Source organism: Mustela erminea, chromosome 10, assembly GCF_009829155.1.
Source record: "Mustela erminea isolate mMusErm1 chromosome 10, mMusErm1.Pri, whole genome shotgun sequence".
NCBI classification, from domain to species: Eukaryota; Metazoa; Chordata; class Mammalia; order Carnivora; family Mustelidae; genus Mustela; species Mustela erminea.
The window spans coordinates 24,138,267-24,198,008 of record NC_045623.1 but is presented as its reverse complement, the minus strand read 5'-3'; the positions used below and the strand labels follow the sequence as shown (position 1 = coordinate 24,198,008).

At 40.9% G+C, this 59,742-nt stretch overlaps 1 long non-coding RNA gene and 1 pseudogene across 1 annotated transcript; both read left to right on the top strand.

Moving 5' to 3' along the window:
* Positions 1-715, top strand: part of LOC116567709 — a 992-nt pseudogene extending 277 nt beyond the window's left edge.
* A 28,875-nt stretch (positions 716-29,590) lies between these two features.
* On the top strand, positions 29,591-55,220 carry LOC116567469. The gene is made up of 3 exons (XR_004276225.1): positions 29,591-29,696; positions 40,705-40,868; positions 54,376-55,220. It is a non-coding gene; the product is annotated as an uncharacterized LOC116567469 (long non-coding RNA).
* Positions 55,221-59,742: the final 4,522 nt, after the last annotated feature.

Genomic DNA, 59,742 nt, shown 5'->3' with positions numbered 1-59,742 from the left:
TCCAGTCCTCCAGGAATACTGGCCAGCGAGCTGTGCTGAATTTTGCTGCTGCTACAGGAACCGCTCCCATTGCTGGAGGCTTCACTCCTGGAAGCTTCACTAACTGGATCCAGGCAGTCTTTGGAGAGCCGAGACTGCTGGTGGCTACTGATCCCAGGACTGACCACCAGCCTCTTAGAGAGGAATCTTATGTTAACCTGCCTATCATCGCTCTGTATAACACAGACCCTCCTCTTCACTACGTGGACATCACCATCCCTTGCTACACAAGGGAGCTCACTTAGTGAGTCTAATGTGTATGCTGGCCTGGGAAGTTCGGTGCATGTATAGCACCATTTCTCGTGAGCACCCCTGGGAGGTCCTGCCTGATCTCTACTTCTAAGAGATCCTGAAGAGATTGAAAAAGAAGGGCAGTTTGTTGCAGAGAACTCTGTGACCAAAGAGGGATTTCAGGGTGGATGGACTGTTCCAGCTCCCGGGTTCACTGCTACTCATAGTGAGGTTGAGTAGGTGCCCTCAGTGCCTAGTCAGCAGTTCCCTGCTGAAGACAGGAGCGTCCACCCTGACTCGGAAGACTGGTCTGCAGATGCCACTGCTCAGGCCACGGAATGGGTAGGACCAACCACTGAATGGTCTTAAGCCGCTTTTCCACAAAGGCAAACAAAATGGGAAGAGGGTTGATGGAAAATAAGCCGTTTCTCAAAAATAAAAAAAATACTGTAATGTGGGCCTCACTGGGTTAAGCAAAAAACTCTTGGTTGCTACGCAGGTCATGATCTCAGGTTGGAAGATCAAGACCCCCATAAAGCCTGTGCTGGGTGTGGAGCCTGCTTGGGATTCTCTCTCTACCTGTCTCCTTCTGCCCTCCCCCACACTCTTTCTCTAAAAATAAATAAATAAATAAATAAATAATTAAAAAAAATATTGTAATGTATACCTGAAATTTGCAAGAGAGTAGATCTTAAGTGTTTTCATCATATCAAAATAAATAAAAATGTGAGGTGATGAATGTGTTATTAACCTTATTGTGATAATCACTTCACAATGAATACACATTACACAGTACACTTACAGATATAATTTTTGTCAGTTATGCCTCTGTAAAGTTGTAAAAAGTTTTTGCAAATAAAAAGATGACAAAAAAGGAGAGAATTGTTATGAATGGAAAGAGGAAAATCACATCATTATAAGGAGAAAAGTGCAAACATGTTGGTAGTCATGGTTTTGGAAACACTAAAAATTTAATTTAATTTGATATTAATTTATCTGGTGGAGATAAAAACAGCGTTATGATGAATGATCTAACTTTTCTATATGTTTTTTGATTAGAATTATATTGTCACGTTGGGTATTAAGGGGAAATGTTTATCAATTTTCCCTCCTCATATACACACTATCAACGTAAGTGAGACTTTACTCATACTCATAACTCTACTCCTTGCCTGCCTTCCCCAAATAATCCTTACCATTGACTGAGAAATAACTTTACCCATTTAGACTGACCTTTAATTTTAAATGATAGGCATTACAAATCTAATTAGAGATTTAATTAAAATGTGACTTTACTAACCTCCGTGAGATGGATTTCTAAACTTCAGGAATAATATTAAAGTCTTTAGCTCATCAAAAACAATAAGTATGCTCATGAGACTTTCCAGAAGAAAAAATAATTTAATAAGCACCGTGAAACTACTTAGCTTGACTTCTATCCCTCAGCATTTTTTCTTGTTATCCTTTTTTAATATCTTCCTATCTAATTATCTATCTCCATTCCCTCTATCCCAAATTCATCTTCCATGTAGATCATCCCATTGGGGGACTCTTTGAAGAACACCCACTTGATCACATTATTCTCTAACCTTTGCCCTTAATATCCTTCAGAAGCTCCCTGTTACCCTCCAAATAAGTCTGAACCCTTTGTCATGGCATACAGGGTATTTCGTGGTCTTAGAGTCTGCCTATTTCCTCATTCTTACCCCTTTTTTGTTTCACACTGTACATTCATAGTAGATATAGCCACATCTGCCGCCTAAAGTTCCTAAGATGTGCTACTTTTTTTTTTTCCTCTGCCTTGGCATTTGCCATTCCTTTCCCCTGGAACACTATTCCAGGATAAGTTTCTCATCCTTTGAAAAACAGCTTGTACATTGCCTGCTGTTACCTATCATGACAGACCCTACTATGCCATGGGTTCACCACACCCTAATTCCTTTTCCCTCTGGAGTAGGTTAAAATGCTTTCCCAGGCTCCCTCAAAGCTCTGATTGTGAGCTTGTGTTCTGATGAAACCTGACCCCTAAAATCTCCTGGATGATATCCTGTTGTCTCCCTAGTTTCTGACCTTCTGACAGATGCAAAGGATTCAGTGGATGACTCCCAGGTCCTAGGGGATAGTGGAGCTACTAGATTAAGCAAGCCTGTTTACAGTTGGGCCATCTGACTAGGATCATCCACAAGGACTATGGCCTGAGCAAGGAATAAACCTGTATTGTGTGAGGTCCCTGAAGCTTATGGGTTGTTTGTTATTGCCATTATCCCACATCAAATAATAGACCTCCCTTCATGCCCTTTCCTCCAAAGACACTACCACTGGGACAAAGTTAAGTGTGAATAAAGCACCCATCTTCAGACTCAGACTAGGATTGGTTTATTGATTAAATAAGAAAGAGAAAGTTTCTTCCATCATAAAGTTCAGATTCGGGTTGGGAAGACAGCCAGTAAATAACAAAAATTTGAAGTGTAATTTTAGGTGATGCTAGTGCTGTGAAGCAAGATGAATTGCGGGGAGGGAATGGAGAATGAAGAGAGAGGGGTCCATTTTATAATGTAATCAGGGAAGGCTTTTTGAGGATATTGTACTGAGCTGGACAGGGTGGGGGATATGCCCCATGAAGATGAGAATACTAGAAAAGGGGATGGGAAGTTGAGGACCTTAGGTGGGTAGTAGTGTGGCTGCTTACAGCAGGGATTGCAACAACGGGAAGAAGACAAAGGAGGCCAGTATGGTGGGAGTAGGGTGAATGAGCAGAAGAGAGGCAAGATGGAGTTCAAGGAGGTGGGGAGGAGACTCCAATCGTGGAGATTCCCTTGTGGAAATCAGGAGTCACCGGGGGATCGTTTGAAATGATCGTTGAGAACATTGTGTGTCTTGGGTGTGGGCAGACCCCCACCTGGTTCCAGTGCCTGGGACCCAGTGTAGGCTCTCCCTCCAGTCCCTTCTGAGCAACGAGAGCCATAGGTAGATGCGTCGCAGCATATGTGGGATGCTTCGGTGCCTCCCTCATGTCCCAGCCTCACTTCGGATGCCATCTCACCTCAACTTTCTTGACATTTCATCCAATTATTTACAAAACTTTAAAAAAATATATTTTATTAAGCCTTTTTTGATATGTGGAAGGAAGATCTCAGTGTCTGGTCAACGAAACAACCAGAACCTGGGTTATATCTATTTTTCAGTGAAATTAGAAGCAAAGTCTTCAGTCAGAAATGAGAGTGGGAGTGTGGATGGGAGGGAGAAGGAGACTGCTTATTTTAGAGAGCATTCACTAGGGAAATGTAGGGTTTTGTTTTGTTTGTTTTTTTTTTAATAGGGTCAGAAGGGATTAAGCAGGGATCAGTCATTGTGTTGAGGATTGTGGCAAGGGAAGGATTAAAATATAGAGTCCTTCGGTAAGAAATATAGACTAGTTGGAGAAACACTAAGTAAGAGTAAGTAATTTAAAGGCTATGCTTCATTTTTTCAACCATTTATTTATTCAACAACAATTTACTGAAGATTAGAGTAGATAGCTAAAACACAGTCTCTGCTTAGAGTCTAATTAGGGTGATGGAAAAAATGAGCTCTTTAATAGAGGTCTACACACTAAGAAGGCAACGTATGGGTTTGTTAGAGGGAGCGTGTGGTCAAGAAGAGCTGTTGACAGAGGAGTTGAGCCTTGAAGGACATTTAAGAGACCCCAGGTTGAGGACTGGGACAGGCAGGTAGGCGCACGCAGAGTAACGAAAGACACCATGAAGAACCGAGAACATAATGTAACTCAGAGATGAGACAACTATTGGAGTTTGGTATGGTCAGGGAAGGCTGTAGTGGGAAGTGAGACTTGAATTTGGAAGGATCTGAGAGGAGGATCCTAGGGGGAGGAGTCCTTGGCTGGGAAGAGCATTTGTGACAGAGGTGGGGATACCGGTCAGGAGACGTGCCTGGTGTGCAGAGCCACCACCAGAAGCACCGTGTGTGTTACAGATCACCTTCTCCTCCCACAGAGTCGCAGGTGATGAGGTAGGGGAAAGGCTGACTGGGCTAGCGGGCTTCTATTGCCAAGGATCTCCAGGCTCTAACTCTGGTGTTCAATTGTCTTTGCATGAATATGAAAGGAAGCATTTTTCTCTTTGTCTGTTCTGGTCTCATCAAGCCATAGACCATTGTTTTTTATTTTTATTATGTTATGTTCATCATCACATAGTCCATCATTAGTTTTTGATGCAGTGTTCCATAATTCATTGTTTGTGTATAACACCCAGGCCTCCGTGCTATCCGTGCCCATTGTCAAACCTAGTGTAATTTCCTCAGGCATTTGAGATCATCTAGGGATGGACAAATATCCCTCAGGAGGGAAGCTAGGTGGCACCACGTTACTGCCCAGCCACTGATCTTTCAGAGACTAGGGCCCGCTGAGTGTTGAATACGTTTTGGTGAATGCAAAACTCTTTAGCAGAGCTTTGAGATAGATGGTCTGGAAGCCTTCTAGAGAAAGAAAAATCTGTTCTTTTGTGGTTTTTTTATGTAATGAATCACTTTATTTGGCTGAGAATTAGCTAGCTGGTGTGCCTGAATGATCCTGTGTGGGACATAATTCTGTTTGTAGATGGAGATGGTTCTGTATTTGGCTATTTGAGCAATTCTTTATTATACTCTGTAAGTAAAGCACTGAAGTGATCAATAATAGATCACAGTCTCCTTCTAAACTTTAAAAAGAAAAAAAAAAAGAAAAGAATGGTTTTTTTTTGTTCCTTAGTTAGAATTCAAAAGATGAAGATGGGAATTGAAGTTGCCTTCTTTTGCCGTGGAAGAATTAGGATTCCCCATCAAGGGCTAATGACAGCTAAATGAGTGTTTGCCTGCACAACCTGCTGCTGTTTTGATTTTCTCAAAGTTTTCTTTTCTGGGGAAAGTGGCACTGAGAGCTAGATGAATTTAATAACCCTTTCTACCTGATGTAGCCAGTCAGCAAGCTTCAAAAATTAAGGTGCTTGCCTTTGCGGCAGAGAGAAACCGGAAAGGTGTCTAGACATCCTCCACTAATAGAACACGTTGGTCTAAAACATGAATATACTGTGGAGGAAGTGCACAGGAGAACATAAAGCAAATTTATCGAACAGGGAATAACTTCTGCAAAGCTTTGCAGTTTACATGAGAACTTTGGATCCTGCCCCCCATTTTTCTCTTGACTCCCACTTTTTATTGTATGAAATTGTCTGTTGTCTAAGTTAGTAAAACTGAACAAAACATTTAATCCTCCTCCTCTCTAATACATCAATTTCAGAGTCACCTCTTGCAGGAAATCAAGGGGCTGCATGGGCCGTTGACTATAGATGTTAGTTTGGGGTCAGTAGGATGCAGCTGAGGTGAGCTAGGAATTCCCCAAGACCATACAACGTGAAGAGGTTGGGAATTCTACTAACTGTCCACTACTATTTGAAGGGTGGCAGGAAGTGGAGGAGCTCGGCAGGTCAGATGCCATCCTGGCTCACAGGGCAGAGTCAGTGGGTTGCAGATAAAGCCCAGAGTCCTATGGTGGTCATGGATTGAGTAGAAACTGGACTGGACAAGAGAAGAGAGACTGCAGGGGTACAGACTCTGAAAGGTACAGGATTGACCAGTGAAAACCATGTTATGTTTTCCATTCCTTCCTGGCCACATGCTGATGTAATTTTTACAAACCTGGAATTAAAACCATGCTTAATGAATCCTAAAGTCTCTTCCTAAAGGAGGTGAAAAAGTGATTGAAACCAAGATTTTATTTATTTATTTGACAGACAGAGATCACAAGTAGGCAGAAAGGCAGGCAGAGAGAGAGGGGAAAGCAGGCTCCTCACTGAGCAGAGAGCCCGGTGCAGGGCTTGATCCCAGGACCCTGGGATCATGACCTGAGCCAAAGGCAGAGGCTTTAACCCACTGAGCCACCCAGGTTCCCCAAAAGTGATTGAAACCAGCATCCTTTTTGACTTGCCCTGGATCGTAGTTTTATTGTCTTCATGAATAACTGCCTAGGTTATATTCCCAACATTGTATGAAAACACAGGCATTTGGGCCCTAGGACTATGAGTAGGTGGAACTGTCCTATTCCAAAATTATAATAAAATTTGGCCATTCAGAATTCAATAGGGTGTCAGAACACATGACAAATTTGTAGTTAGTGAAACAAACATGGTAGGCAAATACCCTGTGAGATTAATTAGGTCTCTGAGAGCCCGATTGTGGTAACGGGAAAGTTAGAATGAAAGACATACTGTGTTTCCTACCATAGATCTGTGTGTGTATTCTGATGACCTTCGGTTAAAATCAATCAGTTGTGGTTTTGAAAAGTCCTGAGTATTTCTTCACAGAATACATAAATCAATTTGATTTTTAAAAAATGAACAAAAGCTAAATGCAGCTCTTCGTAAAAGGACTTGTTTCTTTGTTTACTAAAACTTTTATTGTTAAAATAGTTCTCTTCCTCTCTGTTACTCTGTCTACTGAATCCCATTGAGGGAACAAATTTCTTTACTTCACAGAATCAGGAAAGTCACAGAGATCTGAACCAGCCTGTAAACCCTGTGACTTTACCACAGCCCCAAATCATCATAATTCATAATCGTAGTAGGAAACACAGAGGATTCACTATGTGCTACAGTCTGCATTATGTTCTTTACACACATTAATCAAATTAATCTTCACTGTAATTCTGTGAAGTAAGTTATCAATTCATTAAAAATTCAAAGCAGTTTTCAGATATCATGTAAGGATTGCTGGAACCTTCTGAATGTTGTGAAGTTACTTGTAATCTAAAGTATTCCTTTCAGTTCTGCTTTGAAGATAATGTTCCAAGGATCTCTATTTCTCCCTAGAGTTCCAATTTCCCAAAGCAGAAAGCTGATTGGAGATTTGAGAAGAGCATCTCATTTCTTGAGTTCTAGGTAAGACACATTAATAGGACAAGGCTGGGATTTATTGCTTTTCTCAGCAGCTTTATTGAAAAGCACATAACATTCTACTGGCTGAGAACGGATGTTTGTCCTGTTCTTCTAAAAAATGCATAATTGTGCATTTTATTGAAGCCAAAGTTAAAGAATTCTTTCTTTTTTATCAGGTCAAAGGTAGGTAACAGTCTGGGGATAGCTTTCTGTTATACCAAGTGTCCTCTGGTAGCTTAGATTATGACTGTGAATTGTCCCCCTGATAAATTCCTGGGGTTGAAGGATGTGTTTCTTGTCAACCAGACCCCCGTTTTCTCCAGAAAGAGGAGGAATAACAACCCCACAGTTATTAGGGCTGTAACAGTTTCCTCACTCAGCATGACCTTGGTTTCCCATTTTCATAACCCAGGACAGTATGTTCCCTTTCAATTAAGCAGAAGCAGTACATGGTTGTTGTCAGTCAGCTTTGTTAGATGCTTGCAAACCTTGGAGGCTAGTTTTGGTATTTATTTCCTCCAGGAAGATCATGGGTTTGAGATAAGCTGAAAATGTTCAGCCTCTGCAAGATGTCCCAGGGTATGCTCCATCTGGTGTCTTGAGACAGTCTAGAAGACCAAGACCCACATGCCAGCTTCCCTGGTCACTAGCCTTGGGACCATGAGATAGTCACTCAATCTCTTGGGGCCTCAGTCTCCTCAACTGACATCAGGAAGATTCGATACAATATCAAAATAATGTTAATATTAATAATAATAGCTGACATTTGTTGGTGTTTTTCTGAGAGCCTTAGATGGCTTCTCTCATGTAATCCTCACTACAACACTTTGGAAGCCAGGAGCTAGTATTACTTCATTTCACAGAAGCATTGACTGAGCTAGGGAGGGACTGGGTCATCCACTTAGTTTAACGCAGTGAGAGGTAGAGACAGTATTTAAGGTCAAATAGAGTCTATTTATTCTCCAAGTGTGATGTGTAGACCAGCAGCATCAACAATATCTGGGAACTTGTGAAAATGCAAATTCTTGGTCATACTCTGACTGACTGAATCCGTATCTTTGGATGGGAGGCCCAAGAATCTGAGTTTTAACAATCTCTTTGGGTAGTTCTGGTGTACATTAAAAGTTTATAAACACTGGGATAAAAATATATGTTTATAAAAAAAAATTAATTAATTAAAAAAATATGCTAGATTTATAAGGAGTAAGATTTATAAGTTAAATAAAAAAAAAAGTTTATAAACACTGTTCTAGGAGCTGTGTTTTCAATCCCTATATTATGGTTTTCTACATTCAGTGAGTTTTTCAGAGTGTCTGGAACATGGCTCAATTGACTTTGTTTAGTTATGTGGTTGTCTCCTTCCTCCCCCACTGCTCTCTGTTTGCCCTCCCTTCCTACGGCTGGGCGACTTACCCAGAGAAGGGCCTGGCCTAGAGAATCGGCCAAGGGCATTTGAAGAGTATATTCTTCTCTTGTGGCTGCCAGTACCCTTCCCTTGGCTCATGCATTATCAAAGGCAATGCATATTAGTTTTGCTGCCAGAAGCCTTCCTATTTTACAATTCAAAAAAAATGCACAAACTATTGGAAATTCATCTGAATATGAGAACTTGGTCCTGTTTAATGCATAAGCTTCCCCTCATTCCTACCAAAGGGACTCTGATAGACTTTATCTGTTCCAGGAGATTTTGAGGCTTTTAGGTATGCGAATTAACCAGAGAAACTGCATACTTCTCTTTTCTTGGAAAAAAGTCAAGTTATGTTTATGACCACCAACGATAACAGATGCTGTAAATACAAAAATCTGACGTATAGTCAGATTGTTTATAAACCCTGAAAAGCTTTAAAAACACTTGCAGAAAAAAAACCAAATGGAATTTTAATTTTTTTCTATGTAGCCTCCAATCGATCCAAGTCACCATCAGCTACCATACTGTTAATACATTTTTTCAAAAAGGTCCAAATTCCTCCCACTTAGTTGCAAATAGTGAGGGGTATGAAAGTAAGTTTGCATTTGAAGAGTGTTAAGAGCAATATAACTGAGAAAAAGAAAGAAAATTCTGGCAGGAAAGAGAAAAAGGATGTTTATGTATACCTTTATTTTTAGTTTCTAAAAAGTGCTATTAGAAAAATTCTGAAAGTATAATAAAGTACAAGAGAAAAATAAAAATCACTTGTATTTTCATGATTCAGTACTGTTAATGCATGTACCTTTTTAGACTTTTTTTTTTTTTTTACATATATAGACATTTTATTAGAGATCTCTATTTTACCAAAAATTAGATCTGACTTTGTATTCTGTTTGGTAAATGCAGTGGGTCTCACTTCATGGCAACATGTGCAGATGTGTATAGCTCTCTAACTGTGAACAGTTAGATATAATTCTGATGTCCTTGGCTTCCATGTTGTGTCTACTGAGCCATGACCAGTGTCATGTGTTCAGAATAGAGGGAGATGATTGGGGGGAACATGCTATGCCTCCTATAGTCGGTCACTTCAAAACCAAATAAAATAACTAATGTGGAGCTCCTGAATCATTCATTCTATTGCCCATGGCTTGCTTGCCTGGTTGCTTATGAATTTCAATAAATGCATTTTACATTTACTAAATACTGTGCAGTTTTGCTTTGGGAAGTTCAACTCAAGGCACATTTCTGTGATTAATAGCTCCCTTCCCTTACCAATGCAGATATTCCAAAATAAAGTCTGATTTCATTTCTTTTGTTCTTTTTTTTTTTTCTTCTTCAGGGAAATTCTGCTCCAGGGAAAGCACTTTTAGGGGGATTCCAGGGATCAAATTCAGGCCATTTGAACCATGTCTTAACTGTTTATTTATTGGGAATACTTAGGGATAAAAACCTTACCGTCAATCTTAAAGGGTCCAGGTTTAGGTTTTATCCACACATCAACTGGCTTGGGGCAAAACAAGGTCACTGGAATTCCATGGTAGTGATGAGCTAGTTGCCAGCTGGGTGCACTTTGCTGCCTTTTTCTCAAGCTGATTCTTCCTGAAAGCTAGACCAAGAATATTTCATTTTGGTGGCAGGTTTTTCTGTCTTTCAAACAGAAGGGCTCTCCAAGCACAATCTGGAGATCTCTCACACATTGCCGAGAGATGTTTACTCTAAAGACTTGCCAATTCAGAACAGGATAATCTGTCTGAATCTGATAATAGGCAGAGGTGGATTCTTTCTTTTGGGAAAGAATATTACCCGAAGAACATATAGGGTTGGAACACATGCAGAAGGGCCATCTCTTTCTGCTCCACATCAAGGCACTCAAGAAATAACATATACTGCTGTGGGACATGAGAGAACATAAGAACAGATTCTAGGCAACTGCTGAATTGTCCTCAGACAGGCAGAGAACATTTAAGCTCTTTAAGAATAAATGATTTTTTTTAAAGATTTTATTTATTTATTTGGTAGAGAGCGACACAGCTAGAGAGGGAACACAACTAGGGGAGCAGCAGAGGGAGAGGGAGAAGCAGGCTTCCAGCGGAGCAGGGAGCTCCATGTGGGACTCAATCCCAGGACCCTGGGATCATAACCTGAGCCGAAGGCGCTTAACGACTGAGCCACCCAGGCACCCCTGATTTTTTTTTTTCCTTAACAGATCAGAATTCCTCTACCACTTCTTCCTAGGCAGATATGTATAAAACAATAGTTGTCTAGTGTATTAATAATTTTCACTTTCTGTTTCTCCTCTTTCTAGAGAATAGATGGCATTCTCTATAATTTGTAAAGTTTAAATAAAGACTATAAATTATATATTTAAAATGTAACAAGTAATTCTAGCTTAGAGGCTGGGCCTTAAAAGGAAATTAGAAAAACCGAACCATATATCTACCTTTAACCTTAATTCTGTGACTACCCAAAGTCAAAACAACCCACTGAGGATAAGCCACAATGGTTATTAGAAACTTGAGGGCAAAAATAGACATTCAAGAGAACAAAATGTTTCTAGAAACCTAATTTGATAATTTATGTAGATGTTTCCTCCTCAAGGAGGTGAGCATAACTTCCCAGCCCTTAAATATGAGCTGCTTATAATGACTTCTTTCCGAAGAATACAGTACGGAAAAGGGCACGGGGAGTAACTTTATAAAAGAGACACCCGGCAAACACCACCCAGCCAGGTGATCAACATTAACATTAATAACGATGTTGACAGCATTTAACCTTGATATCATGTGATGAGAATGGCACTTTGTGGTCTTCTTCCCCAAAACCTATAACCCCAGTGTAATCAGGGAAAAAAAAAAAAAAAACACCAGGCAAAATTCTAGTAAATGGGCAGCCTACAAAATAACTGACCAGTAGTCCTCAAAATAGAGCCATCAAAAAACAAGGTAAATTTGTAAGGTTGCCATAACCAAGAGAAGGCTCGGGAGACATCAAAATTAAATGTAATATGATGTCCTAGATAGGATCCTGCAATAGAAAAATCAAATAAGAACTGCGGAAATAAAATATGAGCTTTGGTGGGGCACCTGGGTGGCTCAGTGGGTTAAATAAAGCCTCTGCCTTCAGCTCAGGTCATGATCCCAGAGTCCTGGGCTCGAGCCCCACATCGGGCTCTCTGCTCAGCAGGGAGCCTGCTTCCTTCTCTCTCTGCCTCTCTGCCTACTTGTGATCTCTGTCAAATAAATAAATAAATAAAATCTTAAAAAAAAATAAAAACAATAAAATAAAATATGAGCTTTGGTTCAGACACTGAATAAAGTATGGACTTCAGTTATTAATAAGGTATCAATATTGATTGATTAGTTATAACAAATGCATCATTGCTATTGTGAGATGTTAACAATAGGAAAAACTGGGTGTGTGATCTATGGGAATTCTCTGTACTATCTTTGCAGCTTTCCTGTAAATCTAAAACTATTCTAAAATTAAAAATTTGTAAAATATATAATTAAACAGAAGCCCCCTGGGTGACTCAGTTGGTTGAATATTTGACTCTTGGTTTTGGCTCAGGTTATGATCTCAGGGCTGTGGGATCAAGCCCCCAGTTGGGCTCCATGATCAGTGTGGAGTCTGCTTGAGATTCTCTCCTTCTCCCTCCCAAACGTGTGTGTGTGTGTGTGTGTGTGTGTGTGTGTGTGTTTGATATAAATAAAATCTTTTAAAAATATGTAATTTGACAAAAATATTTGTTTTTAAATATACATTTAATATGGAAAACCCATGCCAATATTGAAAAAGGGCAAAAGGGTATCCTCAGGAGAGGGTATAGAATGGGCAATGGCCCCAAGTGAGAAAGCATGTAGTGAATTTGACACTGGGCATGGCTGGAGCACAGAGCATAAAAAGGAGGGAGTAGTGAGAGATGATTCCGTACAAGTCAGTTTGGGACTACTCAGGGAGGGTCTTACTGCCATGCTAAAAAGTTTGTCCTTTCTATAGGCAATGAGAAGCCATCGAAGGCTTTTAAGAACAAAAGTGACTCTCTAACAAGTCTGGTCTTGTTGTGGAGAGCTGACTCATGCCAAATAAGGAAAATGAATTAGCACAGGAAGTTAGAGGCAGAAAGAGCCCTCCTGCCCTGTTCAAGCCAACTAGGGAAGGCATATGACTAAATTAAGGCAATGACGTGGATGTGGGGAGAAAAGGCTGGTGAGAAAAAGTTAATCCTTCTCCATCTGCACGTTATTTACTCATTCAGTAAGCCAACCTACAAATCTTGGGGTTTCTGTATACAGCCCAAAGGGTAGTACACCCCCTGGGAGGCTGTATACAGTGGCCATGTGCTCTGTGAATGGCGCCCCCTAGAGTAGAGCCATGGCAGGCCTTTAGGGTGCTCACTCTGCAGGCACAGAGCTAGATGCTGAGAGAACAGTCTTGAACAGAACAGCTGTAGCCCTATCTACACGGAGCTCTCCCTCCAACCAGAGCCACACCAAGATGGGTGGCTACCCCGGGCAGGGGAATAATTTGGCATCCCTTAAACTGTGAGAGAGGGATCCCGGTGTTTTAGTGGAAGTGTTCGGCCTCTTCTCTTCAGTCTAGAGCAATTTAGCTGTGCTCAAATCTGTGTCATCCAGCAAAGCAGAAGCCCTGGGGCTAATTCCTACCAGCTCCTGAGAATGCAGTTAAACTTGTTGCTTTGATATTTTTCCTTCTTGCTGGGAGGCATTTATTGTTTCTTCCGTATTTAGTGCTCTAAAAGTGATGAGGTCAATGCAAACTGCTTCCTTTTTATGACAACCTGGCCGGGTTTTAGCATTAAGTGGTTTTGACTCACCTTTAAGACTGGTGTTTGGGATAGTTGGCTGGCTGGGTTTCCTCTTAATCCAGCCCTAGTCTAATGTAGAAGATAGACAGTAAATAAACCTCATGAATATTTCATTGGAATTAACTTGACTTTGTGACTTAAGTAATAGAATTACCCCAGCAATTCCCAGGCAAATCTCTTTACCATTATTCGCCCAGCCCATTCCTGAAGCTTCTAAGGGAATAAACAGCTTACGCCCCCATGGGACACCTTAGAGAAAGTCTGAATGAGGCCAATGTGCAAAGCAGCCCACCTGTGATCACCGTTGTCCAGATCCAGCAGATGCTACTTTCTCTCTCCCAGCAGAGTGCATGGGAGCAAAAGTCTTAAAGAAACATTGCTTTATGCTGACTATAGATTTTTGTCCAGAAACAAAGTCATTTCTCCAGATAACCAGCTTTTTTATATAAATGCATAGAAATCACAGCAAGAGGGGCAAGAGGCAAGGTGGGAGCTTAGTTTTGCTGCCGTGTAAAGTCCCGTCTGTTGGATGGGTGGGGTTCCAAAGTGGAGAGAATAGACTGGGGGCAAGCAAACATTACCCTTTAGCTCTTTTTGGAATAGGCCGGTTGACATTCAGCAGGTTGGTCGATGAAGTTTGACTTCAGAATCTACTACTTACTCCTGAATAGTTTCCTGGCTGGTCTTTCTGTGTGCCCTTTTGTAGCTAGCTGCTCTTTCTCCCTCCCCACCCAGTCTGTAGTAGCTAACTCTAATCCAGATGGATTCGTCTTTCCTGGGAGACGGGAAGGCTTCTGTCCTGGAAAAACACTACAGGCAGGAGGTAGGAGTTGAGAGGGTCTGAGGGCCTGTGTAGAAGGGCTTGCTGGGGAAGCCTTCAGATTCACAGAGAAAAGGAGCTGCTCATTCAGCTGTTCCCTCAGAGGCAGAACAGAAAGCTGGGAGCTTTGTGGCGCTGCTAAGCCCCTGGCCTCCTGAGGGCATGTTCAGCAGTGATGCTGAGGAAACATCCAGCAGTCAGGAGATTTTTCTCTGTCGACTGTCTGACTTCACGGTGATCTCCAATTCTCTCACGTACAAGTTGAGCAGGTTACTTACCCTCCTGGAACACAAGCTGCCTCATCTGTAAAATGCGGTGACAATGGATACCACCTTGCAGGACTTTTGCTATGAAGGGTGAATGAAATGGCACCAAGCACGGTGCCTAGCATGTTGTCAAGCACTCAAGGCAGCTGGTAGCTATTCTTTTTTAAAAAAAGAAACCACATCAAGATGGCGCATGCTACTGTTTTCCATTCAGCTGGAACAAATACTGGTCTTGTTTCCACTGAGGGGAGGGTGGAGATGCATAGATGTGGGGCAGGGGGAGGAGAGTCTCAGCTCGACAGGATTGTGTCAGGCAGCTGGTGACACTGGTGCAGCTCAGGCAATTGCAGAGAGGCTCTGAGTGACACTTCTCCTACTCCCGAAAGGCTTAATGCCGAAATAATGACATGGATGACAGGTTTTCATTTCCCCCCCAATTTTCCTGCCTACATGGTTAATCTAGGGGCGCTATCTGTGTGCCGTATCTGAGGAGGAATATAAAATTCTAACAAAGATGTCTAAAATGTATTACATTTTTGCATCCAAGGATATTACACTGCAAATCGATCCAGGGACTGACCTAACAGGTAAACAGAAACAAAATCATACCATACTTAAGATTTTAAGAAGCTGCATTCTGGGGCCAATAATTTGAGCACTCGCTATATTTAGACAAATTCAAATGGGAGGGGGGACCAAGTGACTGTAGTAGTTACTAGACATTAGGATGAGTTATTTAATGGAGAATAAGTTTCCATTTCTCTGAGGTGATTTGGAAGTGACGTTGCCCGAGGGATGGATGAGCTAGTGGGACAGCCCGAGTTCACTCAGCTCTATGCCATTCGGTGCAAGGGCTTGTGTAAATGCTTTCTCTTAGCCATTCTGCAAAGCATCTCAGATCTAATTATATATTTTTTATCTTATCTCCTTTGCCAGCCAGAATATACCAGTATATATATTCAGCATTAATAGATTTACCTCTAGTCACTCATCCTGTAATTACAAAAACAATTAGCAGTAATACTAAGCATTCATATGTTTACTAGGTTATCAGGCTTGGTGCTAAGCCATTCAAATGCTTTCCAGTGTCTGAGTTCTACATTTTATATTTAACTTACTCCTTGACCATGCCAGCTGGGTGTCCCATAGGCATTTCAAATGTAACAGGACCAAAGAAGATTTGAGATTTGTTCTAGTGACTCGTATATTTTCCATCTTAGTAGATACGACTGACTACCCAGTTGTAGAAGACATAGCAGTCATCTTTGATTTTGTCGTTTCACTCGTATTCTGTATGCAATCTCTCAGACCGTCCCGTTGTTCCCACCGGCCCACTGCTCTCCAAACCCAGTCTCACCATCATCCTAGAACAAGCCCCCACCGCTCTTCACTTCGGTCACTGTACTCTCCTCCTATCACCTTCCACAGTTGTTCCCTAAACCCTAAACCATTGAACACAGAGATCAGCATGATTCCCCCTCTTCAATGTTTTACTATGCAAATGTTGAACTATGCAGCAGAGTTGAAATAATTTGGTAGTGAATATTCATACCTACGACCTAGTTTCTGCCATTAACATTTTACTTCTACACATTAGTTTGTTAGGGCTACCAGAACAAAATATCACACACTGGATGGCTTATGCAACAAAAATTCATTTTCTAACAATTTGGGAGGCCAGAAGTCCCAAAATCAAGGTGTCGGCAGGATTGCTTTCTCCTGAAATCTCTGTCCCTGGCTTGCAGTTGGCCATTTTATCATGTGTCCTCAGATGGCTGACCTTCGGTCTGTGTTATCTGCATCCTCATCTCTTCCTTCTGTGAGGATACCGCTCACTGGAATAGGACCCACCCATATGACCTCATATTACCTTAATTACCTTTGCAAGCTCCTATCACCAAATAACATTCCATTCCAAGGTACCAGGGGTCAGGACTTCAACATGTGAATTTTGAGATGACACCGTTCAGCCTGTGATGAATATACTTGCTTTACTATATTTTTGGCCATCCATCTATTCCCCTGTTCATCACGAAGCCACTTCATTTGGGTGTATTTCAAGTAAATGGCAGATATTACTACCCTTCCCTGTAAAAACCCTTCAGCATACTTATAATTAATGGGAGTTCAATAATTATGTGGGTATTTTTGTTTGTTTGTTTTATTTTTTTAAGATTTTATTTATTTATTTGACAGACAGAGATCACAAGTAGGCAGAGGCAGGCAGAGAGAGAAGGGGAAGCAGGCTCCCTGCTGAGCAGACAGCCCGATGCAGGGCTTGATCCCAGGACCCCGAGATCATGACCTGAGCCAAAGGCAGAGCCATCCAGGTGCCCCTGTTTGTTTGTTTTAATGTATGATTTAACTCTTGAGTTTACATTTGCTGAGTTTGCGCAACTGTTGAACCCTAACTCTTATCTAGTACAGCACATTAACTATGCCTTCCGAAAGTTCCCTAATCCCCTTCCCAGTCATCCCTGCTCCCACACCTACCTCAGAAGAACTCACTGTTCTAAGTGTTTTCCATTATAGAGGACTTTGTCTGTTAGAGACTGTCATAGGAATGGAATCACATAGCACGTTGTTGCTGTGTCAGTAATTCACTTCCTTTTATTGTTGAGTAGTAGTATTGTTAATTTATGAATATATTGCAGTGTGTTTTTAATTGATGGATATGCGGACTTTTTCCAGTTTGGGGTTGCTACAAATAAAATGGTTATGAATATTCGTACATGAGTCTTTTTGTGAGTACATGTTTTCATTGTTTTGGATGAACACCTAGGAGTAGAATTCCTGGGTAGGTGTATGTTTATTTTTAAAAACAAAGTGATTTACTTATTTCGCTAAGCATGATACGCTCTAGTTCCATCCACGTATGGTCTCTCTGATATGAGGAAGTGGTGATGCAACATGGGGGCTTAAGTGGGTAGGAGAAGAATCAATGAAACAAGATGGGATTGGGAGGGAGACAAACCATAAGTGACTCTTAATCTCACAAAACAAACTGAGGGTTGCTAGGGGGAGGGGGGTTGGGAGAAGGGGGGGTGGGGTTATGGACATTGGGGAGGGTATGTGCTTTGGTGAGTGCTGTGAAGTGTGTAAACCTGGTGATTCACAGACCTGTACCCCTGGGGATAAAAATATATGTTTATAAAAAATAAAAAAATTAAAAAAAAAAAAAAAAACCAGAGTGATTTATTTATTTATTTGAGAGAGAGACTGTGCTCAAGCAGAGGAAGGGAGAGGGAGAAGCAGACGACTCTGCTGAGCAAAGAATCTGACGCAGGGCTCCATTCCAGGGCTCATGACTTGAGCTGAAGGCAGACACTTAACGGACTGAGTCACACAGGTGCCCCAGAAGGATCTTTTGAAAATGTGTCAAATAATGTCATTCTTCTGTTTACAACCTTCCAATGACTTCCCATTGGACTTAGAATAACCAAGTAGAAATGACCAGAAAGATCAGACTCCTGTCTCCTTCTTCCCCTAGTCTCATGTTACTCCATGGACCACATCAACCCCCCCTCCCCCGCCTCTCTGGCCAGCTGGTCCCACTCCAGTCTTTTTCTTATACAAGCCAAGTGTGCTCCAAACTGACATCCTTGCTATTACCACAGCCAAAACCTTTATTCTCCCAACCCATTGCTTGGCTGATTCCAGCGCATCCTTCAAGTGCCGAAGTGTCACTTTCTTTGGAGAAAAGTGAGGGTTGGAGAGGTTAAGTTAGGAAAGAATTCGGTATCACACAGATACGCAAATCCTTGCAAATAGGCAATCTGACTCCAGAGTCTTTGCTGTAACCATGCTAAAATATAAGCCCTCCTACCACTGTATGTCTCCTGATAGCTTCTTGACTGCTCTCTCTCTCAGCCACCAAGCATTGTCTATTTCACTTCAGTCTGTTTAATTTTTTCCCTTGCTTTTTCCTGTTCCCTGAAACTATTCCTACTAAAGTCACCCATGAACACCCTGTTGTCAAAGCTGGTGAGAATAGTTTTTAGGTCATACCTGACTTTGCCTCTCTGCAGCATCTGACACTCTTGACATGTTGTGTTTGGCTTGTGTAAGCATATTCCTTCATGGTTTTCTCTGCTTCTGTAGCTTTTAGTTTCCAGTAGGGGCTCATTGTTCCGGTGCTTACCATTTAGGTGTTGGCGTTTCAAGGATCTTCCCCTGGAGTTATTTTCATGGTGCTCTGCATATTCTCCTGGGAGACCTCATCTGCATCCATGCTTTTCATCATTGTCTACATACTGATTATCTTCTCAGTTAGCTCTCCAGCCTGGATTTCTTTCTGAACTAGAGACTCATAACTTAAATACCTATTAAACTTCTCTAATAGCATGTCCCAAAGGTACTGTGTGAGTCTCCAAAGATGGGCCCCTTCAAGTCTGAGGAAACCCTCACTCCTTGAATCCGAGCTAACCCTGTGACCCACTCCTAACTACTAAATGATTTCTAAGGCCAGGTTATTAGAAGCCTTGCAGTTTCTGCCTAAGCCTCTAGAAATGCTTTTCCCTTGGACTCTATCTCTTGTAACCCAACTATCCTGCTGTGAGAAGCTCATGTCTCCCAGAGAGGCTGCACGTAGGTGGAAAAGCCCTGCCGAACTCCTATCCAAAAACCAGCATCAGCTGCCATCCAGGCGAGTGAGCCATTTTGGACAACCAGCCCAAATGAGCCTTGCAAAGACTACAACCCAGTCAACATCTGACAGGAATCATCTGAGAGACTCAGAGCAAGAATTGCCCAGCTGAACCCACTTAACTCATCAACATGAGCAACAGTCATAAATTATTGTTTTAAACTATTAAGTTTTGGGGACGCCTGGGTGGCTCAGTTGGTTAAGCAGCTGCCTTTGGCTCAGGTCATGATTCCAGCGTCCTGGGATCAAGTCCCACATCGGGCTCCTTGCTCCGCAGGGAGCCTGCTTCTCCCTCTGCCTCTGCCTTCCACTCTGTCTGCCTGTGCTCGCTCTCACTCTCTCTCTCTCTGACAAATAAATAAGTAAAATCTTAAAAAAAAAAAAAAAACTATTAAGTTTTGGGGCAGCTGGGTGGTTCAGTCGGTTGGGCATCTGCTTTGGCTTGGGTCACAATCCCAGGGTCCTGGGAGCAAGCCCCTTGTTGGGCTCCCATCTCAGCAGGGAATCTGCTTCTCCCTCTGCTTCCACCACTTCCCGCCGCTTGTGTGTATGCTCTCTCTCTCTCAAATGAATAAAATCTTTTAAAAAATTAAAAACATAAACTAATAAGTTTTAAGATGGTTGGTTACATGGCATTGATAGCTGGGACAGGCATCTTAAGTATAATATTCCCCCACTGAACAAATTGTCTCTCTCCCAAACCAAGTACTTCTCTTGCATTCCCCGTTCTGGTTCATGGTGTTGCTTCTATCCCAGAATGAAGCTAGAAATCATCCTTCTCTCCTTTCCTCCTTGATCAAATTCCACTCCAGTCAGCTTCCCTCCTACTTCTCTAAAGTCTATCATTGAATAGCTCCTGTGCCCCCTCCCCCCCCCCGTCCATATTCCCTTCCCCGGACCCTTCTCCATTCTCACGCGCTCAGTGACATTACTGTCTCCGCTGGTGTCTGCTCGCTGGCCCCTCTGATATCCATCCTCTCCTCTGCTGTCCGTCATCTTCCTGAAATGTAGATCTGAGCTTGTGTATAGACCCTCTCATGGCTCGAGGTGCTTGGAGGCTTAAGTGCAAACCTCAGCAGGGTACGCAGACCCTCTCCAATCTGGCCGTTATCTCTTCACTCTCAATCGCTTCCGATGCTCCCTCATGACAAGTCTGTCGCTTTGCGTTGATTGACTCCCGTTTCCCCCAGAAGGCCTTGTTCTTGCATTGCTGGACCTGTGCACACATCTCTCTGCACACTGTCCTACCGGTTCATAGCTTGGGCTCGGATTCTGACTGTGGACTCGTCACTTTCTAGTTGTGTGATTTCGGCCAACCTGCTTCTGTCTCTGTGGATTAGTTGCCACAGCGGAACTACCTCATGTAGTTTTTGTGAGGGTTAAAAAAGATAAATGCCGGTAAAGAACATAGAACAGGGCTTAGGACATGGCAAACTCATCAGCAACACGCACATCAGTAAGCATTCGCTGCTGCGAGCTATCTTTATTTCCCTGGAATTCTGTCTCCAGCCCCTGCTGCTTCTCCTGTACTTACTTGCTCAGAAACTCCCATATGTCCTGAAGGACCAGGAACTGCTGGAACAGAGTTCTTCCTTCCCTGGCCCCCATGCCTTGTAGATGCCTTTTTATCCTACTTACCACTCTCTCCCTCAACTACTGCATGACTAGACAGAAGCACTGGAACTTAGTCCCAGTGCCTGATACACAACAAGGACTTAATACATACTTGCTGAGTGACTGATGGATGAGCAAAGGACCCAATGACAGAAACCAGGGCACAGAATATTCCCGGCCAGCTTGAGGAGACGAGAGTTAGGGCAGAAACAAATGAAAAAGCAGAGTGTTTTTGTGTCCGTGAAGCTTGGTTGTGGGATAGCACCACTCATTATTATGTTTCTTCCTCCCCCATATCAGTGTGAGTTCTATAGACAGTAATGAGAATTTCACCTTGAGCCTGTTACAGTACTGCCATTTGGCTAACCTTGTTTGCCTGCCTCCATCATTGGAAAGGGCAACCCTCCCCAAGGGGTCACACTGCCTGCTTCATTTTTCTCAGCACGCTCAATGATCTGCATTAATCCCAAAGTCCAAGGCAACACTTCAAAGAAGAAATAGCTAAGACCTGGTTGCAATTTGTGCCAAAAAGTCCTGAGGAAAGTGCCCTCAAAGCAAAATGTCTTGCTCATACAGCTCAGGGAACTCAAAACCAGAGCTTCTGACCAGTACTATTGGGGTTGATAAAAGGAAGAACTTGACCCCCTGAGATTTAAGACTGTCCTTACCTGAGCAGACAGAATCCTCACTTTGAGGATGTTTATGAATAAATAGGCCACTACTGGACATGATTTTCCAGGTTTCAGAGGAAGGAAATATATTTGTTCTCTGCATCAGGAAATAAAGTTACTGATTCCTCCCATCAGGACCCTGTGGTCTTGGTGGCCAGGAGCACTGGCATTGGGCAATCCGAGAGTGGAGGGGAGTCCTGCTTACTTAGAAATGTGCGTTCTTTGCAGAACATTCTCTCAGGATGACTCCGGTGATCTTAGGGCTACCACTCATGCTGTGACTCTCAGAGTAGCTCTTTGGGTCCAACAGCTGTGCCCAGGGTAAGGGTGACCTCGGAGCAGAGGTCGGCTGCAGTCTCCATGAGGGGGGACCAGGGCCCCCTTGCAGCTGTGGCTCTTACTGTCTTCAAAAGCAATGGCAGGAGTTCCTTCAGGACGGCAGGGGAGGTCCTTTTGTAGAGACTACAAAGAGTCTGTGGGACACAAAATTTTCCACAGCCTCGGAGAAAGTTCCACTATAAAAACAAAACTGTAACTTATTTTGTGGTAAGTGTTCTGTTGAAATACATGGGACTGTGTTCACCCATTTTCTCAGCAAATATTTATCGAGCAACTACTATGTGCCAGATGTACCTTAGCGGCAGAAGCTACTTCTTCAAGTTTATAACCACAGCACCTGGTACAGCGCCTGGCTCATACTGTGGGTCACACACTCTGCAACACGATTTCCCTCAGCCTGGCCTGAGTTCTGGGTGTGGCTGACATGTGGGTCTATGGAACAGGTCTTCTCTCTCTCTCTCCCTGAAGCTGATGAACATTTCACAGGACTCGAAACTCCTGATTTTGGCCTCTGTTATCAACGGAGTCAACTAACTGCAGTCAGAGGGGCAGTGGCTATTAGGATTGCCAAGACACTATATAATGGGGATCTTCGTGGCTCAGCTCCTACTGCTGGGACTTCAGCAAGTCATGCTGGCTTAAAACCCTCCTTGGATAAACATTGCTGCTCCCTTGGAAATTCTGGGAGTTCCAGCTTGGTGACTGACCCCTCTCTGCTGTTTATCTATTTGTTTAGTGCCAGCATTTCTTAAGCTTCCATTGCATATGGAATGGATTCTGGGAAATGCACTGAGCTAAGCTCCCTGTCTGTAAGCTGGTCACATTTTAAGTGAGGAATGCAATAAATGACATATTCAAAGAGCTTAACCATTATAAACAGAGAAAATATTTCTATGGGCAATAGCTTGCATCTCCAGATATAGTCTTGCCCCAGTGTTTGGCTATGACACACCTCCTGTCACAGAGAAGAGAAGTAAAATGTGGGAACAGTAGTCAAAATATTTCAGAATTAATGGAATCTTCTTTTTAGTCTTTGGGCCTTTGTACATACAGGTTCTCCCTTGTCTTCCCACCCTACCCCTCTATTGATCTAAATTAAACTCGTATTTTATTTCATTTTTCAAAGATTTTATTATTTGAGAGAGGAAGAGAGAGCATAATTAGGAGGAGTGGCAGAGGGAGAGGGAGAGGGCTGGAGGCAGATACCCTGCTGAGTGTGGAGCCTGACTTGAGGCTCAACCCCGGAACTCTGAGATCACGACCTGAGCTAAAATCAGACATTTAACTGACTGAGCCACTCAGGGGCTCCTTAAACTCATATTTGAAGTATCAACTGGGATTTAATCATAGGAATCCTTGGTGACCAGCCTCTACACACACACACACACACACACACACACACACACTTACACTTGTGCTAGTTGCCCCTCCTCTGTGGTCCCAATAGCTCACTACAATTCTCCCATTATGATAGCATTTATTATAAGATATTGTGGGTTCCTCTCAATTTCTCTACATGTATCTTCCCACTAGAATGTAAGTTCTGTGATTGTTGAGACCATATCTATTCTTGTTCACCATCATATTTCTTGTGGCTATAAATAGTAGTAAATACAATAAATATAATACAATACAAAAATATAATAAATAGTTGCTGAATGTGTGAATGTATGAATGTATGAGTGAATAAATGAATGGCAGAAGCAACTTCAGAGTAAAATCTTCATCTGTTGTCCAACTGCTTTGTGCAGTAACTTTCTAGGTATTTTATGGATTTTCATTTCTATGGGCTTATAAAGTTGTTCCAGGGATATAGTGTTTATTAAATGCCTCATTTACCTGTAAGATTTAGTGCTTATTGCAGAAGAAGGATGGGAGCCTATTGATAAGAAAATCATAAACTTGGTCCCTGGGTTTTCGTCTGCAGCTCTCTGCCTTGAATTGAGCTGCATCTAGATTAGCCATGTTCACCCATTACTGTGGGCAAAGGGTTTGGAGGAGAGTGACAGACTAGGAGAGAGGGTATGAATGACTTAGAACAAACTACAGAAAGAATTCTAGGACCACATGACCCCCAAAATTCCTTTTCTACTAGAAAAAAAAAAAAGTCTTTTTTTGGGAATATGTTCAACAAAACAAAACAAAACCAAAGTCTGTAGAAAGGACAGGGAATATGTTCCAGAAATGCAGCAGTACAAGTGGGTAAAATAACCAGCAGTGTTCAATTTGAAGTAAAAGAGTTTCATTTCAAAGGGCAAAGCGTGTTAACATTTATGATAAATGTTTGTGCTAAAGTATCCTTTCTGAAGGTCACCAAAACAAGTTTTGAATTTAGCTTCCAAAATCCAGTTTTTGCTCTGTTGATTATTAGGGATTTTTTGAGTAAACAATCCATGCAGAGCTCTGGACTCCACCCCGCTGTTTTCTACCTTCAAGGGTGGTCATCCAGGAAGGATTTCTTCTCTGTCATAAAGGCCGGCAGTTAAGACATGTGGGACCTCCTGCCTGATATATCTTACACTTCCCAGAATCGTAGAAGATTAAGATGAATCATTCCAAGTGAAATGACCCCTGACAGAGAACTCAGAGGGCTGGCATACGTTTGCTGTAATCTTCTGAATGAGCTCTTCATTCAGTTTACATGTTCTTGAGAGGGCGCCTTCCGTAAGGTGATGAATGAGCCATCCGGCCTGCGGGGTCTCCCCCTGCCTCACAATACAGTGATTGTTTTCTCAGAGGTCCTGGACATCTGGATGACCCTTTAGTCGCAAGCCACATTGTCCAATGCAGGTACCTAAGAAATAAGCTACCCCTCTCTTAATATGACTCTCTTATGGTTCTGATTTTTTTTTTAAGATTTTATTTATTTGAGAGAGAGAGAGAGATAGTGAGAGAGAGAGAGAGAGCACAAACAGTGGGGAGATAGAGAAGCAGACTCCCTGCTGAGCAAAACGCCCAACATGGGACTCAATCCCAGGACCCTGGGATCATGAACTCAGCCAAAGGCAGGGGCTTAACAGACTGAGCCACTCAAGTGCTCCTTGATTATTTTTTGTGGTATGAAAATGACTCTCCTTTTTAACCTAACATGTTTAAACTTGTTGTTCAAATGGACCATAAATTGACAATTATTCAACTTTAATATAATTTTTTCTCACGTGTTTTTTATTGTGGCAAACAAGGCATGACATAAAATTAAGTGTTTCTAAGTGTTTCTAAGTTTCAGTGGCATTAAATACATTTACAGTGTTGTGCAACCATCACCACCAACCATCTCCAGAACGCTTTTATTTTGTAAAACTGAAACTCTATATCCATTAAACAATAACTGTGCTTTCCTGTCACCCTAGTCCCTGGCAACCATCATTCTACTTTCTGTCTCTAGGATTTTGACTACTCTGGATATCTCATATAAGTGGGATCAAATAGTTTCTATCTTTTTGTGCCTGGTTTATTTCTTTTAACCTAATGTCCTCAAGGTTCATCTATGTTGTAGCCTGTGTCAGAATTTCCTCCTTTTTTTTTTTTTCCAAGCTATAAGAATCCAGATTTAATATCAAGTACATCAGTAGAGGACAAAAATTATATTTCTACAAAAAACTTTAATCTTAGCATTCAGGTACCCAAAACACATTTTCTTTCTTTTTTTTTTTAATTAAGTTTTTCATGTGAATTCCAGTGTATATGTACAGTGGAATAATATTCACTCTAAAAAATGAAATCTTGCCATTTGTAACAACATGGTTGGAGCTAGAGAATATAGAGCTAAGTGAAATAAAGTCAGCCAGAGAAAGACAAATACCATCTGATTTTACCCATTTGTGGAATTTAAGACACAAAACTAACAAACAAACAAACAGAGAGAGAGAGAAACCAAGAAACAGAGACTCATTTTCAAAAAATTTTTATTTGAATTTTCGTTAACATACAGTGCAGTATTGGTTTTGGGAGTAGAAGAAACAGATTCTTTTTTTTTTTTTTTTAAGATTTTATTTATTTGTCAAAGAGAGAGAGAACGAGCATAAGCAGAGGGAGAGGCAGGCAGTGGGAGAAACAGGTTCCCCACTGAGGAGGGAGCCTGATGTGGGACTTGATCCCAGGACCCTGAGATCCTGATCTGAGCTGAAGGCAGGTGCTTAACCAACTGACCCATCCAGGCATCCCAAAGAAACAGTCTCTTAACTGTAGAGAATTTCCCTCCTTTTTAAGGCTGACTAATATTCAATTTTATGTATCCCTTGTTCATCTGTCAATAGACACTTGGGCTGCTTCCACGTTTTAGTTATAGGGAATACTGCTGCTGTAAACATGGGTGTAAAAATATTACTTTGAGATGCTGCTTTCAATACTTTTGGGTACGTATTCAGAAGCAGAATTGCTGGGTCATATGGTAATCCTACTCACAGCTTTTTGAGGAACCACCATAGTGTTTTCCAGAGCGTCTGTACCATTTACATTCCCACCAATCAGGCTCGAGCATCCCAATTATTCTGCGTTCTCACCGATGCTGGTTCTTTGCTTTGCTTTGTTTCTTATAGTAGCCATGCGGATGGGTGGCGGGTGGAATCCACTGTAGTTTTGTATTCTCTTACAGAGGATATTGAGGTGAAAAGCCTTTACGTAATCAACAATTAGGTGTGGGGATGAGTTGGGCTTTTCCTTATCACGGTCAACAGCTTGGTCTATCAGGTATGCAAAAAGAAACTGGACTGTCTTCCACTACCACGAAGTCCATCTGCTGCCATTGAGAGGGACAGAAACTGTATAGGATAGATGTTAAATTCCAAATTAAGAGAAGCCTAGGATCAAATCTCACCTCTGCTGCTTACTAGCTGTGTCAACTCTAAGATGCAGTCACTTTAACTATATAACAAGGATAATAATATTCCATATGTGATAAGAGGGGTAATCCCATGAGCTAATGAGATTTTCAAGGAGTCAAATCGCTTAAAAGTTAAATGAGACAATGCATTAAAAGCATGGCACACAATGAATACTCCATAAATATTACCTGTATAAATGATGAAGATTTTTATTTAAATTGCCCTGCATTCTAAACACGAGAAGCAGCTTTTTGGCTAAAACTAATCCTTGAACTGTAACAGGGAAACCTGTTCCAACAGGAACATAATGGAAAAAAAAAATACCAAGGGACAGAACAATGTTTCTAATCTTAGAGTTCAGGAGAGAATAGTTTTTTTTTTTAGCATTTGGCAAATCACAGATCTTTTAGGGGCACTGGAAGGAGGCTCATTCAGAAAGATTTACGATGGTTTTTCTCAAAATGAACAAATTTCCTCATAAAAATTTTTGCTGGGACCAAGTTGATGGGACATGTATTCAAAAATAAACTTGGGGCGCTTGGGTGGCTCAGTGGGTTAAAGCCTCTGTCTTCGGCTTGGGTCATGATCCCAGGGTCCTGAGATCAAGCCCCACATTGGCCTCTCTGCTCAGCAGGGAGCCTGCTTCCTCCTCTCTCTCTGCCTGCCTCTCTGCCTACTTGTGATCTGTCTGTCAAATAAATAATTAAAATCTTTAAATAAATAAATAAATGAAAGGGGCACTTGGGTGGCTTAGTGGGTTAAGCCTCTGCCTTCAGCCCAGGTCATGATCCTAGGGTCCTGGGATCGAGCCCTGCCTCGGGCTCTCTGCTCAGCAGGGAGCCTGCTTCCCTTCTTCTCTCTCTACCTGCCTCTCTGCTTACTTGTGATCTCTGTCTGTCAAATAAATAAATAAAGTTTTAAAAATAAATAAATAAATAAATAAATGAAATAAATTTTATTTTGCTTGGGTCATGCAAATGGGAGTCAGTCAATATTCTGGAAGATTTGCTAAATGTAGCTGCTTTTTCTTAAAAATGCTATCTTTTATCTATCAAAATAATATTATTGTTATTAAATATCTTTTTAGGTTCTACCTTGTGAAGGAAACTGTGCTTAGATATAGGGAACCAAATATGAATGAATTAGCCTTGATTTTAAGGTTCTTAGGTGGGAAGACAGAACACACCCATTTAATAAAAGCTGTATTCAGCATCAAGGGTTAAATACCTTATAGCCCAAGAATGACTAATTCTATCCAGGAAAAAGAAGATCTGGGCTCTAGTTTTGGGTATTAGTTTTCTTATTAGGTTTGTAACCTGGGAAAATCCACTTAAATTCTTAGAGTTTTCAATGTCTCGAAGGCCAGAGATGGTATCTCCCCTGCCATTCCCATAAGGTTGACATAAGGCTTCAAAAAGCCAAGATTTATAAAAGCACATAATAAATTATAATCCTACTGCAATGATCTATGGTGTGATAATTTTCCTTCCTCTGCCTTCTCGTAGAGGGAGACTCTAACAGACTTTCTGTTTTGTGTTTCCTATCTTTGCTTATGAAATAGCTGGAGGTTGTATCATTGTGTTTATGTATTGTGTGTGCATTATCAACTGTCCTCTGGCTGAAGGAGCAGAACTAAACACAGACAGCTGGACCCCTAAGTGATATTCCAACACTTGAAGCTGCAGATAATAGGTTGTATCTATTTCAGAAAAGAGTGTCACCCGCAATCTACAGCGGAGGACACTGAACATTGATTCATGTAACATTCAATAACTGTGAAAAGCCTGCCCTGTTCCAGGGGCCCTGCTATCAGCTGAAAGAATGAGATCAAGAAAAGTCAGGGAGCTCAGTTCTATTCATGTATATGAATCTATCTGTCTGTCTGCCTATCTATCTATCTCTCTATCTTCATCTATATTCAGATGAATGATTTCTCTTCCTGTTCTTTAGTTTCCTCCTCTGTAAAACTGAAGGGTGGTTAGGTTGCACAGTACACAGCCAATATGATGCCTGGAAATACTGAAATAAAGAGACAAAGCAAGAAAAGGAAGGGTAGGAAACTCCTTTCCATTTAGCTGGGAGGAGAATGGTGGGAGCTACTCTTGGGCGTTGGGAGTTAGCAGTGAAGAGCAGCTTGTTGATGGAGGCCCTGGAGATACTGTGTGCTAGAATTTAGGAAATCTTATTTTTTTTAAGATTTACTTATTTATTTTAGAGAAAGAGAAAGAGTGAGTGAGGTGAGGGACACACAGAGAGAGAGAGAGAGAGAGAGAGAGAGAAAGGCAGACTCCCCACTGAGCAGGGAGCCTGATGTAGGGCTCAATCCCAGGACCCCGGGATCATGACCCGAGATAAAACCAGATACTTAACCAACTGAGCCACCCAGGTTCCCCTAGAGTTTAGGAGATTTTAAAACTGAAGTTGTTATGGTCCAAAAGAATTTTTGTGGATGGTAAAAGATCTCAAATTTTGTTAGTAAGCTTCAAAGTAGATGGTGATTCTACATTGGGTGATTTGGCACATTTTTTCATCCTGGATTGCCTACATTTTCTTTTTTTTTTTTTTTTTTAAAGATTTTATTTATTTATTTGACAGAGAAAGATCACAAGTAGGCAGAGAGGCAGGCAGAGAGAGAGAGAGGAGGAAGCAGGCTCCCTGCCGAGCAGAGAGCCCGATGCGGGACTCGATCCCAGGACCCTGAGATCATGACCCGAGCCGAAGGCAGAGGCTTAACCCACCGAGCCACCCAGGCGCCCGGATTGCCTACATTTTCATGTGTATGTGGTTTCTCAGCTTATTGTGAAACACATTAAACACAAGTGAAAGCAATATTTAATTGAAAGTTAAAGGAAAGGGTAGTCAATAAAATAATCTTCCAGGCAGGAACTGAAATGGGCTAAGGGGTAGTCCCGAGAGGAAGAGCATTACCACACATTGCATTCATATGAGTGCCTGCCGGGCCCCGGGGACTTTCATATCAAAAAATAACCTCACTGTAGCCTCGCAGAGTTACTCTTATGCAGATCTGAAAACTGAGGCACAGAGAGAATAAGCAACTTGTCCAACCTCAGGGAATGACTGTTGCAGAGGTCAAGTTTGAATGGTGGAAGGTATGAAGTCATTCTTGTCTCAGAAACTCCGTCATAGACTTGGCACCCTTGCCATACTCACTAATCTTTCCAGAATGATCTCTACGTGGAAAAGGGAGAGTCTGCTCTCATACATCTGACATAGTGTTAGCATTATCTGAAGACGTTATTCTAGTGTGGGGCACTTGCCATTGGGTATGTGTATTGCCATTGGGTATGCCATTGGGTAGATGTATGAGGTTTCTTTCTTTCTTTTTTAAGATTTTGTTTATTTATTTATTTGTCAGAGAGGAAGAGAGAGAGAGCGAGCACACAAGCAGGCAGAGAGGCAGGCAGAGAGAGAGGGGGAAGCAGGTTCCCCGCTGAGCAAGGAGCCCAATGCGGGACTCGATCCCAGGATCCTGGGATCATGACCTGAGCCAAAGGCAGCGGCTTAACCCACTGAGCCATCCAGGCGTCCCATGTATGAGGTTTCTGTTGTCATCCTGGGATAAATGCTGCTGGAGCTGGCATTCCAGAAAATCTGCTTACCCCACTTAGTTGGGAAAACCATGGGGGTGGAGAGGTAAGAATCTTCATTCAATCCATGTTGTTTGGAAAAACGTCCAGTGAGAGTAAGCTACGCACTTCTCAGAGGGGAATATGCAGTTTCATAGACTGCGAGAATTTCAGAGCTGAAAAGAGCTTAGCATTTTTGTCTGTGGCTCAATCTGGCTAGGACAAGAGTTCATTTATCCCCCCCCCCCACCCCCTCGTCCTCATCCATGCAACGTTTTCCTGTCTGTGCCCTGGGTGCGTGATTAAGCCATTTAGCCAATTCCTGAATTTGTAATTTATGAACCCAGGAAAAGGGCACTTATCCTTTGAATCACTCTAGAAGCATGTGTGAGAGTTAGGGAGGCAAAGATTTCTTCCAAAAGCTCCATTCTAGGCTACTTCAGGTGGGCATCCTTGTCTGCCTTGGATACTGTCCATGCCTTGCTGAATCTGGCCTGAGCTCTCCCAGCCCTGATGAACTCGGAAGTACCAGCCCGGATTTTCTGCTTGATGGTTCCCATCAAGGATAAAACTGAAAATAGGAAGCCTTTGGTTGCTGACTGTGAGATAATCTTGCTCAAGCAGCCTGCCAAAAGCAGCAGATCATATGAAAAGCCACATGACTAACTAGAAATAATTGAAGCTTAGAAGATGCCAATGTCGATGAGTAAGATTTCTTTCATCAGAGAATCTAGTTAAAGCAAATTCACCCACTCACAAGTTCTTAAGTGCCATTATCTTTTACCCTGAACATTTCACTTGCCCCAATGTGGTTTCATTAACACAGAAATAACAGCTTTTATTGATGACAACTAGCTGTCCATTTATTTCTCTATTCAACCCATCTTTAAAGTCGACTGTGTTCCAGGTGTGCTGCAAGATACAAATAATACTTCTACAACTCTTCATGCAACTCTTTCTGATTCCTCCAGTGAAGTGTTACTTCCTTCTTTTTTGAAGCCTAGTAGCTCTTTGTTTGAAGGTCTCCAAATAGATTTGTGACATTTTGCATTGTATTGTAGCAACTTGAAAACATGTCTTATCTTACTATTCAGAACTAAGACAACTGAACACAGACATAATACTTCACAAATTTGTGTATGTTTCACGGCACTTTAACGAAGTCTTGGCATAGAATATGTTCTCGGTGTTGTGCAATGAATGATTGAATCTTTGTTGAGTTGGGTAAGAGACTGATTTAGCTTAGTATGCTAAGTATGCTGCCTTAAAAAATAACCCCCAGAATTCAGTAATTTACAACACAATAGTTTATTTCTCATCAATGTGAAAGTTCACTGTAAATTAGTTGTAACTCAGCTTCCCATCTTTTTCATTCTGGGATCTGGGCAGGAGGAGTAGTCACTCAGTGGTTAAAGTCCATCTGGCAGCAGGGGGACAAGAGAGATGATAGAAACATACCAGGGACCAGAAGTGGCATATTTAGGGTGTTCAAATTTAATTGGCCAAAGTGCGTCATGTAGGGAAACCTCTGATGGGGAGCAGACACCTATAATTCTCCCAAGGGGGTGAATACTTGGGAATAATAATATAATCTACTAGAGAAGTCATCCCTATTTTTAAGGAGTTTAAAACATAGTTCAGAAGTAAGCTATACACAAATATCTATAATATTTAAAGTGCGGTGTGAGCAATATGTTATAGAGGTAAGAGGAAAGAGAGATTTCTTTTGACAGGGATTCCAGAGGTTGTACCCTTTGGCTTGGGCCTTAAAAAAAGTAAGATTTTATGAGAAGGAAATGGGGAAAAGGTGGTCTAGATGCACAGAAGACTATTAAGGTGCTCAAGCAAAAGGTGTAGTTGGGAAAAAAGCCAACAGTCCACTTCTGGTAGAAGGTAAGTTGCCACTTACCTTCTTAATAGGGTCTTAAATTCCAGACTAAGGACTGTAAAGTCTGTTCAGCAGCCAATGACAAGCTATGGGAAGTTCTGGAAGCTAAGCGAACGGTGGATTAAAGAGAAACTGAAGACATTTATGAGGCTACTTGAAGGGTCTAGGTAGGAGATACTGAAGGGAGAATCAGAGCGGTGATAAAGAGGACAGAACACAGAAAGGCAATCTGCAAAGGAAATCAACAAAACTTGAAAACCTATCTGTGTGGGGAGAAAAAGGAGACACACAGGGAGAAGTTGAAGATAATTAGATGAAGATAAGATGAAGTTGAAGATAAATAGATAAATGAAATTAAGAAAAATAAGAAAAAGAATATACTTTTAGAATGAGAAGATGAGGGCCCCTGGGTGGCTCAGTGGGTTAAGCCTCTGCCTTGGACTCAGGTCATGATCTCAGGGTCCTGGGATTGAGTCCCGAGTCGGGCTCTCTGCTCGGCAGGGAGCCTGCTTCCTCCTGTCTCTCTCTCTCTGCCTGCCTCTCTGCCTACTTGTGATCTCTCTGTTAAAAAAAAATAATAAGAATGAGAATATGATGTTTTCTTTTAATCATGCTGAATTTGAGGAATTTCAGTTGGAAATATTTAATAGGCACCTGGATCCATGGAAATAGGATTTAGGATTGTGGTTGTGATTGAAGATGTAGACTAGGGGACCCACTAAAGAGGTGCCAGCTGAAGCCATGAATGCAAATGTGACTATGATCACATTTGGAAGAGTGGCTGAAAGGCAGGGCTTTGGGGACTTCACATTTGCAGAGTATGGGAAGAAGATAAGCCTGGGAGGGAGACCGAGGATCACTGACAAGGAGGAGTGGAGGAGAGACGAGAATCGTGTAGGATCAGCTCAAATGAGGCAGAGGAGAGTCTGAGGAGGAGGCAAAGCTCAACAGGGTCAAATACATTAGAGAGCTGGAGGAGGAGAATGTTGGAAAGTGGCCCTGAGCTCACAGGCAATCATTGGTGACTGGTAAGGAATCGAGTTCAGTATAAATGGAAGATTTTTTTTGGAGGGGGGGACATGTTTGGTGATAAATTACAGAGTTGGAAGTGGTAGAATCAGGAGTAGGGTGAGTGGGCTAACCTCTAAAAAGAAGACAGACATAGTCTGCGAGAGGAGGGCAGGACGAGAGGGACCAAGAGAGACATTGGGTAGGAGTGATCTTAGAGTAGCTCTTACCAGGGTAGAGAATAAAGAATACATTCATTCTTTGAAATTAAAAAGTAATGACGTGTTATTGAAAAATTAGGTTAGTTTCTTCTTTGAACCATGTGTTTTAGTCAAGGGAAACTAAAAGAACCCTCCAAATGACTCTACTGTATATAGCTTTATATATTCGATGTCCAGCACAAGACCCACCATATAGTCTCATATAATAAAGAGTTATTGGAGAATATACGATTGGGCTTCAGTAGGGATAATTTTAGGAAAACGTTTATGTGACCTGGAGCTCATTGCTCTCAACGTCCTTTCAGTGGGAGGAGGGCACTGTAGGCCTTGTACAGGGCATATTAGAGATCTTTTCTTCCTACCATCTGAGACTGCTGGAATCTCTTTAAAGTGACTAGGATATTTGCAACCCACAAAGCTTGGGGGGTATGAGGAGTGGGAATAAGATCCAAGCAGAACACAATTGTGTTTTGTGAGGTTGCCATTTGTGATATGAAGAGAGTGTCCTCGAACAGAAAAACCGGTAAAGCAGGTAAAGAGAGATGTTCAGTAATATTTATGCCTCCATTCCTTAATTTGTCATTCACTTTCACTCAATATTCCGTAATATATCCTGGGCACCCGCTATATGCCAGATACTATTTTTTAAGCATTGGAGACAGACAGGGCCTCTCTACTCATGGAAATGACTTTGCTATGAACAAATGACAAAGTAATATGATGTCATGTAACCATGAATGCTACAGAGAAAAGGTAAACAGCTTAAAGAGATAAAGAAGGCCAGTGTGGTGGAGGAAAAGAGCAGGTGGAGAGTAATAGAGATGAAGTTGGAAAGAAAAACTGGTAAATCAGGTAAAGAGAGACGTTTAGTAACATTAAGGCCTTCATTCTTTGATTTGTCTTTCACATTCATTCAATCTTCCACAATACTTACTGAGCACCTGCTATGTGCCAGATATTGCTTTAGCTGTTGGAGAAAGATAGGGCCTCTCTACTCATTACTCATTACATTGCTGTGAATGAATGGCAACATAATATGATGTCATGTAATGATAAATGCTATAGAGAAAAGGTAAAGCAGGTTAAAGAGATAAAGAATAATGGGAAGGTTCAGATGGGACAGCATATAGAATGGCCTTGGAAGTTCTCTGATGAGAACTAAAGAGAGATCTGTTAAGATCTGAAGGAAGCTTGTCCCAGACAGAAAGAACACCAATGCTAAGACTAGTCATTCTTAGATGGGAATGAACTTAGCACATTTTAGGAAGAGCAACAAGGCCAATGTGGTAGAGGAAAAGAGGAGGTGGTGAGTAACAGAGATGATGTTGGAAAGAAAGGCCAGATCATGGGGGACATTGATGGCTTTTATTCTCAAGCTGATGGGAACTCGCTGGTTGGGTTTTGAGCAAGAAAGTAACATGAGAGGGATTATGTTTTTAGAGGATTGTTCTGAGTGCAGAGTAGAAATGGAGCACCAGTGGGTAAGACTTGAAGTAAGGAGACCAGTTAGGAAGTGGCTGCAGAAATCCGGGCAAGGAAAGATGGAGATTTGAACAAGGCTGACAGCAGTGGTGATGAGGAGAGGTGGGAAGATTCTAGGCATATATTTAATTTTTGAAATTACAGCTTTACTGAAAGTTAATTCACATATCACAAATTTTTATTTAATTGTACCCAGAGTGTTCATTCAGTGGTTCTAGAGATAAGAGATACTAGGACGTGATAATGGAGTTGATTCAAAATATGACAAAAGAGAAGCATCAAGGATGTGTCTTGGATTAGGGACATGGAATGGAGGGCCTTTGCCGAAATTCAGAGAACTGGGGACAAGAGAAGTCCCTATATTACTGGATTAAAAGATAACCTAGAAGCACATGTAAAAACGCCTTGTCGGTTATAAATGTGAAATATTTTTTTGGCTCTTCTTTTTTTTAGTTACCATTTCCTCTCTATTTTTGGACACAAAGAGCAAATCAAAGGTCCAGTTGTTGAATTCAGGATATAGAGTCAGAGAGTTGAAGCAGGAGGCTGATTTGCTATTTAGAAGCCAAGTTGTGGGTCTAGGAAGTTTTATATTTCTAGTTTCTGGGGGCTGGAATAGTCTCTTAGTAATGGCAGAGGACTAAATTCTCCTGAAAGCCAGATAGCAAATTATCATGCAGTATATTTTCTCTATGAAGCCAGAGAACCAGTTATCGTGTTGGATGTTTTTAGTGGGCATAGAATGGCTTCTGTTTGTACCCACTTATGGAAAAAGAGTAAGAGCACATATCAGATAGTATATCTTTGTTGCCCAATAAGTCATTGATATGTAAAATTTGGTGATCTCCACTGGGATTCCCCACCATTAATTCTACAAGCCTGACTTTGTGATATGTCAATACTTTTGTGAATTGTATTTATATAATAAATTTGCAAACAAACCCTAAGACTTATATGTATATGTATGTATGTATGTGTATATATATATACCCATATATAGAAGGTTTAAGATTAACAGTAATCATTTACATTTGTTACTAACATTATGGATAAGACAACTGGAAAAAGACCAACTAGAGTGAGACAGAAATCCAGACACAAAATTTTTTGATGGGAAGTACTTGGTTTGGATTCTTGCTTTATCTTAAACTTTGAGCCTCCTTTGTCTCAGTTATCTACAGCTATATAATCAACCACACTAATGCTTACTGGCTTAAGACAATGAATTATCATGATTATTATTGTTATTATTATTATTATTATTAATCTTTTCTAATTTTGTGAGTTGAACAAGAAAAGGAGCGCCTAGGTGGTTCAGTTGGTTAATCATCCAATTTTGATTTGGGGTTAGGTCATAATCTCAGGAACACGCCCTGTATCAGGCTCTGTGCTGGATGTGGAATTTGCTTGGGATTCTCTCTCTCTCTCTCTCTCTCTTTCTCTCTCCTCTTCCTCTGCCCCTCCCCTGATCTCTCATTCTCTCTCAGTAAATAAATAAAATCTTAAGAAAAAAAAAAAAAGAAAATCAGAGATTTCCAGTTATTTTGTATCTTATAGAACTTACCCAACATCAGATAATTATCCTGATGCACACAGTACCTTTCTTTAGAGACACTATCAAATCATCAGATGCTACTCTTCAAAAAATAGATAAGCACATTTGGAAGTTCCTGTAACATCATGGTTGGTTTTCGGGATCAATCGTTTGAGCATTCTCTGATTTTATTTGTAAGACTAGATCCATAGACCAGTGCAAAGAATAATTTCCAGAATCATTCTGGTCATAACTTTTGGTCAATGTGATCCACTCAATTATTAACTGTGCAGAGGTATAGTAAATGTGGACAATTGTATGTGCCTTAGTCAATCCTATCCTATGCATCTGATCTAGAATTGAGTTACACAGAGTGGGAAAACAAACCAGGTGGCATCAGTTTTGAGGTGGAAGAAGTCCAAAACAGACAGGGAGATGAAATGGTAAGTGGGAGGAATTAGCTAGAGTTGGGAGGTATACCATAAGGATCCAACCAGGAGTAGTGCCAGAGGTTTCTGGAAAAGTGAGAAGAGCAGACAGCCTGAGCAGGACAAGAGCCAACATAAAAACTGAGCAGCAATCGAAGAGAAAGTCCATCCTCAGGGTAGCGGCTAAACAGCAATATAGAAGCAGATAAGTAAATCATTAAGAAGTTGCTTTAAAAGCTTAATAGGAGAGATAGGGCGAGGCCTGAAGTACAAAAAGCAGCCACTGAGAAAATACATTCACGAGTTGAACCAATTCAAGAGAGGAAAGTCTTGAGTCTTTGAGCTGAGTAGCTGCTCAAACACTTTCACTAATCCCCAAAGAAACCTCCCTCAGATTGGACAAGAATCTGTAAAATCCATAACACCTATGGTTAAGAAAGTCTCCATTCTTGTTATTATGAAAAGTTATTTCACTTATCTCCTGTAATTATGAATTTTCAGCTAATCCGTGTAAAATATTTCCAGAGTGTTTGGCATGTGGCATTAAATGAATGTTAGTGCCTTCCCTTTCTTTCTTTTAGTGGCAATGTATGCAGAAGACCACTTAGCAAGTAGCAACTCTTGGCCCATTTCATGAGGGTAGAACTAATCTGGCTTTTATTTGTTTGTTTTGAGAGAGAGCGCATGAGCAGGGAGGGGGACAGTGAGAAGGAGAGAGAGAAGCTTAAGCAGGCTCCATGATGAGAGCATGGAGCCTGACCCGGGGCTCAATCCCATGACCCTGAGATCAGGACCTGAGCGGAAATCAAGAGTCTGATGCTTAACTAAGGAGCCACCCAGGTGTCCCGGAGCTGATCCAGGTTTGTAATCAACATGTAGACTGTTCTCTGTTTGATGATGTCTTTCAGTCTGCTGATCAATTCGAATAAAATTACAGGCATCATGGGTTTCTGAATTGTGCATGTAGATACCAATAGGGGAACAAATTTGACAATCTTAAAGAGTGGTTGCCTGTAGTGAACAAAATAATCCTCACTGATCCAAGTTCCTTCGAAACAAAGTTAAATTGGACCAACAGCTGTTCAAACAGTCCAAAGGAAAGGATTTGAAGACCACACCAATCTCTGTGATAAGGAGTTATTAGCATTTCTTTATTATTTTTTTTTTTTAGAAAAAGTCTAACATTGACCCTGTTTTATTAAGAAACCTAAGTAAAGATTTATATATGAAGGTGAAATTACTCAGAATGAACACTTTCATGAGAACCTGAGCTGTTGTTACATCCTGTATTAGCAGAAATTCTTACCAGCACACCCAGATATAAAAGACCAGTGACAAATACCGTAATTCAAGTGAAGAATGGCAAAAGCAGACTTAATTTCCAGAACTGCCCAGTTAATCAAAAAGCCTGGAACTATTCCCAGGTTGCTTTTTTTCCTTTTTTTTTTTTTTTCCAAGTCTAGACAAAATCCCGAGATAAACTTTGTGCAATTAATCTCATGCTAATGGATGTAGGAAGGTAGTTACGAGATCTGCTGTAACAAAGGAGTCTTACAGAAAATAAAGTGATTTGCAAAAGGAGACCAGGACATAACAGATAAACACAAATCATTTCTGTGGTATTTGCGGGGAGAGCTGGCAAGGGCAGGGATGCGTTTAAGGGAAAAAAGAAACAGTTCTACAATGTGGAGGAAGTTGATCAGACTTCAGCTTCCCCAGAGGATAAGTATAATATAATTATTAACTTGTACTTGGCACCAGATTTATTCCCTTCACAAAGACTTTAACTCAAAACTAGGAAAAACCCAGAGAGAGGAGACATTTAATTTGAAGTTGGGTGCTGTGGTTGAAATAAGAAGGAAAATATTTTTATTCTTACTGATGACTTCCAAATGGAAGTTCCAAATCCCATAGTGACCAATAGAAAAGGTAGATGAGAGCATTGGTTTATTTCCCTGTGAAAAATTCTCCTTCTGAGATTACTTGGGGTCCATAGATAGCTTTGCATTGTGTCAAAGATCTTATAGTTGAGTCTAATTGGAGCACTCTCATACTTCCAAGAATTTTTAATGACAGAATATTTCAAACTTTGACATTTCCTAAAGGATCAAATAAATCATGTAAATAAGTCTCATTGGCCCATATACAATGTGTTAGTGAGGTAGCTCAAGCATCTTCTTGTTTTACCCACTCACTCCTTGAGATTTTACCTAGAAGTACATCTGTTCAATTTGAACAACTACAGCTATAAAATACTCTCTAAGAATGTCAGCTAACACAATAGATAACAATAGAAGGTATTTCCCCCTCTACAGCCACTATTTTTTTTTAATTACTAAAATAAAGCTTCCAGATACAGTCTTCACTATATTCCAGCAATTCTACTTCTAGGTGTATACCCAAGAGAAATATGTCCACCTCAAAGATATACAAGAATGTTCATAGTTACTCTATTCATAATAACCAAAGACCTAAACCCAAATGTCCATCAATAGTAGAATATTATAAAATAACAAAAAAGAGCAAGCTATTATTATATGCAACAACATGGATGAATCTCACAAATATAATATTGTGTGAAAGAAGCTAGACACAAAAAAAGCCAATTATGATTCCATTTATATAAAGCTCAAGGACAGGTAAAACTAATTTATGGTGATAGAAAAAGAGTGGTTATCTTTGGGAAATATTGACTGGGAGTGGGCATCAGAAAGACTCTGGAAGGCCAAGAAATGTTTTATGTCTTGTTTGTGTGGTACTTCCATGGATACACACATATGTAAAAAGTAATTAAGTATAATTAAGATTTAAACATATATATGTGTTTATATATAATATATATATGATGCCTTCATTTAAAAAAAATTAAGAATAAAGGGGGGAAAAGGAGGCTTTTCAAAAGTTTATATTCAGAGATGCAAAATTTATGCTTATCCTCAATGTGCTAGCTCTTCATTTGTGATACAATGGCTGTATCCAATCATTCCCTGAGAATACATTTGTGGTACACAATTTTAGATAAGTAAGTATATGGAGACTTTAGTCAAAATAGCTTTTTTTTAAAAGATTTTTATTTATTTGACAGAGAGAGACACAGCAAGAGAGGGAACACAAGCAGGGAGAGTAGGAGAGGGAGAAGCAGGCTCCCCATCGAGAAGGGAGCCCCATGTGGGGTTTGATCCCTGGATGCTGGGATCATGACTTGAGCCTAAGGCAGATGCTTAATGACTGAGCCACCCAAGCACCCCTAAAAGTAGCTTTTTAAACACGCAGGGCATCAATAGTAATTTATATAAGCTACAATTCATTGTGCTTATGATACACAGCACACAATGTGGGTTCAGTGCTTTTTAACAAATATTTTTATCATTTCTTATTATCTTGAGTTTAAAGTATCCTCTAAGTTTGATGAAGAATAGGAACCTGAACCAGGCTAACAGAGTCCTTTGAGATTTTCTTTTTTAAGATTTTATTTATTTATTTGACAGAGAGCTAGAGAAGGAGCATAAGTAGGCAGAGCCGCAGGCAGAGGGAGAAAGAGAAGCAGGCTCTTTGCTGAGCAGGGAGCCCAACACAGGGTTTGATCCCAGGACCCTGGGATCATGACCTGAGCCAAAGGCAGATGCTTAACTCATTGAGCCACCCAGGCACTCCCCTTTGAAATTCTTATAACAAAGTTTATTTCTGTCTGCCTTGCTATGTCACAAATGTGTTGCCAAGGGAGGGTAAAGAAAAAGGAGAGTAAAACCTTTTTATAAAATGGTTTTACTTCAGTTTTCCTCAAATAGAGTGGCTTCCCATCATTGCTTCTCTGATTCTACTTCATCTTCTGGGGAGATCACTAAAAGACTTAATAGTAGATATAATTTTAAAAAAAAGAACAATTTTCAATCAATTGACTTGAAAAAAGTCCTTTATCTTAATTTGGCTGATTTTTCCTAATGTTCAAATAAATGTTTTATGCCTGCAGGAAGCACATGGTTCCATTTCAAGGAGGAGAAGCTCTTTTCCCACTTCGGAATTTTGAGTCCATTTAAGGAATCAGTGCATACTGTAACTGCAGAAAGAATTGAGGAAGCCATGGGGAGGCAGGCGCCACTAAGGTGCTACACGATTCCTGAAAAAATCCACGAGGTAAAGTCAGTTGGAAGCAGTTTCACTCTCAAACGAATATCATCTCTTTGGAGGACTTCTTTTCCTGGATAAAACTTTATTGACAGCTGTGCTCTAACAGTTCACAGTATAGCCAAATGGCCGGGAGAGTACTCAGGCTCATAACCCTTGTCTCTGATTCATTTTCAAAACCAAGTTTCTTGGCTGCTGTTTTGAAACTATGACAAAAGGTCAAATGAATCTCAGTGGTGGTCATGGAAAAAGTCACAACTTAAAAACAAAACAGTGGAAAAAAAGCATCTTGTGGAAACTCAGGAAGCTAATACTTTTAGGGGAGAAGTCCCAGTCTGAGGCTTAACTGGTGGATGGGAAGGCAGGAGGAATGTGGGGCTGAGGTCTAAGTAACAACAACTTAGGGGCACTCTTGTTCGCGCTTCCTGAGAAGAGTCTTGTACCAGCTGGTTGCGAAGATTAGCGGGTAAGCTTTTCAGTCAGCATGATCTGTAAGCTTCTAGAGAGTTTATGAACATTAATAGGACATTCGGACCAAATGCTTTGAATGTTACAATATAGAATCTGACAAGCCATTAGTGCTGTAGAATGAATTTATTCAATATCTTACATGTTGAACACCCACTAAGTACCAGGCCCTGTGATACGTGTGTGAACAAGGCACCTTCTAACCTCATGGTATTTACAGAAATGCTCTAGCCTGAATTTCTTCATCTAAGATAGTGCTAAAAAGAAATGAGAGGTCCCCCAAATGGAGTCACTTCTGCTAAGCCCCACCAGGACTTATGAGTTGCTAACATAATTGCAGTTTTATCCTTTCCCTGGAGTGGAATTTTTGACCAAACGTCAGGAACTTCCTATTCAGCACTATGAAGTTAATCTACATGAGAGGACACACTGTCTTCCCCTAAGGGAAGGTAATCTTGCCTGAAATAATCCACTCTTTAAAATTCCTTGTCCCACCTTCCTTCTGCTTATAAAATCCTTCCATTTCCAGCAACTCCTTGAAGCTCCTTGTACTTGCTAGGTGGGATGCTGCCCGATTTCTGAATTGTTGAATAAAGCCAATTGAATCATTAAATTGACTCAGTTGAATTTTTTTTAAGATTTATTTATCTTAGAGAGAGAATGTGTAGGGGAGAGGGAGAGAGAGAGACTCTCAAGCAGGCTCTGCGCTGAATGTGGAACTTGACTCAGGGCTCGAGCCCAGGACCAGGAGATCATGACCTGAGCCAAAATCAGGAGCCAGATGCTTAACTGATGGAGGCACACAGGCACCCCTGAATTTTGGTTTTTAACATTAGTAAACATCTCCTGCAACTGAGGATTAAATAAGGTCATGTATCCCAACTTTTTACATTGTGTAGCAAATAACAAATCTTCATTTTATATGTAGTTGTAGATACAGACAGACTTATGTCTGCAGGCTGTGGGAGCACAGAGAAGGGGTACCTCAGTCACCATGAAGGCAGAAAATTAGGAAAGACATCCTTGAGGAGGTGAGGATGTAACCTCCAGCGACACCTAATTCCTGGATTTTAAAAAGTCAGCTCTGTGGTAGGAGCTAGTGATGTCCAGTATACTCTAGTTGCTGGGTTAAGAGCTTGGATGGATTCTAGGGCAGCAGATAGCACTGATGGTGCTTTCAACCAGAGAAAACAGAGTATCAGGGCAGGGTTTGAGAAAGACTACTCTGGCTTTGGTGAGGAAGTGGTAGGGTAAGTCTGGAGGCAGGGAGGCCTGTGCAGTAATCCAGACCAGAAATTAAGGTAAACTTAGTAGAGGTAGTAACAGTTACGATGTGGAAAAAAGTAGATTTAGAAGATATTAGGCTAGGTGTGGAGATTTAGGAAGGGAGAGCATTGAAGAAATAAATCTGGGATTAGGGTACATTTTGTACCAATAGTATACTTCAGTGGATGGATGTTTGGAGTAAGGTGGCCAGTATTGCCTGCCAGGAGTGGTAAGCATTCCAGCAGCCCAGTCATCTGGATCCAGAGGTTTATTCCTGACCATATCATTACACTGTGCCCCCAAATGTCTGTAGCATATATCAGACAAAAGAAAAATTGCCTTATTAGTGAAATTACAAACAAATAAAAAAGAACACCCCAAAAATCCCTAAAAGAGAAATGGGCAAAAGACTTGAATGGACACTTCACAGAGAAAGACATATGAATGAATGACTAGTAAACATATAGAAAAAATGTTGATCCTCACTTCCAATTAAGGAAATACTTTTCACTTATTTACAAAAGTATATAAAAAATTGATACCACAGGGTGTATAGAGTCTTGATAACTACTTCCAACAGAATACTAGATAGCCATTAAAAGAATGAGGTGGGGGCACCTGGGTGACTGAGTGGGTTAAGCCTCTGCCTTCAGCTTAGGTCAGGATCTCAGGATCCTGGGATCGAGCCCTGTGTCAGGCTCTCTGCTCAGCGGGAGCCTGCTTCTCTCTCTCTCTCTGCCTGCCTCTCTGCCTACTTGTGATCACTCTCTCTCTCTGTCAAATAAATAAATAAAATATTAAAAAAAAAAGAACGAGGTAGAGTTGTATTTTCTTCTAGGAAAAAGCTCTTCAATATATTGTTAAGAAGTGAAAAAAAATCAAGATTCAGAATAATAGCCTTCTCAGATACTATTAAAAATAGGCACTGTTATGCATATATGGGCTTATAAATGGTCAGAAAATGGAGGAATACAGAAGAAGTCATCTCATGCTTAACTCTGGAGAGTGGAATTGAAGGCTTAAGGAGCTACAGACCATGGAAAGGGATGGAGACTCCTCTTTAAAATATACTTGGTTAGAAAATTTCAAACATATACAAGTAAAAAAATGATAGACCTCCCCCTCCATTTACCCAACACTTAGTTTCAACAATTACCAATATCACTTGATCATGCTATCCTTTTTTTTCTATTTGAAAAAAAAATTACCATAGTATTATATTAAAAGAAAAACTAACATAATAAAAGTGGTTTGCCCCAGTGTCCTCATGACCACGGGCTTGTCAGTCCAAACTTTAGTCCCCAGAGCCAGAAGGCTTCACGGACTGGGGAGCATTAGTCACTTTGCTCTTAAATTCGGTCAGCTGTGTAGCTAGAGAGACGGATAACTTTCTCTGGATACTATAAAGCTATCCTCAATTTGAAAAGCAGCATCAAAGGAAGACTCTCTGCTCTGTGAGGGGGAATTTAATATTAATTTAATGTTTGCTACCCTCCACCCACACCCCCAGTCCATGTTTTTATTAATGAACAACTTGGTTTATCCTGCAGCTGATTTTGATCTCTGTATTAAGACTGACTTCATTTCCCCGCAGAGCCCAAAGCTAAGAAAACAGTGCCTTCCTCTTCAGACTGGTGTGTCTTGGGTAACCAGACAGCTGCTGCCAGATGTGACCCGTGTCACAGCTGTCTGATGCATGACAGAGGCTTAGGGAAGCTTGGAAAAGTACGGAGATTCCCAGGTCCTATTTGGGACAGAGTGCTGAATTCTGAGGACTAAAAATGAGGATAACTGCTTTCTGCATGTATCCGTTCATCTACCCCACAGTCAATCATTTCACAATCCCTACTCTGCCAGGCTCTGTGCTAGAGTTTTGGTGGGAAAATGAAGCAGCACATGGCCTCTGACGTTCAAGATTTACTCTCCTCACCCAGGATTACTCTTTCCTGTCTTGTCTGCCTCTTCTTACTCATCCTTCAAAATTTAGCCACAAGTCTCCATCTCTGAGGAACAACACTTGTAATTTACTGTTTCCTGTGCCAGGAACACCCTTCCTACCTTGTCTGCCTATGCTTAGTCACCCTGCAAAACTCAGGTCACCCGTCCCATCGCTACCATCACGGTAGCCCTGCCTGACTCCTCAGCTCCAATAATTTCTCTGGGTATTATGCCACTTAGGGTTTCATAAGTGCCTTCAAAGATAAGTGCCTTGGCCATCAGCCCTCTCTATAGCTGATTCTCAACCTCTCTGTATTTTTCCAAAACACCGATCTTATCTGAGGGGGCCCAAGGCTTTAAATAACAAGAGCAGAAGTATGTCTGGGGTCTCAGCTTTAAACATCTAACATGTGTGGCTCGTCCCTTTGAAACAGACATTGGTGTTGATTTCAAAACCATTGCTTGATCCTTTCCATTTTAAATACTTTAAATAGAAGAAGAAATTGGAATTTACAAATGTTATCATGTTGTCTGTGTCCTGTTCTAGTCTTTGGACAGCGTGAATCATTGCCGAGCTATTGTGTGAATGCAGAACTCTTAAGAAAGACTAGCTAACATAAGCCAGAACTTAAAACTCTAGGATTCCATAATCTAGGAAGCAAATATTTTCATTAAATTAAAACAGAAAGTTGATTATTTTAACTGATCTCAGTATCTTCTCTTCTTAAATAGACATTAAAATACTAAACTATTTTAATATTCTTTTTTTTCCTGCTACTAATCTTTTCTGTGAATTGAGACATTTACAGGTAACAAGAATGGAAAAAAAAAAAAAAAGCTCTTGTGGGAAATTGTCCTCAAAAGAAAATTCCAATGTCCATTGTTTCCTGAGTTACTTTTTGGCAAAGATAATTTAATTCTAACTGCCAGTGCATATTTTGAATTTAATCAAATGGCAGAGATTCCATTCTTATTTATAACTCCCTTACGGACAGCTCCCTTTATGGGTGGGGACCAGGCTCTCTAGAGTTAGTCTTGATACCTGAGCTTCTGGGATGTGGCAGCACCAAATACTCCCATGACCCTGCCTGCACAGAACAACTGTGGGGACCACTGCTTTCCCAGCCACAGGACTGCCACAGAACTGCTTTTAATACCAGTTCAAATTTCTGTTGAACATTAATCATTCTGCTAAGCGGAATGAGGTACTACTGGTTGAGAAATACTTTCTCAGTTTAGATTTACATGAAATACCAGAGTAGGAGAGGTAAGAAGTGACTTCAAAAGAAAATTAGAATAACTACCAATCATTATCATGTGCTCACTATAAGCTAAGTCTTATCTCACTTATTCCTCACAGAACACTGTTATATGCCCCATTTTATAAATGAAGGAATTAAGGTTCAGAGAATTTAATATTGATTCTAAAGTTATGCATTCTACCAAACTGGTGTTCAGATCTAGAATTATCTGACTCCACAGTCTGTGCGTGTAACTACTGTGTTATCCTGTCACTTAGAAAAGGTATATGAGTGCAGTCAGAACAGGGAGACAGTTTTGAGTTTTTGAGTGATCGAATCACTGATGTAAGATTTTTTAATGGATTCCAAAATGATAGAAGAAGCTAATCTTCAGCACGTCTCCTGAGTTAGTCACAAGAGATGTTTTGGATAATACAGAAATAGAATTCTTTACTAAATAAAGGAAAAACTTAAGAAACATCCGTTAGGATCCAGGATGCAATTAATCCAGGAGCAATTAACAAGTGTATTAGTTATGGTAGATGGCTTCCACTGTTACAAAAATGCTCCCACATCTCAGTGGCTTAGCACAACAAACATTTATTTCTCTCAGTCCAGTGTGGTCAGTAGACAAGCTCTGCACCCCACAGTCATCCCAGGCAAGATCAGGACGAAGGTGAGGTGAATAGGGCACTCATCCCAAGTGCAGAAGTTAAGTGAGTTCCAAAAAACTCGGAAATCACTGTAAATAATTTTGTGATGCAATATTTAAATAGAAGAAACTAATGCAGGGTCACCTGGGTGGCTCAGTGGGTTAAGCATCTGCCTCCGGCTCAGGTCATGATCCCAGGGTCCTGGGAGGGGGCTCCGAGGGAGGCTCCCTGCTCAATGGGAAGCCTGCTTCTCCCTCTTCCTCTGTCCCCCAGGCTCGTGCTCTTACTCTCTATATCAAATAAATAAAATCTTTAAAAAAAAAAAAAGCTAATCCAAAAAAAATGCACAATAAAGTATCAAAATTTTAAATTAAGACAGAATCCAACAGAGCTGGCATAGGGGGTGAGGGGATTGAGCTGAGTCATGCTGTCTCAATGAAGACAAATTTAAAAAATCCAACTAAAAGTAGAATGATCTTTACTCAGAAAATGTAGATTCACAGGTGTGAGCAAAACAAAAGGATGCATTATTGGCCCCTGCCACCATGCCTAGATTCATTGTAAGGAAAAACCAGGGTCCCTAGAGCAGTCGATTGGGGAGGTGGGGTGTGGATTTTCTCATTGGTCTGGGCAAGAGATGGAGATGGAACCCAAGGTTGCAGACGGCAGTGAGCTTGGCTTCGGCAACCCTGAGATCCCAAAGAATTGGGTTCGCACCTCCAGACGGGGAGAACAGCTCTGTTACTTAGCAGGCCTCAGCTGGTGGCTGCCCTAGAAAAATAGCCCCGAAGAGCCTTTTATTTAGGGAGCTAAATGAAGTAGTTACTGTTTTCATGGAGAGCAGCCAAGCAGCCTGTGTATAAATCACTCAATAACCTTTTGAAATTATATTGTTAAGAACCAATCATTATCTTACATGTCAGGTAATATTTATACCTAAATATAAACTCTTAATCTGTAGAGCAGGTGCCTCAAAGTGCCTTAAATGCAAGACCAACAGACTTCCACTCATCTGAAGCCCAGTCTGCTTTAGCGAGAAGGCTTGGCGAGAGAGCGGCCTGTCCATGCTGACAGGCCTGGCGCTCAAGAAAGGGCACATGCGGGGCGCCTGGGTGGCTCAGTGGGTTAAGCCGCTGCCTTCGGCTCAGGTCATGATCTCAGAGTCCTGGGATCGAGTCCCACATCGGGCTCTCTGCTCAGCAGGGGGCCTGCTTCCCCCCTCTCTCTCTGTGATCTCTTCCCTTCCTCTCTCCTACTGTGATTTCTCTCTTTCTCTCTGTCAAATAAATAAATAAAATCTTTAAAAAAAAAAAAAAAAGAAAGAAAGGGCACATGCTCCGGCAGGCGGGGGCTCTCACCGGCCACGGCCACATGACTGTATTTCATTTTCTTCACTCCACTGCTTACCCTCTGACATTTTTTTATTTAGTCGTTAACTTGTTTACGGCTGTTCTCCCAGCAGACCCAGCAGGTGTGAATACAGACAGTCCCTGACTTACCACGGTTGGACTTAATGATTTTTTGACTTATCATAGTGTTGAAGTGATACGGTCTCAGTAGAAACTATACTAGAAATATTGACTGCCAGCCTAGCGATATGGGTGTAATACTTTCTCGTGACGCTGGGTAGGGGCGGCCACGGCTCCCAGTCAGCCACCTGATCCTGAGGGCAAATAGCCAACACACTGAACATCGTTCTGTACTCATGTAGCCGCTCTGGTTTTTACTTTCAGTACCGTATTCAGTAAATTCCATGAGACACTCAACAGTTTATTAGACAATAGGGTCTGTGTCAGGTGATTGTGACCAACTGTAGGCTAATGTACGTGTTCTGGGCTTGTCTGAGGTAGGTTAGGCTAAACTATGCTGTTCAGTAAGTTAGAGGTATTAGGCGACTTTCAGCTTATGATATTCCCAACTTGCAATGAGTTTATTGGGCCATAACCCCATTCTAAGCTGAGGAAGAGCTCTACCGGGAGATCAGGGACCCGTCTTCCTTGTTCGTCCCAGTCCTCTCAGCTCAGAGAACAGGGCTTGGCACACAGCAGGTGCTCAACAACTACGGGAATGAAAATAGTAAGTTAGAGCCAAGCTATTGGTTCTGCCTGGACTCCCTTGCCTTCACGAATTTCTACAACAGTGATTAGCACAGAACATACACTTACCGCACGACAAGTGGCCCTCATCAGGAAGGATAATGAGAGTCCACATTCAAGCCTCTGATACAGTAAAGAAGCCCGGTTCAGATTATGCCATTATAAGTTTTGCATGTGTAATAGCTCCACATCAATAAACCCTCATATTTCAAAGCCACCCCATTTTCTAAGACTTTCTATGATTCTTCATGGATAATGGACATGAAAAGAATTCTGAAACGTGGTCCTGGGGTGGTAGCTTCTGTAAATGTTAAAACACTCAACACCGATGGCGCATTACACACACGATTGCACACTCACACACACATGCACAAATACGCATACACAGGATATATATGTAAATACATACAGATATAGAGACATAACTGTAGATAGATGTGTGGAAGTTTCCTGACACAAGATTCAACACATGACATTAGCATTCATAGCAGAGTTCTTGTCCATCAATTTCTACATCATCAAGAACCACTTATCAGCTAAATGGCTTCAAATAATTGATGGCTCAAGTTCAGGTAGCTGCCACTGATTCAATATTTTAATGACATATATTAAAACACATGTATTTCTTCAGGGGTGCCTGGGTGACTTAGTCGATTAAGTGACTGACTCTTAGCTTCGGCTCAGGTCATAATCTTGGGGTCCGGATATCAAACCCCATGTTGGGCTCCATGCCGAGCAGGGGAGCCTGCTTAATATTCTTTCTCCCTCTCCTTCTGCCCCTCCCCCTACTGTGCACAGGCACACTCTCTCTTTTTCTTAAAAACAACAACAACAAAACTATATATTTCTTCAAACTGGTTACACTTAGATACTGAGTCATATCACTCTGTCCAGTATCAATACCCATCAGATAATAGACTCAGTTTCTAAGAACCTATAATAAATTCATACTATATTGATTTAGAACCAGTTCTATATTTTAACATTCTCTACATCTTAATATTTTAACATTCCCTACATTTTAACATCTCTGAAGTCAAAATGTCTTTATAATCAACATCTTATGAGTATAGTTATTTTTTTCCTTAAAAGCTGCTATTAAAATAATGGTGTGTCTTCCCATCAATGGAAACTTAGAATCAAAGAAATGTGGTATTTAGAGGAAACATGACAGATAGGTTTATAATCTTAACATATTAAGAACACATACAAAATGCTAACAAAAGCAGTAATATTTCGAGAGGTAAATGGGCAAAAGAAATGAAACTTCCAACAATCTAAGAAAAATGTTACTAGCCAGTACATATAAACAACTTTACCAGAACTCAAATAAATGAAAATGTTAAAAAAAAGGAAACTACATTTCTTTTTGGTAAGTACAGAATAATTTTTTAAAATCCAGTGCTAGTTAGAGTGAGATAGAATGGGCACCCACATCAAATGTTGGTGGGTGAATTGGTACAAAATTTCTGAAAAGCAACTTGGCTGTATATATTAAAATTCTTAAGGAGGCCATGTCCTATTTATTCTTCTAGGCATGTATCACAAGAGAATAATCAGAAAGTGGTCAAAAATGTATTTTTTTGTATTTTGCATTTTTGTATTTCTCATGAGAAATTATATTTTGTATTTCTCATGAGAAATTATATTTTGTATTTCTCATGAGAAACTATGGACTCTGAAAAACAATCTGAGGGTTTTGAAGGGGTCGGGGGTGGGAGGTTGGGGGAACCAGGTGGTGGGTATTAGAGAGGGCACAGATTGCATGGAGCACTGGGTGTGGTGCAAAAACAATGAATACTGTTATGCTGAAAAGAAATAAAAATTTTTTAAAAAAATAAATAAAAATAAAAGGGATCTTATAAAAAAATGTATTCACAAAGAACAGTAAGTGGGAAAAAAAGTCAAGATTCTAAAGTTACATACTATAAATTCTTACTATGTCAGAATTCAGAAAAAAATTACTACAATTAAATATCCTAAGATGTTAATAACTGATTTCATCCTTACTCCTTTATACTTGCATGTGCTTTGCTAATAAAATGTGTGTTATTTTAATAACCAGAAGAAGATTTAAAAACCAAAGCAAGAAAAAAAAAAAAAAAAGACCACAGGATATTCTGACAGAATTTCTATTTCTTCCCAAAGGAAGAAAGGGGAAAATCACTTACCAAGAAGTTTGTCCTTGTGGGAGACTTACACAGTAAAAATTATGTGTGTGGTGGGGGGCTTCTTTATATTTTTGTGGCATGATGCACAAGATAACATACTTCAAGATCTGTTAGATTTAGATGACATAGAAGTCTTGATCTTTGAATTTTATATTTTGGGGCACACTGTTTTAGAGTTCGTTATTATTATCATTTGCCCCTGTGAAAAACACCAGCACCTCGCTGGTTAAACTTACCCTGTTAAGCACTGTCTTCCTGGATGAGGAAGTTCTCAATGTCCTTGCTGAAGACAGTATTAGTCAGCTTTTTATTATCTCTTCCAAATAATAGTCGGATACAGTTAGCATCATATAAATATTTATCCAAAAATCCAACAGAGACTATATGCTGCTAATTAACAGTTATGGAATAAGAACACTGCAAGACTTCTTTTCAGTAGGACTCCAATGTCCCATTCCATGTCCCTCCAATGTCCCTCTCCTAGAGGACTCTAGCTTTTTCTTTTTTCCCTACCACTCAGGCTCATCCTCAATCTTGAAACTTTAATTTTGCTTACAGATTCTTTAAATAACAACAACAAAATACAGCATGGTTTGATTTATGCCTTTGATATCAGAGTGAAAACAGCCAGTTAAAACTGATACTAAATGTATGTACTATATTTCTTCTCTATTTCAGTAACTTCCTTCTTGTTACATTTAGTGTAGCGCGTGTTTATATTTGGGGGTGGGTATTTAGATATGTTGATACAATGGATAGCAGGCCCTCAAGTATCTTGCAGGCTAGTCCAGGGATGGTGGGGCTTGTGGGCCGGATATATTATCAACATTTACAGGTTTCCTCCACCATCTGAAAGTAGTGTCCTGTAAAACTTTCTGAAGCCAAAATGGCACAAAGCCCAAAAGCAATTGTCGTTAATTTATATGGAAAAATGTTTGGGTTTTCTCGCTTTTACATTTTCTGGGTTTTTCTGATACCTCAGGTCACATCTTGCTAGCGGATGAACCAAATACATAGAAAAAAGCACACATGCTCACAATTTTCAAAACTCTGGCGGCTTGATGCGGGGATGCTGAGTGTAGTTCCCGAGGAAGGCGCTCGGTGGCGCCACTCTGACCACCAAGAGTGATGCCACCTGTAGGGGACTCAATGCTGAACAACCTCTGAATGCTATTTTTCCCTTTAGCCCCTCTCCCCCCACCCCCTAAAAGCAAAAGGCTTCTTTGGATTTCTTTGGTTAGTGAAAACAGTGTAGGACTTTGGTATAAGCCAAGTGGTGTAACGTGAACTTTCAAAAAGTGGGTGATACAGTTTAAGGTGATAAGTATCCAATGTAAGTTTATTGAGTGTGTGTCTTTAGCCCCAGAGAGTTCTAGGCATTGGGATATAGTGAGATACAAGGCATAGCCTTTGCTCCCTGAATAGAAGGGTAATTGGACACCCTGAGAAGATAGAAGAAAGAGGGGCTTCCATTAACTGTCCATCCCACAATAACCTCAGTTTCTTTTCCCCTCACCCCATATTCTTATTCCCAAACTCTAGCCAAGTGGGTTTCTCATTCAGTAGGTCTAAGGTGAGAACCGGAACTGAATTTTTTTAAAGCTCTCCTTGATAATGCTGACACACGGTCGAGTTTGGTAACCACCATATGACTAAACAGCAGTAATGATCTTTTGGATGTAGGAGAAATTGTCGAAAGACAGCAGACAACATGTTTCCTTGAATCATCTTTCCTCCTAACATCTTGCTGCCATTAAAATTGTGGTTTAAATTATAAAATCATCTATGGTATTGTCTCTAATTCTGTTTGTATGGATAAGACTCTTCTGTTTCTTTTCTTGGCTTTCATAAATCAGTGAATCAATAGTCAACTGAAGCAATTTCTTTTGCTCTCATGTGAAATTATCTTCTTATGAAAGTTAAGGCTGTAATCTAGTTTCTTACTGTTCATCTGGTTGATGCAAGCCTGTAACTCTTTTCTTTGATAGCTTCACAAATGTGCTATGCCTGCTTGCCTGTGGGCCTTTGCACATGTGAATCCTGTTCCCATTCATTGGCTCATTCATATTCAGGTATCAGTGTAGAAAAACAATTTTTATACATATAAGGTCTCAAAAGATGTAATCCATGCATCCTGTCATAGAAAGCTATTGGGGATGGATAAAATAAGAAAAAGGAAGACAAGACTTTGGAAACAGCTAGCTAAAGAATAACAGCCACATCAGATCATGATCCCGAGTTCCACATTGAGTTCATTGCTCAGCGGGGAGCTTGCTTCTCCTTCTGCCTGCTGGTCCCCCTGCTTATGATCTCTCTCTCTCTGACAAATAAATAAAATTTTTAAAGAATATATATAAGGACAGGGAAGGGGATGAATAGGTGAAGCACAGAGGATATTTAGTGCAGTGAATATACTCTATATAATATCAAAATGATGGATACATGTCATTATACATGTGTCCAACCCCATAGAATGTACAGCACAAGTGTAAACTGTCATGTGAACTATGGACTTTGAGTGGTAAGGGTGTATTCATGTAGGTTCATCAGTTATAACAAATGTCCCACTCCAGTGGGGGATATTCATAGTGAGGGAGGCTATGCATGGAAGAGGGCCGGGGACAAATGGGAAATCTCTGTATCTTCCCCTCAAGTTTTCTATGAACTTTTGACTATTCTAAAATAAAATGTCTTCAAAAAATTGTTAAAAAAAAAAAAAAGAAAAGAAAGAAAGAAAAAAAAGAAAAACAGCCACAGAAGGAAGTTTTCCGATGACTCTGTGCTGAAGGATGGAGAAATCCAGAAGGGAGCACTCTAGTGGAAAGACAGAAAGAAGAGCTCTTGAATAGTAAATAGACAAACATTTGACAGATTTGGTGGAGTAATTACTCACATAGAAAACTTTACAAATGAAAAAAGAAAGTGAAACAAAAGGTTGTTGATAAAGGAAAATATAATTCTTAAGCACTCTTTGGCTTAGCAGTGGATAATATTTATATCCTCATAATAATATGGCCATCAACTATTTCTTTTGCTACAAATTGTCATGTGGCTTTATTGGGAGGAGAAGAGAGAACTGAGTGTGTGAGCAATGGTGGGGTAAGGGCCTTAAACCCTCTATTAATGCAAAATGTCCAAAGGGAAGATATAAACTTGGTAAGTCAAGATATAATATATATATATTGGAAAGTAATATGGAAAAAGAACCAGTAGAAATGGTGATAGGAATTCAAAGTAGTCACCTAAGTCAAGGTAGGGTAGAAGATAGGGCATGTGTGTAGGGGACTGTGTTGTTGTTTCTGTGAAAGTATTTTAAACATTTAGAATATTTGTTTCATTGTTTGAAAGGTACATATATTACTTTGATTTTTAAAAACCTATATTAAGCAACTACCAGGGCCTGGCAAAGTGCTTCACCCTACCCATGACTTAGGAGAAGTGATAAAACATGATTCTGACATTCCAAGACCCTGAGTCACTTGGGAGGATATAAGCTACTACCCATATATAAAAATAAAAAAATAAAGAAAAAGCTATGACTAAATCTGAGAAAAGATGCAAGAAGTTTTGTATTCAAATTACATGCACCTTAGTGTTTATAAAAGTGTGTAAAGCAGAACTTACCATTTTTCTCTTACTCTAAGGACAGTGAGAATGAATTATTCTATGTTCTCCTTCCTAAGGGTTTACAAATTTGGCCCCATCGAAGGTTGCCTGAAAACAGGACTATATTAAAGCACTAGCTAATCCCTGCTTTGCAACTGTAATGGCTACCTTTGCAGTGTTCCATCCTGGCTCCACTAGGGAAAAAAAAAAGAAGAAGAAGGAGAAGGAGAAGGAGAAGTTGAAGTTGAAGTTGTTAACTGCTTACTTTGTACCGGACACTTTTTTCTTACACGATGAGCATTGGGTTCCTGTTCCCTTTTGCCCAATAACCATCCTAAAGGAAACAGCAGGGACAGCTGACGAAGGACAGGCAAATAAAATCAAAACAAAAGGGTCCAAAAAATGGAGGGAAAAAGGGGGGAAAAAAGGAACACAAATATTGTGTTTTCAGAACATTGGGGGCAGCTTCGCCAATGTATTTCTTGCCATTGTTGCATGTTTTACTTGGACATCCTGTCACTTCCTCCATGCCCTTTGTGACAGAAGTTTTTGTGAGGAAGGTTAGAATCACTGAAGAAGTTGTTTATGTGGCATGTTTCTTGGGCAAGAGATTCATCGCGTGGTCCTCTGAAAAGTGTTAAATTGCAGCTGACATTTAAGCCTACTCAGATTAGAAGGTGTCAAATGTACTTGAAGTAAAGAGAAAGAAGCAATCTCTGGAGGGAAGGTGTATCACAGAGATCCACCACGACGTACCCTCTGGAGGTTTATTCTCAAAGTTAACAAAACTGACCCTCTTAGGCTCTGAAGACTGAGAACCATCTGCTTTTTTAGACTAGTAGATTTTGAAGCTAATACATACTTATAAAATAGATTTTGGAAGAAGAAGACAAATATCCAGAAGAAAGTTACCATTTCTTATGATCACACTGTTTAGAATGGATTACTGTTAATTCTTTTGGTTATATATATAAATATATATAGATGTCATATTTATGTGAAAAAGAAGTGTCATATTGTGTGCATATGGTTTGCTATCATGCTTTCCTTCCACTGACAATCTGGTCCTTTTTTTTTTTTTTTTTGGTGCTAGATTAAGTTGCCAAGAATTTGGGGTACATTTCCAGACCTAAAGGGAACAAGATAAGGCCTTAAAGATAGCTAATTGTTTTTTATCTAGACCTGAAAACCTATGGGATTCAGTCTCCCCTAGACTTAAAGGTCAACTTGGAGATAAATTATTCTATCGGCTAATCATTCAATTAAAATAGATAGTACATATATTTTAAAAATTTAAAGTTTGGTGTTTTCTCTTTATATGCAACCTTATGCCTAGTCAACATTAGATATTTGATATTTTTATCCAGGGCTAAGCATCTTCATGAAAAATTTTAAGTACTTTTATTGTAGGTATATCTATATAACAAAATTTGCTCTTTGCTCTTGCATTTTTTAAGGGTACAATCTGTGGCTTTAAGCATATTTACACTGTTGTACAAACATCACCACTATCTATCTCCAGAACTTTTCCATCTTCCTTCAAACTCTGTACCCAGAACAAAACCAACTCCCCCTGCTCCCTCTCCACAGCCCTGGTAACCACCAGCGTACTTTTTGTCTCATGATTTGACTACTCTAGGTACTCAAGTTATAAGAGAAATCATATGTTAGTTCTTATGTGACTAGCATATTCCATTTAGCATATTTTCAAGGTTCATTTCGTGTTTTGGTGTATGCCAGAATTTCCTTTTCAAAGGCTGAATAATATTTCACAATATGCATATGCCACATTTTGTTTTATCAGTTCATATGTTGAATATAAAAATTAAGTTTATCAATTACTCACGTGTTCGAACTTTTTCTTCTTTTGACACGTGTGGCAGATCTGGCAGGGTGATTGTTTTGGGGACCCCTTCCATATGTAGAGTTACTGAACAGCAGTACCCAGACAGGGACTACATTTCCCTGTCCCCATAACATCCTGGCGGGCCCCATGACTTACTTATTGCTAACCATGTGGGAGAACATGGGGCTCGTCATTTCTGACCTGAGGAGCGTGGTCTTCTAACTACCTGCTGGTAGGCTGACACTGGGCAACTTTGAAACCACGATGGCCAAGCCACAAGGTAGAAGTAGCCTGGGTCCCCGAGTCACCCCTTTAAGGGGGGGGTCTCCCTATTAGGAATTATACTGGGTTTTGCATGAGTGAGAAGTTTACATTTAAACCACTGAGACTTAGGGGCTGTTTGTCAACCCCATCTGACATGGATTCTAAGACCCATCTATTTCAAGTTTCTCCTCCCTTTCCAGCTCCTCTTTCCCATTCTCCATTGCTGATTCTTTCCTCTGCCTTCACCCCTGCTTTTCAGCCGCTGGGTCATATGCACTCTACTTCTTGAATGGTGCCTCTAGCAATCCTGTCCTTCCCAAACACTCTGCTGTGATTTAGTTTAAGCGAAGACAGACAGAGGGGTAGGTTAAGCCAGCTGAGAGCCTAGAATGCTTTTCGATGGACAGTGCTGAAAGTCCATTGGAAATCTTTTTACCAATAATCCTTTCAGGAGAATTCTGCATTCGTTGAAAGGAGTACGTTGAAAAGCCTTTGGAGGGAGGACTGAGACCTTCAGAGCAAAAGGTCACTTAAACTGCCTTAGGAAGCAGGAGGGTTCTGGATAATGCAGGGCTTTTCGTTTGCTGAGCGGTGCTTAACACCGAACCCCTTCTCTAAGCAAATGTTGAGCAAATATGAGAAAATATCAGTTTGTAGGAGAGACAAATAATTATCCTACTCAGATTTCCCACATGTCTCAGTCTGGCTCTGAGTTCAGGCCACCAACTTTTCTTGCTATTTCTGGTCTATTACATTTAATTCCAAATGTCCCTTCTGCTGTTTATCCTCCTCACGGCTGCTGGAGTGATCTTTCTGAAGCACGACTCTGGTCATGTTATCTCTGCTGGAAAACTCTGAGGCTGCTCATTGCCTACGGTTGATGTTCCTCGAGTGGATCTGGCCCCCTGGCCGGTGAGAAGAGAGGAGGAGAGAAGAATCACTTAGCTGGTGCAGGCGATGATGTCACCTTTCCAAATCATGAGTTCCTGGCAGAGGATGAGGCTGTCGTGGAAGACGTGAATTGTGCATGCCTAGCTCTTTGTCCTCTGCGTCTTTTTTGCTTAGGCTGTCCCTTCTTCCAGAATTCCAGAGGAATATGCACTCATCGTGCTAGTCTCAGCTCAAGGGTTATCCTTTCTATGCAATCTTTCCTGACAAGCCCCTCACCCCCCCACTATCTGTTTCTTTCTGTCTTCTCTCCCTCTCCAAATCCAGGCAGTGGTGGAGAGGTAGAACAGGTTTTCCAGGATTTAAACAGGGTCTTACGACAGCGTGAGAACAGTTACTGTAGCAGCGGCATTTTAGAGGAAGCCATATGCTCTGGTTACACTTAGGGCGTTTCGCAGCTGCACGCTGCTGCTCCCTGCCTTACACACGGACACTGTTGGTAATTGCTCCCTCCTGGCCCCCGAAACTGTGGGGTGTGGAGGACGGGGAACAGGCCTGTCCAATGGGCCAAACACAAGAGTTTAAATGTCTCCTCTGGGCAGAGGAATGCCCATTTATCTTTTAGTCTTCCTGACTCCCCTTCTTTGTTTGGGTGCCATCAATCATCCTTTGGTTAGGAAACACGAATTAAATGTCTTACAGTGAGTTTACCTTGCAATGAAGCAAAGCAGAGGAAGATCATTCTTGTACAGGAAATGTCTTTGCCATTAAAAAGGTGACCCAAGGACTTATTTATCCTGAAAGTGGTTGGTTTGAAGCCAAAACGGTTACTTAAAAAATAGTATGGGCCAGCCCTCAGCACCTGCTGCCATTGGTAATGTTTAATTAACAGTGTCAGGCCGGCAGGCCTGGATCAAACAGCTCTCGGGGATTGAAGGGGAATGCAACTGCCAACTGATAGGTCCCCCAATAATGGGTCCGAGATTAAAGGAGCGAGACTGATATAAAGCGAAGGTCAAGCAAAGCTTTGCTTCGCGCCAAGCATCAAGAATCAAGCCGAACATTCGGGGCCGCACCTCTTACAAGAGAGGGCGACCTTTCTCTGTTTCACAGACTAGCTTTTAAGGGCAAAGGCCATGTGGTCGGGCCTGGCCACGCACAGGTGACCAATGAGATTGTAACACACACAGGAAACTCCATAGTCATGTTAGGTCACACATAAGTGACCAATTGAATTACAATTTACCTTACAGTAGACATTTGATCTAGCCTATCACCTTCCTTAGAATTGGCGCCCAAAAGGCTCTCAAAGGGTGGGGCCCATACTCCTTGGTAGCTAGGGAGACAGTATGCAACCCCCCACTGATCAGATGTCTCCACCTGGCCTGACTCCCACTTGTATCTGGGCTTTGTTACCTGGGGCTGGTTTCTGGGACTTGTTTTTAAGTAAGTCCCCTGGGGAAAGGGGGGCTTGGACAGTTTAAGGGTTAAACAACAAGGTTTTTGTTTAACGGGTGGATGGAAGCGCTCTGGCTAAATAGGTCCTTAAAACACCAACATAATTTTGAGTTGCCTGAGTTTAATTCTGATAAATAGTCCTTATAGAACCATCACTTTATGGAGGATTTCTCACAAAAGAAGATAGATATCATAATGCCTGTGCATGGTCCTTGCTCACTGTGGGTTTCACCACTAGCTTTGGCCCGCCAGCCACACTCCTTTGTTATTACACAAACAATTGTGCTCTGGAGTTTTTTCACTCTCCACATCATCTGCCCTAAGCCTCCAGCAATTCGTCACTTCTGATTCCGGTTTTTCCAACCCTGGCACTGGGTCCCATGGTGGTTTCCACTGGTGAGCTTGATCTAGTAAACCACGACTCCCTGTGTTTGCTGGTCTATCCTTCCAATCTTGGGGGCCAGTGTTTGCCCTTATGTGCTCCCCTCTTTTATGGGTCCAAGAAGAGTTTTGATTTTTTTTTTTTTTCTTTTTAGTCTGTTCAGCTTTTAACTTGTCGTTGTGGTAGAGTGGCAGTTTTCAAGCTCCTTATATGCAGAACTAGAAACTGGAACTCCCCCCAAATGGTTCTTTATTTCTACAGAGAAGTCGTCAGGATCTCACAAAATAAATTCTTTTATCGGCAAAATTTCTTTCACCTCTTTTTCTTCCAGAGGCAGAGTCATTCAGTCACCACTTGCTGAAATTTTTACCAAAGGAATGGGAAATACATCAGGGTATCCGGACTCTCTCCTCCCCCAACTCATAGCCTTGAAAAACAGCATGAATGGGTCACAACACCCTTTTCCTCTGAGCCTTGGAATCCTCAGCACAGAGGTCCCAGTAACTACCAGCAGACTCTAGTTAACACACGAGTTAAAACCTTCATGCTACCTACCCATATTCCCCTCTATGAGTGACACTGAGTACACAAGGGAGGACAGCACAC